Source organism: Morus notabilis, unplaced genomic scaffold (assembly GCF_000414095.1).
Source record: "Morus notabilis unplaced genomic scaffold, ASM41409v2 Scaffold226, whole genome shotgun sequence".
In the NCBI taxonomy this organism is placed as follows: Eukaryota; Viridiplantae; Streptophyta; class Magnoliopsida; order Rosales; family Moraceae; genus Morus; species Morus notabilis.
This window is the reverse complement of record NW_010358750.1, coordinates 329,552-393,302: the sequence shown is the minus strand read 5'-3', so window position 1 is coordinate 393,302 and position 63,751 is coordinate 329,552. Positions and strand designations below refer to the sequence as shown.

General features: G+C 33.8%; 7 protein-coding genes and 1 pseudogene across 8 annotated transcripts in view; 3 read left to right on the top strand and 5 right to left on the bottom strand.

Annotated features, from left to right (window-relative positions):
* The window catches only part of LOC21399040 (galactoside 2-alpha-L-fucosyltransferase), a 3,157-nt gene extending 2,275 nt beyond the window's left edge, over positions 1–882 (bottom strand). Inside the window, exon 1 of the mRNA XM_010093233.2 lies at positions 388–882. Coding sequence (XP_010091535.1) covers positions 388–640 — 253 coding nt within the window. The 5' untranslated portion in view covers positions 641–882. The remainder of the gene's footprint in view (positions 1–387) is intronic.
* A 2,900-nt stretch (positions 883–3,782) lies between these two features.
* Positions 3,783–7,138, bottom strand: LOC21399038 (annotated as a pseudogene).
* A 14,155-nt stretch (positions 7,139–21,293) lies between these two features.
* Positions 21,294–26,507, top strand: LOC21399034 (ribulose-phosphate 3-epimerase, chloroplastic). 2 transcript variants are annotated; one of them, XM_010093227.2, is made up of 10 exons: positions 21,294–21,710; positions 23,185–23,299; positions 23,457–23,597; positions 23,682–23,795; positions 24,450–24,528; positions 24,780–24,889; positions 24,993–25,049; positions 25,584–25,653; positions 25,758–25,862; positions 26,279–26,507. In XM_010093227.2, the coding sequence occupies exons 1-9, from the start codon at positions 21,595–21,597 to the stop codon at positions 25,805–25,807; spliced, it is 852 nt and encodes a 283-aa protein (XP_010091529.1). In that variant the 5' UTR covers positions 21,294–21,594; the 3' UTR covers positions 25,808–25,862; positions 26,279–26,507. The 2 variants fall into 2 exon arrangements, with proteins under 2 accessions (XP_010091529.1, XP_024018208.1); XM_024162440.1 differs by lacking the exon at positions 26,279–26,507 and adding an exon at positions 26,036–26,205.
* A 5,843-nt stretch (positions 26,508–32,350) lies between these two features.
* LOC21399032 (GDSL esterase/lipase At1g74460) lies at positions 32,351–35,293 on the bottom strand. Its single transcript, XM_010093225.2, has 5 exons — positions 35,056–35,293; positions 34,390–34,520; positions 33,918–34,157; positions 32,873–33,128; positions 32,351–32,714 (listed from the first exon to the last, which is right to left on the bottom strand). The coding sequence occupies exons 1-5, from the start codon at positions 35,291–35,293 to the stop codon at positions 32,470–32,472; spliced, it is 1,110 nt and encodes a 369-aa protein (XP_010091527.1). The 3' UTR covers positions 32,351–32,469.
* A 2,484-nt stretch (positions 35,294–37,777) lies between these two features.
* On the top strand, positions 37,778–40,361 carry LOC21399031 (geranylgeranyl diphosphate reductase, chloroplastic). The gene is made up of 2 exons (XM_010093224.2): positions 37,778–38,691; positions 39,526–40,361. Exons 1-2 carry the CDS (start codon positions 37,990–37,992, stop codon positions 40,225–40,227), a joined length of 1,404 nt encoding a protein of 467 aa, XP_010091526.1. The 5' UTR covers positions 37,778–37,989; the 3' UTR covers positions 40,228–40,361.
* Positions 40,362–42,431: 2,070 nt separating this feature from the next.
* LOC21399030 (malate dehydrogenase, chloroplastic) lies at positions 42,432–45,295 on the top strand. The gene is made up of 2 exons (XM_010093223.2): positions 42,432–42,633; positions 43,847–45,295. Exon 2 carries the CDS (start codon positions 43,855–43,857, stop codon positions 45,043–45,045), a length of 1,191 nt encoding a protein of 396 aa, XP_010091525.1. The 5' UTR covers positions 42,432–42,633; positions 43,847–43,854; the 3' UTR covers positions 45,046–45,295.
* Positions 45,296–45,851: 556 nt separating this feature from the next.
* On the bottom strand, positions 45,852–48,395 carry LOC21399029 (pentatricopeptide repeat-containing protein At3g47530). The gene has a single exon (XM_010093222.2). The coding sequence runs from the start codon at positions 48,340–48,342 to the stop codon at positions 46,420–46,422; it is 1,923 nt and encodes a 640-aa protein (XP_010091524.1). The 5' UTR covers positions 48,343–48,395; the 3' UTR covers positions 45,852–46,419.
* A 12,595-nt stretch (positions 48,396–60,990) lies between these two features.
* On the bottom strand, positions 60,991–62,745 carry LOC21399028 (protein RKD2). Its single transcript, XM_024162451.1, has 4 exons — positions 62,666–62,745; positions 62,310–62,479; positions 61,752–62,140; positions 60,991–61,374 (listed from the first exon to the last, which is right to left on the bottom strand). Exons 1-4 carry the CDS (start codon positions 62,743–62,745, stop codon positions 60,991–60,993), a joined length of 1,023 nt encoding a protein of 340 aa, XP_024018219.1.
* Between the last annotated feature and the right edge of the window lie 1,006 nt (positions 62,746–63,751).

Genomic DNA, 63,751 nt, shown 5'->3' with positions numbered 1-63,751 from the left:
AACTGGACAATTTAAATAAAAAAAAAGGGGGGTATCAAAAAAAAAAAAAAAAAAAAAAAAAAAAAAAAAAAAAAAAACTCAAGGTAAAAATGAAAAAATAACAATTTCTTTAAACCAGCTTCAGTGTCATAGGTCTGACCAAGCACAAGTTGAGCTTAATCTACAACTAAAGATACCAGATATAAATCTCAAACGCCCACAAAGCAATTATGAAATACCTTAAAGAATACCAAATGAGAAACATCTTTTCACCATTTTTCACCTTACATTACACTTCTTAGGAACAATCATTTTAAAAAACTCCCAACAATGAGAAGAAACCAAAGAGAAAAGGCCACAAAAAAGGAATTGAACTTGATCAAAGTTCATGCATTAAAAATCAAGTACCTTTGTTACGTTCAAGTTGAACAAATCTATCTCCTGAAGCATCCAAAACGGCATCTGAAGGTGGGTCCTTGAGAACGACAGAAACAGAAAACAGAACTGAAAACACCATCAAGCAAACGACGAAGATCCCCATTGTCCTCATCAATCTCAAACTTAGTTTCTTCTCCGAATCTCTCGGAACAGTTTGTTGGGCATCAAAACCGGAGAGCTTATTGTTAAAGAGATCTTCCGGATTCCTCTTGAACCTCTTCATAATGGCGAAGTCCTCATCTGGGTATTCCAAAGACCCGGTTCAGGTCAACTTTGGGCCAAATGGGTATTCGGATCTTGATCCGTTGTGTGGTTAGAGAGAAGTTCTAGAGAGAGAAAGAGAGACCAGTATTTGGTGTTGGACTATGGAGAAGGCTTCTCTCCCTCTCTGGTTTTGAGACGTTTTGGCGAAAATGGTGATTGTGAGAATATGGTGTGGTCAAGCTTGGAATAAGATTGTTGCAATCTGACCTACGGCTAATGAAAATAAGACAGGTCAGTTAACAGGAGTATTTTAACAAATGGCCCTGGAATTATACCTTAAATCCCAAGTTGGCCACCGACATTACTTTTACACTTTGCGCTACCCCATGCTTTGCAAAAATTTCAATGATGACCCCGTAAGAGAATAAGAGATGGAAACGCATCATCATGTGGACTCAAAAGTGCGTTTAGAATTAATTTTAAAATAATTTTATTTTTAATAAAAAGTAAAAATGAAATGTTTTGAGAATTATTTTGAGATTAATTATGAAATTGTGTTTGGTTAATTTTATAAAAAATTATTTTGAATAGAATAAAAAAATAAAATCGTGTTTGGTTATAATTATTAATTAATATATTATAATAATATTGATAAGTACTAGAAAATGAAAACAAAAAAGAGAATAATTTTCAACGGTTTTCTAATTCCTTCATAAAAATCATTCTCATTATTTTTATTTTCATTTTTGTTATCAAAACATTTACTAAACAAATGTCATTTCGTTTTTATTTTTTACTTTTCGAAATACGTGAAAACCGTTTTTAAAAATGGTTTCAAACACGCACAAAAGTTTTTAATTAAAACGACACGTATTAAATTCTTATTAGAATACATTTATAGACTCAAGAAGCTAAAAACAGCTACCAAAACAATAATATCAAGCTGAATCATACGGTACAAAAAGAAGACAACTATACGCGTATGCATGAATAAAATCTAAATTTTAATACGAATGGTGAATGAGGTAAAGGGTGACAATTCATTGAACATGTTCGTCTCAAATCTCACGTCGAGGCGTATGGACAGACTTCCGACACAAAAACGTTTTAAAGCTCAATCTCAACTCTAACCGGACTCGCTCCATGGGATGACTCGACTCAACTTTGAACTGCGTCATGAAATTAATCTAAAAATCTCTAATAGGTAATTAATTTACTCACAAATGACTAATTTTAGGTATCTTTTTTCACAAATATCATAAGAGAGTTTCTTTATTAGGTCCTAAAAAAATGAACTACAGAAAGGTGTACGTTTTCAACTATTACATCTAAATTAAAAATTATTAATTTTATATATTTTTTCAATTTAATATGAATTTAATTAGATTTAACGATCAGAAACTAACCATATCGGTAAGAAGACCGTACCAAAGAAACTCTCATCTTAGAAATTGAGGTTTTTTTTTTATTTTTTTTTTTCTAGTTTTAGGTAATCTTTTTTCCTTTGACCTTTAGAAATTAAAAAGTGTATGTATCTCAATTTCAGGGTGAACCAAATGATCCTAAATGGATCCATTTATACAACACATCCCTTCGGGTCAAACAAATTACACGCAATGTGACTCATTTTCTTTGAGTTGAGAATAGCGTCAAGACGAAATTGGTCCACCCCTCATTTTTCCCATCTATAAATTCGTATTGGGTTGTCATATCGTAACTGTTGTCAACCATACTCAACCTGATCTAATCTGTAAAAACAATTCAGGAGTGAATAACAACACAAATTTTTGATTAGTTCAAGGAACTTTAACAACTTTCTATCCTAGATCAGTTTTATCCAAATTTTAGATGGAGTGCTCATTGTAGTAAATTTTTAATAGATAGAGTTAAAATACCACATTTTTAAGTTCAATTGGTAAATTGAGAAAAAATGATCTAAAATTTAGGCCTTTTTTTTTTTTTTTTTTAAAGGATGCATTTACGGTGGAGAAGGTTCTTTTCCTCTACCAGTAAGAACTGTGTTTTAATTATTTGATTGGTTTTTAATAATTTGATTTATAGGAGTAATTTTTTTTACGTGTCAATTTAAATGCCAACATATACAAATCTAACCGCTAAAAAACTAATCTAATGGAATGGTCTTCTTCATCACAAAAATTCCAAAAAATTAATGGAATTATATATTTTTTGATGGAAGATTCATGGAATTAGATATTTTGTGCTCCCATAGTTCGAATTCTTTATAATTACAGAAAATAATATTCTTATTTTACTTTAATTTTGATTGTGCAGTGGCTCAATTTTTTTCTTCTTATATGTGTTTTTTTTTGTTTGTTTTTGTTTTGTCACTTCTGAGTTTTCTATAATGATTTTGATTAACTTTTTCATACTCTTTATGGGAAGACGGCTGTAATTCTTACTCCTTTTCTCGTTTTATCTTCTTTGATAATCAGATTTTACACATGACACGGACTAAAAATCTGATCCAATGGCAAGAAAATAATGAGCACGGTAACGTTTTTAAAATAATTTTATTTTTAATACAAAAATAAAAATGAGATTATTTTGAAAATTATTCTGTGATTAATTTTAAAATTGTATTTGGTTAGTTCTTTAAGAAATTGATTTGAGTATAATAAAAAAATAAAATCGTAATTGGTTATAATTATTAATTAATATATTATAACATTATTGACAAATACTAGGAAATAAAAACAGAAAAAGAAAAACAACTTTCAACCGTTTTCTAATTTTTTCATAGAAATCATTCTCACTATTTTTTATTTTCGTTTTTATTTTTAAAATATTTGCTAAATAAATACGGTTTAAAGACCGTTTTTATTTTCGTGTCTCAAAAGATGTGCAAAAAAATTTTAAAAAATAAGTAAAAGTCAATTCTAAATGCACCCAATGTTTTCTGGTCTTTCGGGAAAATTGTGGGAATAAAGTGAAGGAAAAATGATTTTAAAAAAAAATCATGCTCTGTCTTCACCAAAACAATACATGTTCAGTAGAAAAAAGGATATATTCTGACGACTCATTAACTCTATTGGCATACACCAAAAAAAAAAAAAAAAAAAAAAAAAAAAAAAAAAAAAAAAAAAAAAAAGCAACAAAAGTCATGCATAGCCACTCACAACAAGAAAATAACAAATGCTGAATTACATCTCATCATAATGGTCAACCAACTTCAGACCCCAGCTCATGTCCTCACAATGCCTCACATGAGGAACTAAATTTCCGCTTTCAGCTCCTTGTTTAGCCTTGGAGTCATAGAAGGTAGGCGCATGGAAGCAAGGCTCCATCGACACGGCGCGTCGGCAAGGGGGATCAAGTGCCGTCCTATTCTCTGGCTTGTAGAGTATCCACGGCCTCAACCCTCCAAGGCTCTGAGCCACATATCCGAACGTGGACCATGAACTTGTGACCAAAACATCAGTCAGGCCCAGCAAGCGCCTTCCGATCGTGCGTCTGCTTCTCGCTTTGCTGATGTTCCTCGTGACACGGCTGGAAGATTCTGGCCACGTCCCGCGTCACAGTCGGATGCTCCCAATACATGTCTCTAATCTTCTCAAAGAACGCCGAGGATAAGGATGTCATCAGTACAGCTTTAGACTTCGGAGTTTCAGAAATATTGCTGATGATGGATTCTTGCCAGTTGATTTCTGGCAGTAGATTCTCCTTGATGGTGCATTCTAAGATCTGATCCAATACGTGTTGGAATGGATTAGTTCTAACATCAAAGAGTAATCTGATCTGAATGCTTATTTTTTCATCTGCATTGGCTAAATAACCTCTATAATATCTAGTAATTAGTCCCCAGACCTTGTTTGTGGGATGAAAAAGATATCTACCCAAGAAGTGGAAAACTAGATCCCTATTCTGGAAGAGGTTATTCAGTTCTTGCTCAAAAGAAGGTATCGAGAAAAGAGCTGGGACGAAGTAGTTATTTGTTTTCATGATCAACCAGGGTATGTTTTGGAGTGGAGTTTGATCTTGGTCGCAGAAGAAAAGCTTATCATGGAAATCATAATCATGGACAAGATTCAGATACACATAATTAGATGGAAGCTCTGACTTGTCTAAGCATCTTCCCATAACGTTGAGGAGTTTCTTGGCCAAAGCTGGCAAACTGATTTTTAAGGGAGAAATCCGCGGGAAGGAACCACGAGGCATCAGGAAATGGCTCGCAGAAGAGATCAGTCATGTCAACTCCGCGGTCGACAAGCAGAACCCCAAGTAGCTTCACTGTTTTGTTGTAGGACTCGGTATAAGGTCCGCATCGTTCGTGAAGAGCCTCATAACTTCTTAACCTGGAAATAAGGTAAGAAAAAGGCATTTGTGGCGAATCTTTGCGATATGAAGCTGACTGGTACCTGCTGAGACAAGAGCCTTCGTCAAATCCAGGAACAAGAAGGCCATTAAGAAGTTTATCAACTGGAATGTCAGCAATCCCAGATGGATTATTCTCCGAACCTATAGCTGAAAACCAAAGATAGCTAATAAATACATGGAAACGATGTTATTAGTGTTGGATTGTGTATTTGTCCGATATCGCTAAGTTACTGGGCTACTGTGATGTTTATATGTGAATTGGGCACCATCTCCCTTTGAGTTAACTTTCGTTGATGAGTTCTATCTAAGGCTCATCTAACAATTTGGTTGACGAAAATAGTTTTAAACCATCACGGGTAACATTGGAATTTAGTTCACCCCCGATGGGTTGGATGGAGTGATTGTGGGCTCCTCAAACTTTCACTAAGGGAGAGATCCAAAGTTCAAATTATGGGTTCCTCCGATCTCACTAAGAGAGAGATCCAAAGTTAAAAAGGAAAATAGTAAAACATAGGTCAATATGAAAAGCTTAAGAAAGTATACAGGTCAATTTTTAGTTATATAAATTAATAGGCAGATAAGTTATGGTTCATAACCAGATAAGTTATGTACAAATTTGTCAAGTTATAGTTCATAGCCAGAAAAGTTATGGACAATTATGGACAATAACTTGTCAAGTTATGGTTCATAACCAGACAAGTTATGGTTCATAATCAGACAAGTTATGAACAAAAACAGTAATTTAACCTATTTATTAACTTATGTAAACTATTGGCCTATTAATTTTAATTCATCTCAAGTCTTGACCTATTTTCCTCTTTCTCCTAAGTTCAAATCATGGGCTCCTCCAATCTTAAAGAGTGCTTACCGATCAAATCATTTCCGATTGATGAAATGACAAATTTCTATTGCAATGCCAAAATTTGGAATTTGGTTAAGAAAATTATTATCCAATGTAATATTACACATTGTCATATGCCATACTTGTCAAATTTAGCACTAAATAACATATACCAAAGTTTAGACATTTGGTTGCTTCTTAGTTGATACAACGTTGTTACTTTTTAACTTTTTTTTTTAAATAAAGATGAAAAAAGAAAAAAAAAGGTTTAAGGCAAGGAGAAGAAAAAAAAAAGTAAAAAGACTAAATGAAAAAATAAATAAGTTTTCAGACGAAAGGGACTAAAACAAAAAAAAAAGTATCAGAGAAAAAAAAGAAGACTGTATAAATAAATAAGTGTTAGGACGTCAAAGACGAACCAAAATGAAAAAAAATAAAATTCCAAGACAAAAATAAAAAAAATGGTCAAAAAAGGACTAAAATAAAAAAATAAAAAAGTTAATCTCACAAATGGTCTCTGAGGTTTAGCTTCAATCCCACTTTAGTTCCTGACTTTTCAAATGTCACACAGATGATCGTTGAGGTTTTATTTTATTTCAGTTTCAGTCCTTCTGTATGTTCAGTGTTAATTATTTGACGAAATAAATTCCAAGACAAAAATAAAAAAAATGGTTAAAAAAGGACTAAAATAAAAAAATAAATAAGTTAATCTCACAAATGGTCTCTGAGGTTTAGCTTCAGTCCCACTTTAGTCCCTGACTTTTCAAATGTCGCACAGATGATCCTTGAGGTTTTATTTTATTTCAGTTTCAGTCCTTCTGTATGTTCAGTGTTAATTATTTGACGAAATATGTAAAAATTATGGATTAAAATTAGAAACATATAAAGTTTAGAGACGTGTCGAGAGTATCTGATAATCAATCCTTTAAAGTCCTTCAAAGCCTCCAAGTGTTGACAGCTTTGGAAACTTTTCCAAAACACTTTTCAATCTATTTCCACCACAATCTCAAAACTCTCTGAAGTTTTTTCATACATTTTCCAGCAATGTTCAAGTCTTCATTTTCGGGGTCACCTCTGCTCACTGTCGAAGCAAGTGCTCTAAGCCCCGTTCTCATTCCCAGAGCAACACGCGCTGATCTTGGAGTTCTTTTCACCAGAGCCTTATCCACCTCACCAACTCCACTCTCGCTCTCCTCCAAACCTTATCCACTACTTGAGTCACCACCTTTACTCCTGGAGCAGCCTACGCTTGTCTCCAGAGCACTGCTTTATCAAGACACCTTCGGCCTCCTTTTCTCTATCTCTATCAACTACTTGGTTGCACCTCCCACAATTCTTCATCTCTGGAGTTCTTTTATTTATTTTTTGCGGATTCTCTAACGTATTATGTAGGGCCTTTTCATCACTTTCGCAACAAAGAGAGGGGCCTAGGACATGCATCTTTGGACCTAATTTGGGCATAACCGAACCCACTTCTTCGTCGAAGATCCCACCATCCTAATCTGCATCAAAGCTTGGCCACGTCGGATCCACTTCTGACAAACCGTGTGCTTACGCATGTCAACCCATGACATCGACCTCCGAATCTACCAAACCCAAACAAAAGTCATGTGCAAATCACATTCCAAATTCCATTTAAAATTTAACAGACGTTACTAAAAGGACTTAATTGTATAAATTTTCAAATTAAAGGGAGGGATTGTCAAAAAAAAAAGAATTAAATTGTTAAATTTAAAAAGTTTAGGGACGTCTGTAAAACTTTTTCTAGGAGAAAAATGATATGCAGCTGCATGAGGAGCCAACTCCGCCTAGAGAGTGGGACCCATATCTACTCGCTATGCGGTGTCGCATCCACCTCCAACTTCCATGTAGATGCTCTGCATGGAGCCAAATAAATTGGTCCTTCTTGCAGGAGTTTACCTATTTGAAATAATAGGTTATTTGTCGTTCGTACCATCAAATAGTTATTATTAGTCTTGCATGGTGTGACGAAATCTGGACCGTTTTCAATCTCAAGAGAAACAAAATCAGTAAAAGTTATTTAAAACTATTTTCCCCTTTTCTCAAGTACTAGTTAGACTCCACGTAGAGAGTGATTCATGTGTTAAATTTTAATTATCATTTTAAATTTACATATTATATAATTTTATTTATTTTATCGATTTAATTTTAAAATTTAAGTTTTATTACAGTAAAAAATTTTCAGAAACAATCACATTTAATTTTTTTTATTACAGTAAAAATATATATATGAGTATAACATATTATTGATGAAACTATTTTGTTCAGGTGAATTAAATAGAAAATTACTCAAAGTGTACATATAAAAAAATAAAAAAAGGATGTATTTGAAATAATTATTTCAGTGAAGTAAAAAATATTTATTTTAGGGGCTACGTTTGTTAAATGTATATTTTACAGGATTGAAATGAAAGGTTGGGAAAGAAAGTATATAAAAAAATCAAATAAGGATGTATTTGAAATAATTATTTTAATGGGGTTAAAAGAAATATTTTAAGGGCTATATTTGTTAAATGTATATTTGAGAGAAATGAAAGGTTAGAAAAGAAACCTAAAAAAAAAAAAAAAAAAAAAGAAAGAGGAAAACAACAAAATAACTTCACCAAAATTTGAATAGTATCGTAAGTGGTCTACAGTAACATCAATCACATTTCTTATATAATTATAGTTTTAATATTCAGTTGATTTTGCTTGAGAAGTATTTGCAATTTGTTATTATGTTGAAAAAGTTCAAAAAGTTTTTGAGTGAAAATTTGGAATTTTGCAAATATATGTTTTCCTTAATTAAGTAAATGTAAGGCTCCGTTTATTTCGTCGATTTGAGTTTAAAATTTAAATTTTATTACAGTAAAAAGCTCTAAAAAACAGTCATATCTAACTTCATCTAACTTTTTTACTACAGTAAAAAGCTCTTACATAAAGTCACATCTCAACTCGAATTAAAAATTTGAATCAGTAAACTAAACGGATCCTAAATATGTATTGTTGACATAAAGGAATTTGGAAGACTTTTGGGGAAAATGCAAATTGAATGAAGAAGAAAAATTAACGAACAATCCAACGTGCATGTCTGATTTCGTCATTTATACATTACACTCTAAATTTTTATTTTTAATATTTAAGACCCTAAATTGTCAGTCATTAACAGTAATGTAGTCGTATAAATAACAGGCGTCAATTAATGGACATAAATTAGTTTTTAGGATAATTACAGGGAGACGCCTTTATTAATTAGAAACACATGACGGTGAATTACATGTTGACCATTAAATATTCTCTAAATTGAATGAGTAACCTTCTCTACATCAAAAGATGATAACTGCATCAGAAAATGTTTCTATCTTTATTTAGCCAACACAAATGGAGTTAAGCGAGTCTAAATGAGATGGCTTAGTGATAATGAACTATTGGAATAGGTTTGTAGTTGGTAGGTTAGTTACTCAAATTAGTTTTAAAAAAGTTATTATTTTGTGTTTTTGAGTAAGTTATTATTTTTAGTTTTTGGACAAGAGTTATTTTATGGCTTATTAGTAGTTTATAAATAAGTGCTTTGTGTAAGACTTTATGTGCTCAGAGAAAAATGCACTCATAAAATAGTGCAGAGAAAGAGTCTCTTTTTTTAGAGAAAGAAAGAAAAGTGAGGAGAGGGATAGACAATGGTGTAAGGGGTTTTGGGTATAGAGAGAATGTGAGAAAGTTGTATGAGTGTGCAATTTTAAAACTGTTATTGAATTTTTCTCTCTCTTCTTTGGACGTAGAAATTTTTTTCAAACCACTTAACTCTTTGTCTTCTCTATTTTTATGTTATTGTTGTTTCAGTTTATTTTTCTACTGCGTGGGTATAGGGGTGTGCTTTTCCTAACAACTGATATCAAAACTGTGGTGAAGATTAAAAGAAAAAAAAATGAAGATGATGTTCGGGATAAAATTTTAACAAATTGAGTGTTTTGACGGGAAGAGTAATTTCAGCATATGGCAAGAAATATGTTATAATTCAACAGAGATTATTGAAAGTGCTGCAAAGAAAAAAGCTAGAAAATATGAAAGATGAAGATGTGGAAGAATTGGAAGTAAAAACGGTAAGCACAGTTCGTTTAAGTTTGGCTCCTGAATTGAAATATAGTGCTATCAATGAAAAGTCTCCTTCTAAGTTATGAAAAAAATTAGAAAAAGTTTATATGTCAAAATCTCTAACAAATAGATTATATTTAAAGAAGCAGTTATATGAGTTGAAGATGGATGTGAAAACTGATGTTAGGGATCATTTAAATAAATTTAATAAGTGCATAACTCAATTGTTAAGTGTAGAGGTCAAAATTGATGAGGAAGATAAAGCGGTAATTTTATTGGCATCTCTACCTAAATCATATGAGACTTTAGTGATTACACTTTTAGTTGGAAAGACAACGTTGACTGTGGATGATGTGTTGACTACTTTGTTAGAGACTGTAAATATGAAGAAGCCAAGTAGTACGTCTCATACTGAATAAATTTTAGTGACACAATCAGATTCGAATAGGGGCATGAGCAAGTCACAAAGGAAATGTTATGATAAAAGAGATGATCGTTCCCAATCCTGATCAAGGAAGAATATTGAGTGCTACTACTGTCATAAAAAGGGCATATTAGGAGAAACTATAACGAATTGACAAAACACCTTGAAGAAAAGAGAAAACAAGAAACTCAAGGGATTTAAGATTCTGTAAATGTTATTGGTGAGAGGTATGACAATAAAGATGATGTGTATTCTGTTATTGCTGATGAAAATATTTCTAACTCTTGGATCTTTGATTCTGGATGCTTGTTTCATATGTGTCCATATAATGAGTGGTTTGATTCTTATAAGCCCTATGATGTCGGTACTTTGTTGATGGCCAATGATTTTAGTGCTAAAGTTGTTGGAATAGGTACTGTTAAGGTGAAGATGTTTGATGATGTTGTGAGGAAGTTGACAAATGTTAGACATGTTCCTCAACTAAGGAGAAGTTTTATTTCTTTAGGAGCTTTGGACACTTTGGGTTGTGAGTACTATGTGAAGGGTGGTTTTATGCAAGTTAAGAGAGGTGATTTAGTAGCCATAAAGGGTGAAAAAGTACAAAACTTGTATAAGCTGATTGTGACTACAATTGTAGGTGGAGCTATAAAGGTGGAGCCAAGCCATGAAGCATCTTATCTGTTGTTAAAGAAGCTGTAGGAGTAAAAGAGTGCAACAAGATGATGACAGTAGAAGATAATAAAGGCGAGATGGTGAAGACTTATGACAATCAAGATGCTTTGAAGAAAAAGAAGATAGTTCATCGTATCAAGTTTGATGAGAGTTTGAACTTGATGCATGTTTATTCTTGTTGAAGTTTGCATCGTCGTCACTCTATCCATGAGGGTGCGATGGTACTCAAATGTGTGAGTTGAGAGAATTTGAGTCAATGTGGAGATTGTTAGGTAAGTGACTCAAATTAATTTTGAGAAAATTACTATTTTGTGTTTTAGGTAAGTTATTGTTTTCAGTTTTTGGGTGATGGTTATTTTATGTCTTATTGGAGTCTATAAATAAGTGTTTTGTGTAAGACTTTATATGCTCATAGAATAGTGTAAAGAAAGAGTGTATCATTTTTGAGAGAAAGAGAGAAAAGTGAGGAGAGAGATAAGCAAGGGTGTAAGGGGTTTTGGGTAGAGAGAGAAGATGAGAAAGTTGTATTAGTGTGTAATTCTAAAACTGATAATGAATTTTTTTCCCTCTTCCGTGGACGTAAGAAATTTTTTCAAACCACTTAAATATTTGTATTTATTTTTCTGTTATTTTATTTCAATTTATTCTTCTACTACGTAGGTATAGGGGTGTGTTTTTCTCAACAGTAGTTAAAAGTTGAAGTGTTGGGTAATTCTTTTTTGAGAATTTTAAATTTAAAGGTTTGAGCATGCTAATCTAATAATCTATTTGAGTGCTAAGGACCAGACCCCATATATTTTTACCTGCAACTCATTTGATAGGATTGCGATGACCAACTCCTAATCTAGAATTAGCAATGCCTTGAGGCTTGAGGGGTATACTAACGCTGGTTGTCACCTTCGGGCAAAAAACAAAAAAGTTTTAAGTAACTAATGTTGAACAAAGTTTTCTAAAGTTTTGGATCTATGACTACGATAAAAACAGCACCGTGACTAATGTCTGAGATTTTTCGTGGTAATATACTCATTTTACATGCCAATAGCATAAAATAATACAATTAGAAGGGTATTAGGTTCAGTTAAGGAAGTGGCTCTATAATTTAGACAAAATACAAGTGGAGCTCCAAGAAATGGTAACTTTGACAAAGATAAATGCGCAACTCTAAGAATGACATTCTTATCCACAAGTATGGGTATTTGTGGGAACAAGCCCCTGATAAGCAGTAAAGAAGCTAGAAATTTTTATGAGAGGGGGATATACAGGAAGAATTTAAAGAGTATAAAATTATAGTTTTAATTTTTTAGAGGGCGCTTTGTTTATTTTTTAAAGACATTCTTATGTACATATAGAGAAAATAAGAAAAGAAAAAAAAAAGTTGAGGGGGGGCTCAAGTTCCCCCGGTGACAACTTGGCTGTGTCCCTGCTAATAAGATGAGTATGGAGATATTATATAATTATGATCAGAGTGGAGGCGGAAACAGATACGGTGGACAAAAAAGAGATATGATATGAGAAACTTACAACCCCATCCTACGCAACTCTCAGCTAGATTTGAATCTATCGATTTCGAACCTATTCTTCAAATAACACTAACGACTTGCAAATTATTCTTCATGATATTAGGGTAGTGATGCTTGGTGCTAAAAAGTGCCAAGTGAACAAATTCATACTCTTTTTACCTCATTGTCACACGGATCTCGCATACAATCATGTGAAAAATGTTTGATTCGACAATTACTCGTAATTTAAGAGTCAATATGGTACGCCAAATTAACAAAAAGAAGTTACAGAAATGAAAATGGCTCTGTAAACGAGCAAAACAGAAATGGTAAAGAACTGCCAACAATCCCGGGCCTCCCCTTCTGACTAGTGGTTCCCAAACGTCAATTGATCCTTCAAACGACATAGTCTTCTCTAACCATGCTGGAGCCCTCCTGTTTCGCTGTGGGCCTTTAGGGAGTTGGGCCTTGTCCTACTCTTGCTGGGTCGTCTCCTTTGTTGGTGAGCTGGGCCCTTCCACAGGTATTCCAATTTGGACAGGCACAGGCAGGGATGTATCACATTATCAAGTCCTATATTGATTTTGTTTTTTTTTTTAATCTGAGCACCCCAGAATGAGCAAAAAACCATTTCAATTTATTCTACTATTCGTAGAAAAGCTTTTCTTAAAACAAATGGGGGTTTGCAAGACATAATCTTAAATGTGTTATTAGCTGATTTTGTTACATTCAAAGAGTATAGGTGCCAAGCAAAAATTCCTTGTTTTCACCAACCCAGTAAGAGAAATAAAGTCTGAACACTTGTTGAGGAATTTTTTTTTTTTTTTTCCAAACTTGATCATTTCTTTTTGTTTCTCGTCTTCTCACGGGTTCTTAGATTTTGTAATAGATTTAGAATCTGTGAGAGGATGACAAACAAAAAGAAAAGATCAAGTTGGAAACAAAAAATTCCTAGAGCCCTTTAACACAGAGAATGAACCAATATATATATATATATATATATATATATATATATATATATCTTGCTAGAGTCTTACTTCTATGTTATTCCAAGATGGATTTGATGTAAAATCTCGTCTGTCATGGCATAAAAAGGTTTGCAATCAACCCGTTATAGGTCTATGAAAATCGGAAGGAGTGAAGGCAATTTTCTATCCTTGGCATGTCAATCAATGATCATATTTGAAACGACTTATCAAGTTAATGTCATTTGTCCATTTATTTCGCTCTTGTTCTAAAGTTTGATTACACTTGATTTAAAAAGAACAATAAATAAACAATGAGAAAAAATTCAACTTGAATTTGTGTCTACTGGTACCAACAATTTTATGTGTGGGTATTCTTTTCTGATTTGTTTTCTTTATTTGGCTTCTCAATCAATTAAGGGGTTTTTCACTTTATTTTTCCGTTAGTGTTTTTTTTTCTTTTTTTGGTAGAATATTTCCTTTCTTTTTTTTTTTTTTGAACTTGAGAATATTTCCTTTTCTATTTCACCAAATGAACATAAATTCCTCGTATCACGAACTTTACTTCGTTTTGCTTTACATATAACGTCTACACAGAATGGGCTCACATGTATATTTTTTCTGTCCTCTTCTTTGTCTCTTAATAACATCATATCATGTCAATGAAAATTTTTTTACGGTTTAATTTTGAATTGACACTAAAATGACCCGTGACTTATCTTTTCGACACTAACTAATAAAAAATTGTATCATGCCATCGTGTCATAAATCGTATTGCTAGTCATACCCTAAACTTAACAAATTATACTAAATAATTCGGAGTCTTTATACAGTCAGGACTATAATTTTTTGAATTGATTTTTATCATGAGAAAAAAGTTATTGTAGAAAATAACACACCAAGGGTCCGTGTAGTTCGTTGATTCGAGTTTTTAATTTGAGTTGAGATATGATTTTATGTGAGAGCTTTTTACTGTAGCAAAAAAGTTAGATGTGACTGTTTGTGAGAGTTTTTTACTGTAGCAAAACTCGAATCAACGAAATGAACGAGGCCCAAGTCACCAACATACTTGGAACATTAAAAATCCTCCAAACAGGTATTATGCTAAGTTATTGCCAACAACCGTTGGAGATCAACGATATCTTATTATTTATTTTATTTTATTATTATGGAGAAAATTAAAGAATTTTCCTTTAAAAGTGCTTGAGTTTAGATTTTTACCTTTTATTATTGCTTAATACCTTTTTGTTGATACAATTATTTGACTAAAAATGATATTAATTAAAATAAGACTCGTACACTTTTAAGGAATATTTTTCACCTTTCTCTTGAGAATAGCCCATCGTGATACTAAAAATAATGGCAACCTGTGGTAGCCTACCATGCTACCGCTTGTTTTCTAATCGGAATTCCAAAAACATTTACTCCTTATCCTCTGCACGGTGGCGGCCACCATATCGTAGCCATGATCTCACCCTGTATAGGGTAGATCGATGGGTTGCTGGAGGTCCTGACCCGACAAGATCTTTGTTATCAAATCTCCCCTACAAGTAGGAGATCTCCAACACAATGGTGTCTCTAAGTAGAGGTGTACATCGGTCGGTGACTGATGATTTTTGTCAATTCAGTCAACCGATGTCGTCAGTTTTCAAAAAATTAAGAACCAACGCCGAACTGAGAAAAATAGAAACTGACGGTTCGGTTGACGATGTTCGTTGGTTCGGTTTCAGTCGGCCACCGACAATGCTTACACGATAGATGGCAGAAGGAAAATGACGCATGTGGCAACGGCTCTAGGGCTCTAACAAAGAAGAAAAAGATAAAGGAGTCGTGGAGGAGAATGGAGTTGGCAGCTAGGTTTTTGAGGTCTGCAGATCTCTTTTCTTTTTCAAACTTTGACAAAACAAAAGAAAAGGAGAAAAAGGTGGCGCCAGCGGAGGAGGAGAATAGACAGAACTGGCAGCCAATCTCATTTGTCGAAGGAGAGAAAGAGGAAGAAGAGATTACCGGAAGGAGAGAAAAGAAAATAAAAAGTTAGAGAGGGCTGGTATAATCGATCAGAGACTTTGGGGAAGGTGGGTGACGGTTTCAGTCACCGACTGATAGGAAAAATGCATAACCGGGGGCCGAACTGAGATTGCATTATCTGTTCGGTTATCTGGCCGAAATTCGCCGGTGCTTACGTGGGGCCATATTTTTCAGTCAGTTTCGGTCGGTGCCGTCGGTCACCGACGATTCTCAGTGTTTTTGTACAGCCCTATCTCTAAGGCAAGGCATCAGGAATAAGTAGGGGAAGGGGCAGCGATACGGAATGAGAGAAGAGAAAGAAAAGAGAATAAAGAAGAAGAGGAATTCAATTTTCTTCAAAAAAAAACTTTTTTTTTTTCGTGGGCCCACTAATCCATTGCCATTTCAAGATAAAAATAGTAAGTAAACGTGACATTAATTCTCATTTTTCACTTTCATTCTCCAATCCAGCTAAGTGAACATACTAGAAGAGTAATAAATGCCAATTGATTTTTTTTTTTTTGGCTAAATTAAGAAAAAAAAAAGTAAAGAATCAATAATGTCCTCGGGGTAACAATTTACTGAGATAATAAGTAATTTCAGCCACGCTATGAATAATGAAAACCAATCTTTATGGTATTTTTAGGAAAAAAAAAAGTAACTTAGAAGGGAAAATTAATCCTTGCGTGTTAGGTGATCCTAATAGGTTCTCCTTCACCGCTTAACCAATTTAAAAATTGGCACGTCTATGGTAGGGTGAGTCAATTCACCCTACCAGTAGGGTCTTTTATTCTTAGCCATTACATCAAAATCTAAAGGCTACAAAACATAAAGGACTACTAAATTATAATAAGTCCTCCCACATCCGATTCATTTTCATTAAAAATAACCAATCTTTATCCAAAATAAATTTCAACCATTGATCTAATTAAACTTTTATTCTCAACTTTTCATTCCAAACCATGTCCAAACCCTAAATTTATCCACAATATCTGAGGTGCTTCCCCATAGCCGCCGGCCAATCCTCCAACGCTGCTCCACCCACTCCGGCAATGTTGGATTTCTCCCCAGCCTATGATGAACCTTGCCTCCCGACGACTAACTCGACCCCCGGATAATAAGGTTTCCCACGATCCCTTTATTCCCTATTCATCGTACCCAACAGGAACAGAGTTCCTTTCTCTCACTGCGACGACCCTCCTACATGGCTATCACTGTAACTTAAAATTTACGGAATATTTTTTTTTGTTTTAAAATATATTATAAGTAAACATATAATTTTGAACTTGGTTATAAAAAAAATATTAATAACTTAACATATTCATCTTTCAAAGCATATATATGTATATACTTGTTCTTTAAATCTTACTTACATATGCTTACCAGTCATAATTAACATAACTATTTAGCATATAGTTTCAGAGTCATAATTAGCAAAACGGTTTATCATATTATCAAAAAATAATTTGCAGATATAATTGTGAGCGGTATCCATTCCCCAATCTCCACACCATTTGTCCACCGCTTTGCCATCAGTCCATCAAGCATTAGGTGCAGCTTGCTTACCTACAGTATAAATATTCTAGAATGAGCTTTTACTCAGCAAGTAGGAATCATCTCTCGTAAAACAACTGGAAGTTTATATGAATAAATATGCATGGGCCAGCTATACTTAATTATGATCATGTCTTATTAAACTCTTATTAATTGATGTTATCTTACTAATTGATGGGCCCGAGTGCTCGTACTATTTGTGCGCAATTATCGGGAAGTTAGGGTTTGTAAGGTCCCCAATGACACTGTGATTTAACTTATTATATTTTTATCTCCCTCGTGGAGTCTTGATTACCTCCCTCACGAAGGCTGGTATGACACTCAACTGAGATTATTCTTATAAGTTTCACTAGACTTATTAGGGTGTATGAAGTATGACATGGCATCACATACTATAACATAAAGCATAAACATGTGTTTATGACATATGTAACTTCTTATTTAAAAACTATTCATACTGTAAGCGAGATTCCTAGTTACCTGTGTCTTATAAATGGGAATCCTCTACTCGCCTCGGCCTACTTTCCTCTACTGCTAAGTTCTGTAAAGAAACACTCATTTAGAGTGTGAGACCTACTTATTATATGCTCTTTTAAATTCAGCATATTCATAAAGGAATTAAATCCTCTCTTAAAATCTTTTCTCCCTTTTATTAGAGGACCGTGAAAATCATAATTCTTATTACAAGGATTAGCAAATTAAATCCTCATAAACTTGCTTTTCTTAATTGCCTTTACTTATATGTGCTAAGGTTAATAATTAATAATTTTAGTAATTAATTAACTATCATAACCATATACTAAGTCCATATAATTTAATTAATTAAATTAAGTAATTAATTAAATTTATTCATATGCTAATTTCACTTAGTGGGCTCATAATTGTATTAAGGCCCATCTGGTCAAAACGGGTTCTTAAACATTAGGCCGTCGTGACTTAGGCCCAAGAAGGCTCTCAAACTAGTATGGGTGTTGGGCTCATATCTAACGTTGATTTACTTAAGGGTCTAGCGTATCAAATTTTTTTTTCTTTTTTATAGATTCCTAAGTAAATTGCTTACTTGAAAAACTGTCAAAGTTTATCGAATATTCATATTCTTGTAACTGAAATTCTTGTATTAAAATAGCATCTGATTTCGTAAAACATTAAACTATGGCTTGTATATTCTTTACTTGTGTTAAAAAAATTACACTTCCGATCATAAACTAAAATTTAACCGCTAATTCGATATTTTATTGTGAAACTAGTTTTACAAGTCATTTTGCAGTTGGTTTTTAAATTACTGTAAAACTATAATTTATAGACAGTTTTCTTGAAAATTTTCTTCGTAACCACTCCTTGTTTAAATCGGATCTAATATTTGTATTCTATAAAATTTATGATTCGAATCTTTTGCAAGTTGGTTTTATTGTAAACAAAAACTGTTATTAATTTACTAGTTAAAACGCACAGTTTTCTAAATTAAATTTTAACTATATTTTAGAGGCAAATTTTCAAATTGTCATTCATGAAACTTCTTCATCTCGTCGAAAACTAAAAATCCCGTATTTCGTGAAAATCAAGATTCGGCTTCAAGACGGCCCGTTTTGTTAAAATAGTGGTTGCTCATCCTTGTTTAAAAAAAAGTTGTTTTGAGCAGTTTTTTAAAAATGGCTCGGAAACCCTATCTAGAGTCAAAACTACGTTTTTTCACGGTCACAAAGATTTGTTTGTAACATCGAGATCTTTGAGACTCATAATTCGAAAGTCCAAAATCAGACCCTAAATGGTCGGTCTGAGCACCAAGTAAACTTAAAGTTTGAAACCTAACATGCAACCTAGATTATTTTGCTCTACATACATCAAGCTTTCATACCATAACCATCACAACTTAAAAAGGACCATAATACACCACGTAGAATTATTACATGCCCAAATATCAAATCACCATAACTATAAACCAAGCATCATCATACTTAATCTTACTTAGGAAAATAAAAGAGAAGGTTTCATAGTTTATACCTTTGAAGACCACTCTTGTATTGACTCCTAGACAACTTGATCCTCCTCCTCCTTCTTGATCTTAAGCTAGTGTTTGTGTTTAAGGGGGTGGAAGAAAAATTTAAGAGAGAGATAGGGACTGTTTGGTTAAAGAGAAATACAGGAAATAGAGTAAAAAAAATGGGAGCTTATTTAAGGTGCTTCTATTTACGGGCACTTGGGTAATTTCATTTAGGTCCCGTTCTTTTCGCTGATTCGAGTTTAGAATTCGAGTTTTACTACAGTAAAAAGCTCTCAGAAACAGTCATATCTAACTTTTTTGCCACAGTAAAAAACTCTCACACAACATCACATCTCAACTCGAATTAGCGAACCAAACGGACCCTTAATCTCCTAACAAGTTAGCTTAATTAGCTAGAATATGGGTCAATAACCCTTAATAATAGGCGTGTAAGATTAGGGGGAGGGAAGAGAAAATTTCACACTTAATGCTCTCACCTATCACTATCAAATCACTTCCCATCAAATCAAATTTAGTCCCTTGATTTTATCTCTTTAAAATTCGCTTAAGCAGTCAAAATTTATAGTGATTATAGGGAATTAACTTAGCCGACAAAAATTTAATTTTTTGATGGGTCTTTTTCTATTGTTTACTTATAGTCCAACACTAATATTTGAATAATTTGATACCGAACTAAATTTTTAATCACGTAATATTTCAGATTGTTTCAAGTCTTAAAATTATTTCTATACTAAATAAATTCTAAACTTAACTTTTTCTACATTATATCTCAGGCATGACACTGATCGTGTCAACTCCCGAGCTCAGATAACATTTTTCTACTAAAAGGCTACTCGCGTAACTTTAATTTAACCATTCAGCAATTAAGGATTTTCTTAAGTGTTAGAGCGTTTCTCAGCATGCTACTAATATCGTACTATACTCAAAAATTCTTTCAATTAAAATTCTCAAGCTATTCATGGATTGAATTTCCTGCTGTCTTAAATCGCGATGAGAATTATTAACTGAATTTACTTGATCAGAAAACATGAACTTAACGTAAAATTTACTACATAATTTTAGAATACTGATATTAATTCCATAAATTCTTTAGTCACAAAATATAACATGACATTTTCTAAAAAAATCCTTGGCATGAATACGTAAATTATATTATTTAATTTTAAAATTCTCTCAGTCATTACACTCGCGGACGGAGTTCCAACGAAGGTGACAAAGACGAGGCATGAGTTTTGACGTGGAGAGGATGAGGAGTGGATCGGCACCAATATTAATGGCGGACATACGGCGGATTGGTGACGTGCAAGTGGTCAAAGTTCGTCGTGAGTCTCAATTTCGTTGGGGCGAATGATGGTGTTTTCGGCTGAGCTCTATTAAGATATTTGGGGTTTTGATTGTCGTCCTTTTCTAATTGTGGTGATTTAGGTGGCGTCGCCATCCGAGATTTTTTACGGCGGCATGTGAAACACCGGCAACGCCGGCAACCATTTGTGGAGAAGGTTGACATTCTCGAGATTGTTTTATTATAGGAAAAATTGTGAAATTTATTTTGATAATTAATTTGGTTACCATTATTTAGTGATTGTTTTATTTTAGGAAAAAAATGGTAAAGATTGTGTAATTAATTTGATTTTCAACTATTAAAAGAAGTTTGATTTTCAATTTGAGAAATTTATTTGGACAATTAATCTGATATTTATTGAAAATTAATATGATTTTAGTAGTGCGCAAATAGATTTAATTTTACTTATCAAAAGAATAGGTTTAATTTTATGATTATTTTCAATTTTTCAATTTTTAAATATAATAGGTTTTTTTTTTAAAAAAAAATGTATTTAAGCTGTAATTTGATGCGGGAGGGAGTATATAGACCCTCACTATGATCTAATATGGTCACCAGATTTCACCCTACCATAGATTTACCTTTAAAAATTTGAAAGAAAACACATTTTTTACCTTCGCCTTTAGAGAGAAAATTTTCACCGAACTTATAAGGATCCAAAGTTCCAAACTAAGATGAAATCCTTTTTGTATTTTTGCTTTGATAAAATCAAATTCTGTTAAGTCTGTTGGCATCAAAATTATCCCCATATAAGAAAAATTGCATTAATCCCTTGGCTGATGCCAATAAAAAAAAATAAAAAATAAAAAAAAAATAAAAACCCAACTCCCCAATTAATCTCTCTCTCTCTCCCCCTCTTTCTCTCTCTCCTCTCCCTCTCTCTCTCTCTCTTACGTCCAAGAAATCAATCAATTGTCAGCGACGTTGGAGAGACACAAACAATCATCCTTAACCTCTCCACACACTTTGCGAGTCAGCTGACATAAAAGAGCACCCGCCAAGCACCAACCATTTGAGATAAGAAAATCTCTACAACAAAACCAAGGCGCCACGTGTCGCCTCCTCAATTTTCCTCCTAAATTCTCCGAATTTCTTCTTCTGTTGAAAGCTTGGTTTGGTGGACAAGGCAAAGGAGAAGAAGCAAGGAGGAAGAAATAAAGCACCAAACTTTCACTGCCTAACCATTTATAAACCTCCAAGAGAGAGAGAGAGAGAGAGGGAGATTTGAAGGTAAAAAAAGATGTCAACAACTTCGTTGTGTTCGTCGACTCTTCAGTCCCAAATTAGTGGCCTTGGTGGGGGTCTTAAGCCTCAAAGACGAGCTCTTTCTCAACCCACTTCGTTTACCTTAACAAGGTATTGTTTTTATTCGTTTGTTGCACTTCTCTCCTTTGAATTTCATCTGGGTTTTCTTTATATTTTGATTTTGAGGTCTAGGAATGGGAATTTGGGTGTTACCTGGAAAACCCAGTTCAGAAATGTCATGACAGTTTAAGAAATTTTGGTTCATTTTGTGTATGAAGTTATTTATTAATTCCTTTGGTGATTTGTGTGGTCTAAGAAGGAAACGTGTACTGGGACTGCAACATTTTGTGGTTTTAGAGAACAAAGAATGAATTTGACAGACTTCCACAGATTGATTGATCTTTTGTTGCGAAACTATTCGGGTGAATGTTTTGGTGTATTCTTAGGCACTGGGAAAGTTAAAGTTTTTATCTGAGTAAGATAAGTGAATTGATGACTGAAAAGAAAGTGAACTGAGGTTTTCATTAGAGTTGAATGGGTATTGCATTGTTATGTATCTCATTCAAATCTTGGGCATAATCCTTTTAGAGGCAGACTAAATTTATAGCATTAAAGTCATCTCCAACAAATTCTTAAATTAATCATCGAACCTCTCTTTTGATCAATAAGTGGCCCACTAAACCACGTGACTTAGTACCACCAGGCATTCGGTGGGGTGGTAAGTCTGTTCGTTCTCCTTGACAAAGTCTTGGGGTTCGAGTTAGTCTCACTGTGGTGCGCTGTTATATGGACAATACACTTTGCAAGGGATCCATATGCCACGCGGTGATGCACCTTTTCCCCAAGATTATTTGGGTAAGCCACCTCTATCCCTATAACTCATTTTTCTTTAGAGGGGAAAAAAGCATGGGACTTAGTTGTCTCCAACCTCTTAATCCTCAACCTTGGTGAAGATAGGATTCAATTCCAGAACTTTGATATTCCAAGAGACTTTACTGGCAAGGCTAATTGCAACTTTCAATGGTCTCTGACTTTATGCTGTTCACTTAGTTTGGATAATTTTTCTCCCCATCTTCCATAATGTTTACCCTTCTTCCTCGTTCAGAAGATTTTAGATACTTAAGGATTGAATCATATGATTATGATAGGCCACCGGTGCATTTTACTTACATAAGGAGGAATAAAAGGCAGGGGCAGGATAGCAATTCTGTGACAGGGCTGCCTATTGTAGAATAAGTGGGGTGATTGATTGAATAACGGTTTTAGGCGGGAATTAGGGGGATAAATAGGAGTGGAAACAGAAGGGAGAGTTTAGAGAATTATATTGAGAAGAAATTGGAGAGTCGAGGTCTCTCGAAAACCTGTGTGTGTGTAGAGTGTTCAGAAAGATTCTCATTAAATCCTCCCGATAGTCTGTTCAATTCAATAATACTTGCGTAATTGAATCTTTACCTGTGATTTCGTATCAGATTACTCAATAGCTTTTGTGGTTGCCAGTAAGTAGCTCAATGAGAGTTTCCGAAGAATTATCCTCTCAAATTCAGTTCTAATATGTTTTTTCTCTCCTGCTATTGTGTGGTTTTAGGAGAACAATTAGGACTACAGTGAAGGCTACAGCTCGGGTTGATAAGTACTCAAAAAGCGATATCATTGTTTCTCCATCTATTCTCTCTGCTAACTTTTCAAAGTTGGGAGAGCAGGTACAACTTTTAGCTTCGTTCTTTGTTATATTTTATCCTAATCTATTAATTATGCCTATTAGCAATCATAGTTTGATACTATTAGCGGATTTGCTGATTTATTTGCATCTGATTGTTAAGTTTCATGGATATCACGCTTTGACTCCACTTTATTTAGGTAAAAGCAGTAGAGGTGGCTGGCTGTGATTGGATCCATGTCGACGTTATGGATGGTCGCTTTGTCCCAAACATTACCATTGGACCTCTTGTGGTTGATGCTTTGCGCCCTGTGACTGACCTTCCTTTGGATGTGCACTTGGTATCACTCAATCTTTATGTTTTTGGGGTGATTGTATAAATTAACAGACAAGCAAACCTTTTCTAATGTGATTTTGAGCTGCAGATGATTGTGGAACCGGAGCAGCGAGTGCCAGACTTCATCAAAGCTGGGGCTGACATAGTCAGTGTTCATTGCGAGCAATCTTCTACCATCCATTTGCACCGTACACTTAATCAAGTAAGATTTTGTCTTGCTCCTTGAGATCAAATATTGCGTTCGAACACTGGTGTACCTGATTTCTTGTAACTGAAGTTAGATTGCAATTTTGTCTATCTACTGAAGACGTCATAGGTATAAGATAGGGTACCTCTATATATATATAAGAAAAGATCTCACCCAAGCAATGTCTTATTTTCCACTGATGTGGATTTGAATCTTTGTAACTCACGTTGGTTTGAGGTAAGAGCACAATACTATGTAGAGAGATGGTCAAAACAAGCTAGGTTGCTCATCTGTGTGACTCTACATCTTTGCGCTGTTTGTTCTTAAGCATTATTCAGCACTATCGTGTTGACAGTGTGACTCACGAATAAAATTTAAATGATCTATATGTGTAAATATTGGCCTTTCTTAGCACCAAATACATTCCCGGAGTGTTTGTGAGCGAAAAGGTTGAAGGCTTGGTATTAAAGCATAACTTTATAACATTGGAAAAATGATATTGTGTTTGCTTGTACTTGTGGCTCAGGGAAATAGTTAATGGCTTGCTAATGCAAGGCAGAAATTCCAAATATTGTGTTTCATATGGCTATTTCTTTTTTGAAGATTCTTTCTTTGGCTGCTACTCTTTACTTACTCCTGACAAAAGTAGTTCTTTTTTCTATTTTTCAGATAAAAGGTCTGGGAGCTAAAGCTGGAGTGGTCCTGAACCCAGCCACACCTCTAAGTACAATAGAATACGTTCTTGATTGTAAGGCTATAATTATTTCTTATCTATGAGTTCTGAAGGCTTGAATTTGGTTGTTGATGATATTGAATAGCAATGAGTTGATGATCCATATAGTTTTCGCTGAAAAAAGGGATTAATTTACTAGAAAAATCATCCACAAAAGGAGAGCATCCACCGTAGTAATATGGTACATTACTCTTTTAGCATGGAGATGTGAGAAGGCAAATATAATCAGACAAAATGAAGTCGAACAATGTTTTTCTATTTTGCAGTTGTTGATTTGGTCTTGATTATGTCTGTAAACCCTGGCTTCGGTGGACAGAGTTTTATTGAGAGCCAAGTCAAGAAAATTTCTGACCTAAGAAGATTGTGCGCTGAGAAGGTATAATTTCCAGCCGATATGCAACTTTGCTTTTGTCAAATCGCAATTCGTAGGTCTCTTATTGACTCAGAGATGTTGGCGTTTTGTTATTGTGTAATTACAGGGAGTGAATCCATGGATTGAAGTGGATGGTGGAGTAGGTCCATCAAATGCGTATAAGGTCTGTGGGTTGCCGTTGTTTTATCTCTTGGGGGGAAATGAAGAAAACCAAATAAGGCTTAGTGTTTTATCTTCTATGTTTCTATTACGATTTAAGCACAGACGGAAAATTCTATTCCCCATCCTCCCCCCCTCCACCCCCAAGATGTCTGTAAACACACATAGAGGAGCATAGTAAAAAAAAAAAAAAATGTCGGTCCTTTAGCCTTAGAACAACTTTTAGAAGCCCTACTGTCTTTGATGGTTTCTTTGGTGTTCATGATATTCAAATTGAAGTGCAATGAGGGAAAGAAGGGTGAAATGCCATGTCATATGAGGATATTTTCTTACCGAACTGTAACAATTGCTAGAATTAGTCTAATAGGAGAACATCTTTAGGTTACTGTACCGATTGTTTCCCGGGTTTAAACCACAATTCAAACCTTTTTACTACCCGTATTTGCTCTCAGAAAAATTTGAATTTTTTGTTCAAACCTATGAACCAAACGGGCACTACATTTTAAATTCTAAATTTGTGTTTCTCATATGTCGGCAGGTGATTGAGGCTGGAGCGAATGCTATTGTTGCTGGTTCTGCTGTCTTTGGAGCTAAAGATTATGCCGAAGGTATGGTATGCAAAAAATATATCATCGCCCACAAAAAATAAAAAATAAAAAAATTATGTTTCTGCTATCTACATGAGTTAAATGCTCAATTTGTTTTCTTGCAGCCATAAGAGGAATCAAAACCGCCAAAAGGCCTGTAGCAGTTCCAGCTTGAACCAGTGATCCTATCTTTTCTTTAATTTTGTGATGCCATATTTCTGCAATGCCATGTATGTTTGCCTTCTCATTTCTTTGGAATATCTATCTTCATTACTCAAATGCACTTTTCTTATGGTGATTCAAGAAAATATTGATCATTGTTTGCAAAAAAAATAAAGATAGGTAGATTATGAGCCAGCCTTTGGTTTTCGTTTCACTGATGTGCTTGCTCTACTTATTTTAGGAAATTCATCCGACTGAACATGTTATTGCAAGCTAACAAACTATACTTATTGATTACAAAAATGGTATTCATCTCCATGGAGATAAGACCCTTTCACCAACAAAATGGTGGGTCCCACTTGGTTAGGTCCCACCTATCTACCTGGCGGGCCCCATCCCATGTGAGTATTGAGGTTTTAACTCGATGGGGATGAATAGGGCTGCTCTATTGATTAATATTGGCGTTTTATCTTCATTTTTGCAGGTAATATGCATGAGTTGAACAGCAAATTGATCATGCCATCTTGTTACAGAATAGTTGTCACTTCCTTTTATATTTGTTTTGTGAGGGGGAAATAAAAAAGCAATGGACTAAGTGGTAAGAGAGGTGTGTGAATGATTTGCATACCAATATCCTTTGTAGGGAATAAATTAGTAAAACTCCCCTTAGCTTTGACAAATCACTTCCATATAAATTAATATTTTTGGGTCCACCTTTTTGTCTACCTTGTCTTCTCCCGCCTGTTTGAGCTAATTAAGGACCTTCAGTTCCGTCTAAGTTTGAGTTTGATGTAAATGGCTAAGATTTCTTCAGTTTTGTATCATTATCAATCAAATAAAAGAAGGATTTATTCTCATAAAAAAATATGTCGAAATCTTTTACGAAAATAATGAAATCAAAAGTAAATGTGGGATAGTAAAGAAATGGGCATTTTAGAGGGCATTTGGTTAAAATGGAAATCATGGAATTACAGGGGAAGAAGCTTAATAAAGCGCTGCAATTCGTTTGGAGGCAACTTAACTAGGTTAAAAATGTGTCAAGAGTAAATCTTGATTAATGATCAGAATCACGCAACATAATAACTAATAAGTGGAGTAGACATTCTTTTCCCCCCTTCAAACAAGCGAATCTAAGAGGCGAGAATATAGAAGCATTACATATAGCACCTGGTCAACCACTTATTTTTGCGGGCACTAATGGTCTTTTAATTTTTTTAAGAGTGACAGCTTAGTCTATAATTTTTTAATTGACAAAATGATTACAGATGTCATTAAATTAGTGCAAATTAAGTCATTTTTGTCTAATTCCATTAAATTTTTAACGAAATCCTTCACGTGACGCTCATGTGCATCTCTTTTTTTTTTTAATGAAAATACAAAAATACCCTCATGTCACACAAGAACCAACTAAAACTTGTTTTTTTTTAAACAAAAATAAAAAACCAACTTCTTTCTTCTACAAAGTTCGATCTAACCCTTGACCCTAACAAGAGCTGTTGCCTCCAGATTACTACCACCCCTCTCTTTTGGAGTCTGATCGGAGATTCACCACGAATCGCTGCATTGAGACTTCAATTAGGATTTTTAATTCTTGGGTCTTCTTTGGGTTATTCCTTGTTTTCCTCTTCCCCACCCACTGTCTGATTCCCTAACCAAAAAAAAGCCATTTGCTAATTCTGGCGATCGGACATTCAACCATGACATGTAAGGCCAAGCCAAAGAAGCACACGGTGAAGAAGATCGCCGCCAAGATCGAAGCTGCCGCCACAAATCCCGAGGGCAGAAAAGCCGGCCTTGTGGGCCGCGGCGGCGTTGAGAAGGGCGGCCATGTGAAGTTCGAGCGCCCGCACTGCAAGACCAACGCACCTAATATCAAGTCGATGCAGATTCTTTTGCCCATAAATTGATCTGGTTTTATTCCGGTGAAATTTCATTTTTCCTGCTTCATTAGTTTGGCTTTTCTTGCGTATAAATTTATTTTCCTTTCTTTTTCTAAAATTGATTTGTTGTTCTTTTTTTTAACTGATCAGATTTTATTATATTGATTATATTGAAAAGGATTTTAATTTTACTTAAATACCCTTTTAAATTAGGTCACATAGGTCACATGCTATGCACATGATATATTCTATTAAGAATTTGACGAAAATGACTTAATTATACAAATTTAATGACGTTGGAAACTAGTTTACTAAAATTAAAAAAATATTGATCAAACTGTCACATACTAAAGAGATTAAAGAACATGCCAATTACCCATCTTTTGCAAATTCTCAACCTAGGGGTTGCAAGTACAGCAACCATTTATAACAAACAACACAATTCGAAAACCAAAATGTTAGAAGTCAGCACGCACTGGCCCATTCGGTTCGTTAATTCAAGTTTTTAATTCGAGTTGAGATGTGATGTTGTGTGAGAGCTTTTTACTGTAGTAAAAAAGTTAGATGTGACTATTTTTGAGAACTTTTTACTGTAGCAAAACTCGAATTCTAAACTCGAATCAATGAAATGAACGGATCTTAAGCACGGCACCAACTTGTTAATGTCTGTGACGAAAAGTCCCACATTGGCCAAGCATAAAGTTTCATCCACTCCAACCTACTACTATATACTTGTTTTATGCAATTATATTTTTTTGCACACAATATATGATAAAAGAACGGATAAAATTGTTGTAAGCTACTTACGTGATAAAGAACGATTGTAAAGAGTGAAAAAGCAAAACAAAACAAAAAAAGCAACGATGGTTGAAACAAAGACCATACCATGGTATGTGAAAGGTGAGAACAATTTGATTAGTTTGATCAGTAATGTTAGAAACCAGATCTACAAACCACAAATTTCAGAAAATGCAATGGAGTTTTCATCACAAAGTCCAGAAAACGCAATGGAGCTTGAAAACGACAAAACTAAAAAAACGACACGAGAAAATGCAAATGCAAAGAATGTGCTGGAAAAATTATAGGATATTTTCACTTTGTGCTAATATAATTAGTTTTAGTTTTATGAAAAATAAAATTTAGAAAGATATTGAAAAAAAAAAGGTTACAGTATATTTTCACTCGTTAATATTAATATTAATATTTATTTAAAAAAAAAACAAAATTTAAATTAAGTAAAAATAATAATCAATAAATATTTTTTTCTTTAGCAAAAATTATTTGTTTTAATCGAATAGTTATAGCTCGTTACCAGGGGAACCATTTGAGGCCCGGGGAAAATTTTATAAAACATTTTTAATCATCTATCAAATTTTTTTAAAGTACCCAAATTTTAATTTTATGTGTATTCTTATTTATAAAACTTTTTAAATATTTAGATTATACCATAAATTTAAACCCTTTAGTATACTAATGATTAAAACTTAAAAATCCCAATTGAAGCAAAGAATAACTATACTATTGTACAAATTGATAATTTTATAGACTTTAAACTTTAGAAAGTGAATTAACAAGATAAGTGCACAAAAAATGCACTTTAATCACGGCTAATTATCGAATGAAATACTAAAATTATTTAAGCTTTTATTAATTATTTTTAGGATTTTTATTCATAATATTTTTATGGACATGTTTGGTTTTAGCTTATTTAATTACAGATTTAAAAAGCAACGGAAGAAGTTATGAAAGCCATATTTTTTTATCTCCAAATCAGCTAAGTCAAGTTGAACCACATAAGCCAACCAGAGAGAGCTAGACGAGCCATCAGCCAAGCCGTGTCATCCAGAACAACCGCGGGCCCCAACTCTGATATGCGTCCCACCCACACTTGATCAGCAGGAGCTTTGTTTTAAGCCGGTGCCGGACTTCAACAAGAGCAATGGGCAATATATAATACAGTAATTAATAAAATTAGATTCTTATTTGTGCTGCATTATTACATTTTTAAATTTAATAGTGATGGTTTTTTTGAATGTGGTAGTATGTATGTGTGGATCGTATATAATTAAAATTTTTATAAAATTTTTAAATACTCTAAACTAAAGAATATATTAATTTATGCAATAATAAATTAATTATATTAATTTATAATGATAGATATCTAGCGAACGATTAGGCGGATAACTTGAGATCTTTGAGCACAAACAATCCAAGTTCCAAGCTTTCTCAAAAAATATGAATCTTTCTTATCTAATCCTTGAAATCGGTAAGACTTAAAGTGTGGACTCTAATATGGAACTATGTAATTACTATCAATCGCTAATTTGTATTCATCCACTATTAACGCATGTATGTGAAGGAATTGTGAATTGGAAGAACTTTTCTTCTCTTTTTCTCTCTTAGAAATTTCGGCCACCTACAGTAAAGGAGAGCAAAAAAGCGTGTTCTCCAATTTTATATTGTCCCATATTTATAAAACATTAGAAAGATCCCTTTGCTTTAACTTAAAGACAAAGCAATAGAAATTTGACTATTTTAAATCTCATTTAAAATGTAGTTTCCTATTTAATTTTGGAAACAAAATTCTCACTTCCCCTTTACTATATGGCTAGCCACACCACAGGGAGAACTCCCTGTGGTTAGCGCAAATAAAGGTAGGAGAGAGAAAAAATTCATCATTAATCTAATTTCCAATATTAGCTCAAATTCAAATCTAAAAAAGGTCAAACTTTACTTTTCTTTTTGAATGTGATTGTAAAACTTGTGAAACAAGTAAACTGAATACCTTGGAGAATAAGTAGGTGAATCCCACTTGCCACAAGCCCCATGCACCACCCTATGCCTGGGCGTCTGGCCTCCCGTGATCACATCACAGTGTGTTTTAAATTTAATTTAATTAAATAATCACATTATTTATTTCGAGTGATATTAATTCTCAATAATTCACCATGTCTTGTAAATATTACAAGGATGACGCGGAGACTCATGGATCTACAATTTCGAGTTTCAATAAAATTAATAATTAATTAAACTCTTTACTTATTCATAAAATACATTCATGAATACGAGCTCGTTACTTATTCAAGTACGTAATCAATCCTCAAAGAAGTTATTTATCTACTTTTTCAAAGAAGAATGAATGGATTCCATCTCGTATATTAGCATTCATGGCTATTCATATCATCGTGTTTCTAAGATATAAAGAGTAGGATTTAAGATCTTGAAATCCGTATCGAGTAAGTAAAAATATACGAATCTAAAAATAGGAGTCTATTAATAACTCAAATTAAGATCATTCTATATATGATCATCGGTAGACTCAAATTTGATTTTCTATACTTAACGAAAATTATCAGAAAATCAAATTTGAGTCTACCGATGGTCATATATAGAATGATCTTAATTTGAGTTATTAATAGACTCTTATTTTTGGATTCGTATATTTTTACTTGGTACGGATTTCAAGATCTTAAAATCAAATTATGTCAGTGTCCCGGTTCTACATAGTCTTATTATGCATAATACACTTATTCAATATCCATCTATATTAACAATGTGGATAACACCATTTCATTCTTAATGGGAATGACGTGTATTAGTAATGTTTTAATTAAAGATTCTGTAACTTTAATTAAATTCATTATGAACATTATTTCGATTATTATTATTATATATTACCCTCTCATATATAATACTCATATACAATATTTAAGGTCACATAAATAACTACATAATTTTCAATGTTATTCATAAAGTATTCAATAATACATGCACATAAATAATAAATAAATTATTTTATTAATTAAATAATAAATACTTTTATTATATCTCATGCTTTAAGGACATTATTTTTAACAAATAGATCATCACTGATGAAAATATAATTATTAAAAACTCATTCATATATGTGTATATATGTATAAATCTTGAGTCAGATGGGATTTTACTGTGAACAAATCTACAACCACTTGAAAATTGCAAATTTAAATGATCATTCTTTTTTTTGTTTTGTTTTGCAACAACCAAGAAATCAGTTTAAGGTAGTTAGGTTGCCTAAGCTTACTACATTAATATCTTCCTCAATTGTGTATATTATTTTGAATGATTGGCCTTACAACAAACATGCTAGGAATTAGCTAGCCCTTGCTTGTGATAAATATAGTTGCTATGTTTTAGGGCATCTGAATCTTTCACAATTGACAAATTACCCTTAAAACTTTTAATTTTAATAAATCACCTCTACAAGGTATTGTAAAATGCCCTCAAGTTAATGGCAACTTTTAAAATTAGGATTAAAAACGTCTTGGGTACACGCTATATGGGATCAGAACACATCATATCGCGTTCATGAGGATATTTCTTTTATAAATTTAATCATCAATCGTCATTTTTGGAGCACGCTTCAACATCTTAAGAAATTTATCGATAATTTATCACAATTAAAAGTTCAACTGGCAACTTCTTAAATTAGTTCAAATTCAAGTACAAAAGCACCAAAAACCCTTGGCTTTATATCTTCGTCAAGAAGATAAATTAAATAGATAAAACTAAAAGCTTCAAGCTAGGCATGGGATCGGTAGAGATTCTACATCAAGATAGGATTGAGGAACGAGATCACATCTTGGAACCCATAATTTGTATTGAAATTTGGAGGACAACTTTGTTCAATAATACGAGCTCAAGCTTTTAAAAACATGATGATAAAAGCTTGAAGAATACTATGAAGAAAGCTTTTATTCCCTTAGAAAAGCACCGACCAGTTAACATCCTATTAGCAGTATGCAAAACTATTTAATTATTCCTCTGAGGATGGGGCAATGGCAGGCGCTTCAGAAGGAGCACCCGGTTTGTCATCACGAAGAAATCCGAGTTTCTTAATGATCTCATTCGCAATGATCTCGTTAGCGGCATCCGATGGGTGGTACTCATCCCAAAACACATACTTGCTTCTGTCTTTGCACAATGTTGATGCAGGCACACAAGTTAGGGCAGGTCGGATTCTTCCGAATGAGCAGCATGGCTTGTCCGAGTTCTCGAATCCTACATAACAAACATTAAATTTACGAGTCACAAGTTAAAAATTACATCATCTTGTCATTTTTTTTCTTTTCTTTTGTGTCGAATCTTGAAGAATAATATGTTACGCCGATTTTATTTTGTTAGTATCCTTAAAATTAATTGAGAATGAATTTGCGAACCATATTTAGAAGGGTTCTCAATCACATCGTCTACGACATCATAAGCATCACCAAATTTATAGCTTGCATTAGGAAGTGTGCTTGACAAATCATCTAGTAATTTGCTTGATGCTTTGTTGAAGCTGAGAGCCAGTTTGTTTGTTCTGGCTTGGCAGCCGCCGCTTCCGGACGTAGTCAGCACCCTCTGGAGGGGAATGCAGCCCATTGGGCCTAGCCCAAACACCATCAGCTGCCTTGCCCCTTGCTTATGCAAAATCTGCACACAGAATCACAAACTATACAAGTCAGAAATCCTATATATATATATATATATATTCTACTAACCTACTGGTATAACCATATGACCATGTAATATGCAGAAGTAAAAAATATAATTTGAGGTTTATTCAATGTAAGATTAACCATAAAATGTTGTAACAAGGGTTTGGATAACTCAATTTCGTGGTGTTACACATGTCCAATGTAAATGTTATATGAAATAAATGTTTTGTTATACTTCTCATTTTTATTTAAATGTTATATGGCATTATGGTCTTACAGGCATGACAACTATAGTTATGAAGGAATTATAAAAAAAAAGGGTATGATTACTTATGAGCTTAAAAATATAAATTACAGTACTAATTAATATATATTTATGTAAGAAACATCCCTTATTAGAGGTGAAACTTGCTTGTTTTCTGTAATTTATGTTTTTATGTTTACAAGAACTAAAATTCAACTATTTTTTTTTTAGATTTTTTCGTACGTCTGGTCTACCGGAAGATCAGGTTTTTTTAACCGTTAGATCTGCATATTTTTTAACTTTTATGTAATTTTATACAAATTTAATAGACAAAAAACTTGAATTATACATGTTTGAGTAGTCCTATACATAGCCCGGGGGTGGACCACCTATGGGCCCCATATAGTTATTGTCCTGTTGGGATAAAAAAAAAGTGTTTTCCGACGAGTCTTGATTCGTTCACTATTATAAACATAATACGAAAAACAGAAGCATTTCCATATAAGTAATGCATGATGATGTTAAGTGTGGTTGATTAACCTTGAGTTGACCTCTCAATGTGTCCATTAAGTAGTCGAGGAAAGTGTTGTCATTATAAGTCCATGAATCAGCGTAAGCAGGCATTAAGTAGTTGTTAATGAAATCATTACTGCCTAATGCCACCACATAACGAGCGCCTTGGAAGAACTTCTCAGCTGCCTCTTTCCCTATTTTATTTCTTATCAGTACCCGTGTCCCTTGAAACAGCTCTATTTGCTTGTTCAATGAAAGCCTTTGAATCTACAACATGAGAAAATAATTCCAATCTTAAATTTATATTAAGCCATAAAATAGTGTGTATATATATATATATTATATGACCTGTGCTATATAGCTCCGCAGAACTGCAGTTCCATGTGGCCCCACATGAACATGGGGACCACTTCTTGTGAGTGCGGAGCCGTTTAGTTTTTTGTTTTTTTCATATTATATAAATGGTTGTTTGAAAGGCTTTAAGGTTTTTGAGACTTACAAAGTAGCCACCAGTTTCATTCAAGATCCCACCACCTCCGGAGGCATAATTTACTCCATTTTCCAATATTATGTCTTCAGTTATAGATGGATTTAGAAAGGCTGGTGGTCTTGGAAGGCCCATTTTGTCACCTAAACAAAAGGTTCAAACGCCAATACTTAGCCAAGAAAAAAAAATCTAATCTAATCTAAGTATTTATTGAAAATTAGACCTTATGCAACGAGTTGAAATCTGTTGTCTGAAAATATCTCTTTTTTTTTTTTTTTGCTCTTTGTCCCACTTATAAAGATTCAACACATGTAAACCAAAAATTAAAGCCTTCATTTTTTTATTAAAATCTTAAAATCTTAAAATCTTGAAATTAAGTAATAAAATGGCTTTCTTAAAAATTAATGATGTGGCAAATCTACTTAATGAGACAACAAAGGAGATAAGCGTTTGTAAAGAACATATTTTAACTCACAATTTGCATCCCGCCAAAAAAAAAAAGGCTATAAAAATTGATAGTTTTTAGCATCACATTTCACAAATTACATGATTGTGCTCGGTGAAACCATACAATAGAGGACATATATTGGAGAATTATTCGAAATATTGTGATGAGTGATTACGATCAATAAATCTATCATATCAAAATATACACCATTTAAGTATAGAAGCTTATACCTATTATATCAGCAACAGTACGGCCATTAGTGAACCTCCCATTAGGCAGTCCATTCCCAAAATCAATACCATAATAAGGCAAGTTCGCCTGAGCAAGGCTCCTACTCAAATACCGGTTGTTCCCGACGTCGGAGAGCGAATCGCCGAAGATGAACTGCACAACCTTGCAATGGCAACCATCAATGGCAATACCAAAGACACTCACGACGGTTACTGCTAGCGCCAATAAACTCTTCATGTTTGGTAACAAACTTAGCAGAAATTATGGGGTTTTGTACTTTCGAAGTTTAACTTGGCCGGTTTTAATACTTATGGAAAGTTAGAGTTAGTTTGTTGTTTAGAGAAGAGAGGGTAGATTGTTTGATAAACCAACTGGCTTGTGATAAATTCTAACCTACTTTAGCTACCATGGTTTTGTTACAACGGTACTAGTCCAAAACGACAGGTATTGTGTCCAATTGTTATTTGGTATTTTTTTTTTTTTTAACATGGTGGTACATATGATTTGAGAATAGATTTTTTACATGAATTTTACCAAAGGGTACCCTAAAATATTATATTATATATATATATATATATAAGGAATTTTCCCAAAGGGTCTTGTCTTTAAGGGTTGACAAATGTTCTATGGATTCTGTGGATTGTAATTAGTGGTGAGGTGACCTACTCATCGGTTACTTGAATTACATGCATGCAATGGGATTGGGCAACATTTTGAGCCATGGTATATTAATCAGGCTTTGGAACGAAATTCTATTTCTTACAGGAATAAAAATACTCATTGACACGATAAAAGAAAAGGAAAAAAAAATGTCCTCCTGTTTTTCTTTTTGTACCCTTTACCTACTATTTTGAACTTTTTGTTCTTTGAAAATTTTGTCAAGACCAAAAGGACTCCTACAATTTTATATAGGGTGTTAATTTCCAAAATCTCCCCCACTTAGTGTTTGGTTGGTATGTGAGTTTTGTTACCGGGTAAATTCATAATTTTGATTCTACTACAGTATTTTTTTCTTATAAAAAATTTAAATTTTAAAAGTTATAATCAAGAACTCTGATTTGAATCTTGGTTTGAACACATATACTAAACAGACCCTTATTGCTCTTATAACAAGGTGTTTGTGTCTCAAAATTTTTAGAAAGTAAAATACGTTCTAAAAAATACTAAACATTATCAAAAAGCTCCTTCAGTTGGAGTTATTAACGAAAATTACACATGTCTTGTAGACAGAAGAGTTGTTTGAACATTTTGGTGTACAATTAATTTGGTGTAAAATCCTATTCATATTTAGTATGATAAAAAAATCCTTAAATCTCTGGTGTTCGACTTAAGAGAGAAGCGTTTTGCTAAAAATTATGACTTTGTTTTTGGGTATGTCATACCCACGACCACGACAATTATTATTATTATTATTATTGTTGCTGCTACTATTATTAGTGTTATTATTACTATTATTATTATTAGTACTGCTATTATTACTGTTATTATTATTACTATTATTATTATTACTGTTATTATTATTACTGCTATTATTATTATTATTATTATTATTATTATTATTATTGTTTTTGGGCGTCTTTTATCACTTTTTCAGCATTATTGTTCTCTTGATTAGGTCTCGTCACTTGTGGTGTAACCCATATGATGTTGTCAGAAATTCGGGCAACTACTTTGGACTATTTGGTACCCGATATTTTCCTATTGTTGAAGGCATTAGTGGTCGTAAATGTTGTCATTCTTCTTTGCTGTTGCTTTTTTTTTTTCTCTTTAGTTTGGTTTGAGTCCATTATTCCGAATTGTTTGTGGATTTATTTTGTTTCGTAATTGGTGTTTCATTGTGTTTTCCGCCCTTAACTTGGAATTGTTTTCCTTCAATTTTTTGTGTGGTCTCGATACATAGGATTCTCAACATTAGTTGATTCGACATTGTCATGGACGATTGACAATCAATTAAAAAGTTATGTATGCGTTTGATATATGTATCTTTAGGTGTCTTCTTGTAGAGCTCGGTTCACAGTCTTCTCTTAGACGTTTCATTTAGGTTTACAGGTACAACTGACGGATTGTCGATGTCATACTTTTAGTAATAGGATTATATGTATGTGTGAAATGGTCTATTTATCTCCTTTCTATTTTCAAATATAATCAAATCGTTATTATCTTCAATTTAAATTCTAAAGAATAATGCTATAAACATTAATGGTGTTAAACATCATTCATTAATAAAAAAATAAATCCCACAACAAAAAATTTACATGAAGATACCATCTTGACAATGGTGTGTATTTTTCTTTTTAAGTCCAAATGTAGTCGGATATTAATTTAGGTCTCGTTCATTTCGCCGATTCGAGTTTAGATTCGAGTTTTACTACAGTAAAAAGCTCTCAGAAACAATCACATCTAACTTTTTTGCTACAGTAAAAAACTCTAACATAAAATCACATCTCAACTCGAATTACAAACTCGAATCAGCGAACTGAAGAGGTCTCTTGTTAATGTTCTCTCGTATATTATTTATTTTTTTATCTTTCTTTTGCCAACAAGCGACGTGGCAGAACATCATTGGCTGCATGTAAGAAATCCCACTTCTTCACCATCACCTGACAAACTCAACGAAAAGGAACTCAACGTGGCAGATCCTCAGCCACTTTTAACGTCCGTTAGTATCACAGCCATCAACACAAATCACACCACACTCTTTCTTACACACAAAAAAAAAAAAAAAAAAAAATGTCCCATCAAATGACCATCTTAAAAATCTATCCCATCTATCCACATCAAATCTGACCCGTCTAAAATATAATCGAACGGTGCCAATTCCATCATAACCCAAACGATATCCACCAAAAACATAATAAAAAATCTCTCTCTCGAGCTCCAAACTCCATCGCTGCTTCTTTTTCTTCTTCAAACCTTCTCAAAACAAGGCCAAAATGACCTCCATGGCCCTAAAATCCTTCGTCGGACTCCGGCAATCCTCGCAGGAAAAGAATCCCCACTTCACCATCCAAGCGAAGCCCCTGACGGTCACCGTTCAAAACCCTAGGCGATTCCGCGTTGTCGCAGGGAAATTCAGCCCCAAAGTTGCCGGTCGGAACCTCCGCGTCGCCATCATTGGTGGAGGCCCGGCCGGCGGCTCCGCCGCTGAAACCCTAGTGAAGGGAGGGGTCGAGACGTACCTGATCGAGCGGAAGCTCGACAACTGCAAGCCCTGCGGCGGCGCGATCCCGCTCTGCATGGTCGGAGAATTCGATCTGCCGCTGGATATCATCGACCGGAGAGTGACGAAGATGAAGATGATCTCACCGTCGAACGTGGCGGTGGACATCGGGCAGACTCTGAAGCCGCACGAGTACATCGGGATGGTGAGGAGAGAGGTTCTGGACTCGTACCTGAGAGATCGGGCGAAGGAGAACGGCGCGACGGTGATAAACGGGCTGTTCTTGAAGATGGACATACCGAAGGAGGAGAACGCGCCGTACGTTCTGCATTTCACGGAGTACGACGGGAAGGTTGGCGGCGTCGGCCAGAAGAAGACGTTGGAGGTCGACGCCGTCATCGGCGCCGACGGAGCCAATTCCAGAGTCGCCAAGTCCATCAATGCCGGCGATTACGAGTACGCCATTGCTTTCCAGGTATTCTACGCTTTAAGCATTTCCTTAATTTTTATTTATTTATTTTTGTGAAGAATAAGAATTTTATTTTATGTATATGAAATTACGATTTGCCCTTAGATTGAGGATTTCTTTGATACCCAAAAAAAAAAAAAAAAAAAAAAAAAAAACGTGTGTGCATGGATTTTCATCGGGAAGTTAAATTAGGCTCGTTCATTTCGATGATAAATTTGAGTTTTTTTACAATAAAAACTCTCAAAAACAGTAATATTTAATTTTTTTTATTACAGTAAAAAATTCTCATACAATATTAAATTTAAACTCGAATTAAAAACTCAAAAACAGTAATATTTAATTTTTTTTATTACAGTAAAAAATTCTCATACAACATTAAATTTAAACTCGAATTAGACTAGTTTGAGATTTTTTTCCCCTTTTTTGTGCTAGAACTACTTTGGGATTAAACTATATAAAAGACAGTCTTTTTATTAGGTCTTCCATTTATCTAAAAAAAACAAAACAAAAAACAAAAAAAAAAAGAAAATGAATGTTGCTTGATAATTAATTTGGATTCTGAAGTTATTTTTTTGGTAGTAATGGTAATGGTTATAGTTCTCTATTCGTCAATATTGCATAGATAAAAGAGAGAGTTATGCTTTGTTGACATTGACATAATGTAATTACTGCAAATTTAAACCTCCAATGACGTTTTCTCTTCAAGTTTTTATATGCATTGCTTTGATGATCACATAAAGTAAAAAAGAACCCGACTCTGTGTTAAAGGAAATGCATCTTCTGCAACACATTCAATTATGAGTCATTCTAAATTCTTGATTTTTCACCGTCTCTTTCCAGGAAAGAGTTAAAATCCCCGACGACAAAATGGTGTACTACGAGAACCTCGCCGAGATGTACGTCGGTGACGACGTCTCGCCGGACTTTTACGGCTGGGTCTTCCCCAAATGCGACCACGTAGCAGTAGGCACGGGCACGGTGACACACAAAGGAGACATCAAGAAATTCCAACTAGCAACAAGAAACCGCGCCAAGGACAAGATTTTGGGAGGCAAAATCATTCGGGTCGAAGCACATCCAATCCCCGAGCACCCACGTCCCCGCCGGTTATCTGGCAGAGTAGCCCTGGTCGGCGACGCAGCTGGGTACGTGACAAAATGCTCGGGCGAGGGCATCTATTTCGCTGCAAAGAGCGGGAGGATGTGCGCGGAGGCAATCGTGGAGGGGTCGGAGAACGGGAAGAGGATGGTGGATGAAGGGGACTTGAGGAAGTATTTGGAGAAGTGGGACAAGACTTACTGGCCAACTTACAAGGTGTTGGATGTATTGCAGAAGGTGTTCTACAGGTCCAACCCTGCGAGAGAAGCCTTTGTGGAGATGTGTGCAAATGAGTATGTGCAGAAGATGACCTTTGATAGCTATTTGTATAAGAGGGTTGTGCCTGGTAACCCATTGGATGACTTGAAGTTGGCTGTGAATACCATTGGGAGCTTAATCAGGGCTAATGCCCTTAGGAGGGAGATGGACAAACTTAGTGTATAAAACTAGAAGCTTTGTGAGTATAATATTGTTTGGTTTTGTTAACATTCTATGTATGACTCGATTTTATTTGGAACCAAGAGATTGAGTTTCAATTCATATTCGATCAACTATAAGAGTTGCCACTAGTTTATGATACTATGTGAATTCACCTTTGAAGGGAAACTGGGGTTTTTTTTTTTATTATTTTTTTTATTTTCAATTGGGTAAATATGAATTGTAACTAAATGTTATCATGTTAGCTTTTCAGCCTGAACTTTGTCAAACCTTGTCTTGTTTTCAGTAGTCTCTTTAAGCGTTAAACTAAGGTGTCTTCTTTCTTTTTTTTTTTTTTTTTTTTTAATGTTTAAAAAAGTTTTTTTTTTTTTTTTTTTTTTTTTTTTTTTTTTTTTTTGGAATCATAAAATGAGGTGTCTTTAAATTGTCTTGTTTCTGAGATTGTAACAACAAGAGGGAAGAGGAAAGCCATGGTAGGTAGCCACCAAGTCCAGATGCACGTGTCATTCAATTGAAATGTTTTAGGCCTCATTATTTCTTTAGTTCAAATCATAACTCAATCTTTTATTATAATATTTTTTCTCATAAAATTTAAATTTAATATTTTTTTATTAAAAAAAAATTTAATATTTTTTTTGTTTTAACGTTTTTTCAATATAAATTCAATTTTTCACTTAAATTCTCAACTCAAACAAAAAGAATGACATCTTCTTATGAAAAGTATTATGTACATAGAATATTACATACAAATCTTTCCAGGGCTCTTGAACTCTTGATATTTTATGACATCTTATGAAAAGTATTATGTACATAAAATATAACATACAAATCTTTCTATGGATCTTTTAACTCTTGATATTTTATTTAATCAGATTCAGTGATAACTATCGGAAAAAAAAAAAAAAAAAAAAAAAAAAAAAAAAAAAAAAAACTTCACGCAAGCTCAAAGAGTCGAGCCATTGCAATAAGTAAAACGTGATTTTATTTTCCCCGAGAAAGCTCAGTCTTCCGTATTCTGAGTAATGTTCGCATTTATTAATTTTTCATTTAATAAAATTATATATAAATTAATAATAATATATAGAAATGCATTAGTAACTAAAATTTTAACTTTTAGGTCCGTAAATAATTGTTATGTTTTTAATAGAAGCAGTACCTTGACTTAAAGTAAAAGCAGAAACAGAATTTAAGAGTATGTTTAGTTTATTAATTTAAATTTTTAATTTGAGTTGAGATGTGATTTTATGTAAGAGTATTTTATTGTAGCAAAAAAGTTAGATGTGACTATTTTTAAGAGCTTTTTACTGTAGCAAAACTCGAATTCTAAACTCCAATCGGTAAAATGAACTAGACTTAAAATTACATATTCTAACTTCTCAAAATAATTTAAAAAGTACATTGATTTATGTACAAAGTGCTTTTATACACTTTTATCAAACACTATAGTTGCATTGTTTATTGTACAAATTGCTTTTAAAAGTTTCAAAGGCAATCTCAAATACACTCTAAAGCCCCATTCACTTCGCGGATTTGAGTTTTTAATTTGAGCTGAGATGTGACATTTTCTGAGAGTTTTTCACTATAACAGAAAAAGTTAGATGTGACATTTTCTGATAGCATTTTACTATCAAAACCTAAAATTGAAAACTCGAATCGATAAAATAAACGAGACAATATATTCTTACCAATTCTACTCAAAGAATCTATTCTTATAAGTCAGTAGTTCTAAATAATAATCAATTCTTCTTATTCATATATATTAAACAGAACTCCCCCACCCCTTCAAAAAAAAAAAAAAAGCAAAGACATTCATAATAAGGTATGAAAAAAAAATACCCTACTAAAAAGTTAATTTTACAGTGATCCGCGGTTCGGAATTATGTTTTATTAGTAATCAAAGAAAAAAATCAAAGAAAAAAAATCAAAGAAAAAAATCAAAAAGTATAAACAAAAATATAAAAGAATAATTATATAAAAAAAGAAAAAAAAAAAAAAAGAAGAGAAGAAGAAGAAGAAGAAGAAGAAGAAGGGTGTAGAAGGTAAATCGGAGCCGTTAAAAGAGAAGAGAGGACAAACGGCCAAGATTCACTGGAATATAGAAAAAGCAACAACAAGATTCGGGTAGATTCCCACGTTGCGTTGCGTTGCGGCGGTGCCTACAAAAACATTTATTTTTATTTTCTTTTATATATATATATATATATACACACAATACAATAGAGAGAGAGAGTGGCTGCGAAACCAAAACGCAGCTTACGAACCTGCGTGGACTCGTCCTAATAAACCCCCTTTAGCGGAGTTTACCACACCTACTCTCTCTCTCTCTCTCTCTCTCTCCTCTTTTTTATTAAAGTTTCCACCTCCAGATTTTCTCTACTACCTCTGCTTTCTAATCTTCGTTAGATCTCCACGGTTCGTTTTTCTCTCTTTGCTTTTTTCATTTTTTTTTCTTTGTCTATTTTTCTTTTTGGATCTCTGTAAACGTTGGGATTGCGAGGATTTTCCAATCCGGAAAATCGACATTAATTTTTTTTTTTTTTATTTCATTTCGTTTTCGTTGTTTATGGTAAAAGAAGGAACTGTGAAATTGTGAAAATTTTATTGGTTTTGGTAACGGATCTGTTTCTTTTGTTTAAGACTGTCGTCTGGTTGATGTTTAGATGTACACACACGCACATAATATATGTGTGTGTGTGTGTGTGTGTGTGTGTGTATATATATATTGCTTTTTAATTTCTTCGGAAGTAATTTTGATGATGATTTGGCATCAAACTACACTGGGTAGATTTAAAGATGGAAACTTTTTATGGTTTTCGTTTGGGTTAAAATTTCTATCTCCATCTGTTTTGCGCCAAAATGAACTTTTTTGGCGGAAATGGGACGAAAATTGCTTTCCCATTCATATTTCTCGACGGAATTCAGTATTGGGCTTTTCTTTTTTCTTTTTTTTTTTAATTTTCAGTAAATAAATGAAACGTGAAACAAAAATAAAGCAGGAAGAATAAAAGTAAGTTTGTACATAGGATGGTTCAAATGAATGTGAAACTGATATGTTCAGCGATTTTTATCCAAAATTTAATATTGGGATTTGAGAATAGCTCATGTATTTTGTCTATAAATTAGTGAAGAAACTAAAACAATATATGGATACTTAACTTTTTAGATTATTACCACCGAACCGATGTCCCTGAACTTTGAGGTCATTGCCAGTTTGCCTCTCGAGTTTTAACTCTCTCACTCTGCCCTTTGAATTTTGAATTGATCCCACTTAACCTTTTTGTTGGAATTTTAGTTTAAAACAGATGGAAAAAAATGAGAGCAATGCAGTTACATGCTCTTTCTGTTTGAATATCTATTAAAAGTAAACGTTAACTCCTTTTTTATCCAATTTAATTTTAACAGAAATTCTTACAAAAGGGCTTAAATGGGACTAATCTAAAATTTGAGTTTTCAAAGTTTAGAGACAAACTGAGAATGATTTCAAAGTTCAGGGGCACCAGTGATAATAATCTTAACTTTTTGTATTGTTTCAATTATAGCAATTTTCTAGGAATTACACTCAACTAAATGTCGTTTATTGTTCTGTCATTAACAACAAAGGCTTGATTTTCTCCTTGTATAACAGAGTGTAAGATGGCAGCAACATCAGCAGCTACCTTTTCGATTGGTACAACTGCCTCTCATGGCCCCAAAATGAGCTCGCTTTCGCAGTTGAAGCCTTGTGCTTTGAGGCTCAACGTGCAAAATTCATTTGAGTCATCCTTCCTAGGCAAGGAAAGCCCTGCGGCTCTACGAGCATCTTTCCCGCTAAAGGCTCAAAAGGCAGACCAGAGGTCCCACTACCACTTGCAGCCTCAAGCATCATACAAAGTAGCTGTTCTTGGAGCTGCCGGAGGGATCGGTCAGCCCTTGTCGCTTCTTATCAAAATGTCTCCGTTGGTTTCTGCCCTGCACCTTTACGATGTTGCAAATGTCAAAGGGGTTGCTGCAGATCTTAGCCACTGCAACACTCCCTCGCAAGTTCTGGACTTCACGGGAAATTCTGAGCTGGCCAATAGTTTGAAAGGTGTAAATGTGGTTGTCATACCTGCTGGTGTTCCCAGAAAGCCCGGTATGACTCGTGATGACCTCTTTAACATCAATGCCGGTATAGTAAAGAACCTGGTTGAGGCTGTTGCTGACAACTGCCCCGATGCCTTTATCCACATTATCAGTAACCCCGTCAACTCCACAGTGCCGATTGCGGCGGAAGTCCTGAAACAGAAAGGTGTGTATGATCCAAAGAAGCTTTTTGGTGTCACCACACTGGATGTCGTGAGAGCGAATACATTTGTTGCTCAGAAGAAGAATCTGAAATTGATTGATGTCGATGTCCCGGTTGTGGGGGGACATGCTGGTATAACAATTCTGCCCCTCCTATCGAAAACAAAACCATCAGTGAGCTTCACTGACGAAGAAATTCAAGAGCTGACCGTCAGGATTCAAAACGCTGGAACTGAGGTTGTGGAGGCTAAGGCAGGCGCAGGTTCTGCTACATTGTCGATGGCGTATGCTGCAGCTAGATTTGTTGAGTCATCCCTCCGTGCGCTGGATGGAGATGCTGACGTTTACGAATGTTCTTACGTGCAGTCGGATCTGACTGAGCTCCCATTCTTTGCGTCGAGGGTCAAGCTTGGAAGGAAAGGTGTTGAAGCTTTAATATCTTCCCACCTCCAGGGGCTGACCGAGTATGAGCAAAAGGCTTTGGAAGCCCTTAAGCCAGAGCTTAAGGCCAGCATTGAGAAGGGCATTGCATTTGCTCAGAAGCAAACTGTGGCTGTGTAGATTCCAAGTATCAAAAACTCTTACCTTGTTGTGACACATCCTTTGGAGAGAATGGTTGAACATTGATGATTTTTGTGCGGATTTTATCATTTCATCAGTACTTTCAGTTTTGTAGAATTTAAAGTTTTCTTGTTTCTTTTTTTGATTTCAAAGAACTTTGGTATGGAAAAGTAAAGGTGCCTGATGTCAGGTTTTGGAATAACATTGCTGGTGCGTAGTTACTTTTGAGGAGTATTTATTGGAATAAAAATTGATGGTGCACAATCACTTTTGGGGTTCAATAGATCTTAAAATTATGGTATTTTCATGTGAAATTTCACTTGCCAAAACCATTGAAATTTTATACATGCAAGTCCCTATCTGCGCAGGACCCACTGATTTTTTGGTCGAATTTGTTTTGATGCCTTGGATAGCAACAAGAAACGTCCATTATTAATCTTTTAAGATCTCACATCTTAGCTTTCAACTGTTACATTTTGGCATTTATAGGAGTGATGTAACACAAGACCCTTTTTATAATTCCAATCCACACTCAGAAAAACATTTTTATTTTATTTTATTTTTTATTATTTTTTTTTATTATTTTTTTTTTGTTTGAATCTGGAGTGGGAAAATTTGAACTTTACACTTGAAGACAGTGACTCAGGTTCTGCTGCTAGGTTACTCATATTTCAGGTTCTACTAATAGGTTATGCCCCTAACCGCCATAACTCATTTTATCGAGCTAATAAATAGGTTCTACTGCTAAGTTATGCCCATAACGGTTGTGCTCATTTTTAGACCTTCTATCATAAGGTTATGCCCATAACCGTTGTGCTCATTTTATTGACCTTCTATCATAAGGTGTACAAGCAACAAAAACAAATTCATTACAAATCCTCGTAATTTTTGCCGTCAATCTAGCAAGCTGCGGTCAAGCTTCATTTTACTAGTAGCTTCATGGTATTTAACTATGGCAGGCAAGGCAGTTAGTGGGGCTGCACATGTACTTTCTGTATACAATTTCTGCATTTTCGTTGTATTTGTATAGGAGCTGCTGTCATCAAAGACTAGGGAATAACCAAATAATTCGTCCATATTGCAAAACTCAGGAACAAAACAATGAATGTCCCTTTTGATAAGTACAAGAAACTCTGATGGCACTAGACGCACCAATTTGAGGCAAAATCTGAATTATACGTTCCTGAGTTTTAGCCTTGAGTTTTAGCCTTTTAGGTTAAAATTCAATTCTTATCTCTGCCATGATCTGCGTCCCAGTGTTGGTCTTGCGCATGATCTATTCGCCACCACACTGATGAATTCGACTAATGATCCAATTTTTGCAGCAAAACTTCGATTTGACCAATGTGTTTTCTTTTCCAACTCAAAGCTTTCCTACCAATAGTCATTGCAAGAGCAGCGTCCCTCCAGGAAATGATGAAAGCGGGTGCGATCTCGAATGACCACCTGTCTGTTATAAACCCCTGAGAGAACCTTGGCAAAATTGTGGCAATCGACACAAGTACGAATATTTTTGGCCACCCTGATTGTCGTGCCGGGAGGAGTCGAGAGAACCCCAAAAGCAATCGCTAATTTCTCACTGTGATAAGACAGTACAAACTCTCTCTCTTGTGCCCCCAAGTTGTGCAATTCAGACGATATCTCAACTACATAGCCAGCAATCTTCAGCTGACTGTTGATCTCAGCTAGCATCTCATATATTTCATCCTTTCGCAGGTGTGAAACATCATCTGCAACGAATTCATGTACTACTCCTTTCAGTTCAATTGTGCTACAGCCAGGTGTAGTTTGAAGTGCTTCATCCTTCAGAAACTTCCTCAATTCTGTTACCTTGTCCCAGTTGCCGGCTGAAGAATAGATATTCAACAACAGAACATAATCTCCAGCTTCTTGAGCCTTGAGTTCAATCAGATGTCCAATGACACGTTCACCGAGATTAACATGGCCATGAATTCGGCAAGCCCCAAGTAAGGTCCTCCATATTTCCGGATCCGGCTTGACATCCATTGACATTATAAGCCGATAGGCCCTATCAAGCAGACCGGCACGCCCCAATAAATCAACCATACAACCGTAGTGATGAATGTTAGGCGATATTCCAAACCCTTTGCTCATTCGGCCAAAAAACATCATTCCTTCATCAACCAACCCACAGTGGCTGCAGGCAGAAAGAATTCCTGTAAAAGTCTGAGCATCAGGTTTAACACCCGTCTTCTGCATTTCTTCAAACGCATTGATGGCTTCCCTTCCATATCCATTTATTGCCAGACCAGAAATCATCGCACTCCACGAAACCACATTCTTATCCTGCAATCCCCTAAACACCTCATATGCCTTATCCAACGATCCACACCGTGAATACATCGACACAAGAGAATTCCTTAGATTGGTATGACCGCCATAACCGTGCTCATCAATGTAACGACGAATTCGTTCCCCGAATTCCAACGCATTCAAGTTAGCACATGCTTGGAGCACAAGTAAACACGAAACCTCATCCGGCTCACACCCGTATTCCTCACTCTGCATAGCATCAAACAAACTCAAAGCATCCCGGGTCCGTTTATTTCTTAGACAGCACGATATCAACACATTCCAAGCAACAGTATCTCTCTTCGGCATTTCGTCGAACACCTTCAGCGCATCGCCAAATCTCTCGCAACCTGAATACAACTCCATCAAAGTAGTCAGCAAACGACAATCTGATAAATTACCATCTCTCAAAATCCTCCCATGAACCTGAACTCCACCCACAAACGATGAAATTCTAACGCAACACTTGACGGCGAACGACGACGAAAACGAATTCGCCCAAACGCCTCGCCGTATCATATCCTGGTACATACGAAGCCCCTCGTCCGGCTTGTCCGTCACAGAGTAAGCTCTGATCATGGCGTTGTGGTGAAGAAAAGATGGTCTCTTTATCTGAGCAAAGAACTTTCTAGAATACCCGATATCTCGCAACGAAGAAAGCGCAATGCAGGACAAGAACTTGAGGGAAATGGTGGGGTCTTGAGCGAGAGAAGTGCGGAGGAGGTGGGCATGAATTTGGCGCAAATGGGTGTTGTGGGAACACGATTTGATGATGGAAATCAGAGGGTGTTCTTGAATCTGTTTGGTGGGTGGAACCGGATTTCGTTGATGGGTTTTTGAGGGTGGTTTTGTTGGGTTTAGAAGTGGTTGGTGTTGGGTTTTAAGGGGAGGGAGTTGGGCGAGAGTGGCGGCGGAACGGCGGCGAGAAGTGGAGGGGAAATGGGGATGAAGAGTGGTGAGAGAGAAAGGTTTGTTCTTTCTCATTCTTATTATTTAGGCCTAGTTTATATCAGTTTACTGTAAACTACAGTTTGCTGTTTGTGGTTTTAAGATATCTTCAAATGGTTTGAATCCCATCAGACATTCATTTTAAGCAACTCAACATAAGACAAAAGTTTTTCTTTTTGTGTTTTGAACCTATGATTGCAAATTTAAAGTTACAGCGTAAAACACACTCTCAATTAAATACTATTTATTGTGTCAAATTTCTTATATATTATACTTTATAATAAATTTATTAAGTATAATATATAAAAAATTTGACATTTAATTATTATTAGTTGAAAACTTAAAATATATGCTTTTTTATATAATAATTACAACTTTTATATTTTTTTAATTATCTTAATCTTTTTAAGTTTTTTTTTTGTTATGGTTTCCCATAATCATAATCATTATGATATGGTTTTACAACTTAATGTTAAATATAATTTCACAACTTTTACATAATTCTATTTACAACTTATTATGTAAAAGTAGATTTACATTTTTTTTTTTGGTGTTGGCATTTGATTTTTACAACTTTCACAACATAATGATTATGAGAAAAAATAAATTTAGCATTTTAAATAGCATTATGTATTAAAATAAAAATGAAAATAACATGATGTATCATACTTTTTCATGTTAAATACACAATTGATAATAATATTTACATTGAAGATGGTCTAACAATTTATTTATGCATTGCTTCCAGTTTTTGGCTTCCTTATTAGTCAGTTGGCGCTAAACTTCTGCCAGAGATTAGATGATTTTTCTGGAGAGCCAAAGCTCTTTAGAAGAAGTAATGATTGATTGCAAAGTCATGAAATGTGGAATGTGGTTTTTTAAAGTTGTTTCTTAAAAATAAATAAATAAATAAAACTTGCACCAAAGATTTACTAAGATTTAATAAATTTCTTTCTAATATTTTTATTGCTTATTAGAATATTAAAATATCAACTTTGTCATAGCAAGCACTTGAAAATATATTTTTAGACACCAAAAAAATGCATTTTGAAATATAGGATTCTAAACATTACTTGAAAAGTCATAATTTTTGCTTGCCTTCTTTTGGTACCTAAAAGCATAAGCAAAAACAATACAAAAAGTTCCCTTAAAAAAATACAAATAGTCCAATATCAAAATCATTTAAAAAGTGTTGGTTTTTCTTTCAACTTTTCTGGACCTTTAACACAGATACATTTTTGAAAGGAACTCAAGAAACATGCAGAAATGTGGCAAACGACACGTCTGATTAGAGGAAGGAAAAAAAAGAAAAAAAAAACAGAAAAACAGAAAAAGAAAAAAACCAACATTTAGCACAAGTGATATGTCGTTATTGTCGTGAACGACAAAATAAGCTATGATCCCGTTCGTTTTACAATTTGAACCGCAACTTAAAATTTTTTACTATAATGTTTTTTTTATAAAAATTAAATTCAATCTTTTGCGTTATAATCTTCTCTTACATAATTTCACTTTTCAACTTAAGTTCTCAACTTTTACTAAAAACAATTGACATTTAACGTCTTTAATTAGACGAAGGTTTTACAAGAAACTGTCTTCTAATGTGCTAGCCCAAAACGCGGGTTAGCTGGCAAAATATTAGACGCCGGTTTCTTGTAAAACCGTCGTCTAATGTGAGCGCAGAAATTCAAAAATAAAATTTAACCTCAAATCTATTTTCATTTCGATATCTCTCTCTCTCTCCTCTTGTGAACCATATAGCCGCCACCTACCACCTAAAAATCTTTCTATGTCTCTTTCGACGCCACCACCGCCATTCTCTCTCTATATCTTTCTTCATCTCTCGCTTCGTCTCTCTCTCTTCGTCTCTCTTGACGCCGCCACCGCCATTCTCTCTCTTCGTCTGTTCTCCGACTCTCACTCTGTCTCTCGTCATCATACTCTCCAAGCCGTCCCGATGTTCGCCAAACTGCCAAGTGTCAACCTCCAAGGTGCCTGCAACCACCCCCCCCCGTGGTCGCTGACCCGCCAGCAGCTACCTCTGTCTTCATTTTGGTCAGTCTAAGTTATAATACTTTTTGGATTTGAAATTTATAACTATAGATTAGACGACGGTTATTTTCAATTAGGTTAGACTATTAGACAACGTTTTTTTTTAAATATTATATGATTGTTAGGATTAGAACTAATTAATTGTGTTTCTAGTATTATTTGAATATTTAAATTGCATATGATTTAAGAAGTTTTAAGTTAGTTAGGTTAAGATTAAGAATGAAACTAAATCTAAATTTAAGTTATTTAGTACATTTTTTGTATATATTGATTAGATTAGGTTAAATTTAATGTTGATTAGGTTAGTTTTAAGTTAATTAGTATAGGATTAAGAATGAAGCTAAATCTATATATGTTGATTACATGTTGATTCCTGAAAACATGGCGGGCTGTGATTGATTGAGGAAGAACTTAATACCGCACGAGAGTTATTTAGGGAGGAAGGCACTTCCGATGGGACAAATCAATATAAACTTAGGAAAAGAACAAAATTTGATTCAGATGATGATGGAAAACCATAATGCGTATAGTTGTCAAAATGAGGGATAAAGGAGAAAGAATAAAAGTACAATTTGATGAAAAAAATAACCCCAATGGAAAAGCGGGGAATGAGCTACAAAGTTATGTCGGTATTTTGGCACATGAACGCATGTCAATAACAATAGAAGATTAGAGACATAAAGAAAATTAGAATGATTTGGTTCATTGTTTCACGATTCCAGAGACTGTAAAAAATACGAGCTTATTTGTATGGCGAAGATGGCTCGGGACTTTAGGTTGAACATATTCATGACCTTTGTAATGCCGTTAAAGGATAGTCCCCAAGTCTTTGAACTCCCAAAGAAAGTGGCTAGAAACTACCATTCAATTATCCTGGAAGAATGTAGGAAGTTTGTGGAGTATAGACTTAGTGACGATCGACAGGCCGTTTCTGAATAAGCATCTAAGAGAAGGGGATCATATAAGTACCCATATGGAAATGCTCGTGGGGGATATAGGAAAGCAGAGGAAGATTATGTAAGTCTTCAATTACTTTTTTTCAATGATTTTAATTACTTTTTGTTTGTATTACAATCTTTAATATACTTTTTAATTGAATGCCGATGCGAATGCATAACAAAACGGCGAAGCCGGATCAAGCCACTTTAAGGCAATTCATACGCAAAAACCCGGACGAAACTTACAAAATTCCGGAATGCGAAGAGATCAGAAAATTAATTGTGAGTTATTACTTTTCTTTTTAATATTCGTTTGATCAATGGGAAATATGCCAAAAAATTTATAATATTTTTGTTCTAAATTTTGTAGGACCAATACGCCGAAGAAGAGTCCCATAAAAAGTTTCAATCTTAGGGGACTAATGACGTGCTTACTAGATCATTGGGAAATCTAGAACACTCAGGCCGTGTTCGTGGGAAATCCCAATTTGTCAAAAAGTTTACTTATTTTCATTCCACTGGCAGATCAAGAAGGGATGAGGAGTTGGCAATGTTACGTAAGAGGGTGGAAATAATGGAAGCCAGATGGGAAGCAATGCAATCATCTCAAGGCCATACCTCAGCACTTGTAGGAGAGGGAATGGGAACTCCTACGGTGGATCAACGGTGTAGTATTAAGGAGAGTTGTATTGTCCATAATACTACGCCACCGGCAGAGCCCCCCTCATCAAGCCTTGGTGATGGTAGTAAGTGCATTCTTCTGGCTCCAACAAAGGGGAAGAACAATTTTATCGTTGTTGTGACGGGGATGGCATGGTTGGATAGTCACCCCACCAATGTTGTCCAAGGTATCACATTTGAGGAGGGAAATAAACGCGTCTATATTCAATTAACTTATGTGACAGATGCACCTCTGCCTATCCCTATATTTGATAGCACAATTATGGCTGACGCTCTTGGAGGATTTGTTATATGGCCCTGGAATTTGGTTGAACCAGGGTCCTTGAGTAAAGTTAGCAAAGCTATGACCGGAAAAGAACCCGTGGAGAATCTCCCGGAGCCGACAAAGAAAAAAACTGGAAAACAAAAAAATAAGTTGAAAAATACACAAGGACCCGCCAGGGACGGGGAAGTAACACAACCGCTGCCAGAGCAGTTGCAAGGGTTGCCCACAGAAATGTAAGACTTAATGATTCATGTGTGACAATTGATGGGCATCAATGGAACAATTCAGATTCCCCTTTCATTCAATATGACTCAGGTACATAATATGAAGATCTTCATTACAGCCGATGATATCAAATGGATGGCTACCTATCAAGAACATAGTCTTGTGTGTATCATGGCTTACATGTGGTAATATAACTATCCTTATTACTTTTTCACACTAAATTATTATTTATTATTAAATGTATAACTAACTGTTGGTAAGAACACATTTTCCAACACTAACTTTTTCATTTTGTTGGGAATAGTGTCCTAGAAGCATAAGATGTAATAGGATATTTATTATTTAACTAATAAAAGAGTTTATTCATCATTTTATGTGCATATATTTATGAATATTTTATGAATATAAAATGAAAATTCCGTGATTATTTATGTAACCTTAAACATTATATATAAGTGTTATATACGAGAGGATAATGTTTAAGGATAATAATCAATAACATTGTTCATAATCAATTTAATTAAAGTTCAGAATCTTTAATTAAAACATTATTAATACATGTCATTCCCATTTAGAATGAAATGGTGCTATCCGCACTGTTAATATGGTGAGATATTGAATGAGTGTATTTCGCATAATGAGATTATGTGGAACAGGGACACAGACACAATATGAATTTCTAATAATTTCCGTTAAGCATAAAAATTATAATTGAGTCTACCGATGGTCATATATAGAATGATCTTAATCCTGAGTTCTTAACAAACTCCTATTTATGGATTTGTGTCTTTTGATTTACTCGGTACGGATTCTGAGACCCTGAATCCTATTCCTTGTATTTTGGAGACATGATAAAGTAGGTAGCCGGGAATGTTATTATACGAGATGGAATCCATTCCTTCTTGAGAAAGAAGTAGATAAATAATTCTCTTGAGTGTTGATTCGGTACTTGGATTAGTTAGAGCACTCTGGTTCATGAATGTGTTTTATGAATCACTATACATTAGAGAATCAATGGTACTCAAGGATAAATATGTAATTAGAGAGGTTAACGGATTCTTTAAAGTGTTTAATTAATTATTAATTTTATTGGAGCTCGGGATTATAGGTCCATAAGTCCCCGCGTCGTCCTTGTAATTCTACCAGGCACAAAGGACAAAATGGAAATTTTAGAATTATGGAATTCTAAAATTAAATACTCGAAAAATAATTATTGAGAATTAATTATTATTTAAATAATGTGATTATTTAAATTTAAATTTGAATCATGAACATAATTTAAATTTATCATTTGAAACTTATTTGATAAGTTGTTCAATTTAGAATTCAAATTAATTTAAGTTTGACTTAAATTCGAATTTGAATTTGAAATAAAATTGGACTACAGGATAAAGGATGATTTTCTCTTCCTTCCCTATCTGCAATTTGGCGCCACACACAGGGATAGGAATCCCTAATATGGCCAGCCACAATAGATAAGGTAGTCTCACGTGTGCCCACACACACGTCTACGTGGAATCAAGGAATTGATGTGGAAGACTTTGGTTTTCTAAACACAAAGATTGGAGCAAGGATTGTTCGTGGTCAAAGAACTCAAGTTATCATCCGAGTCGGCCTCCAGGTATTTTTCCTAATTGAGTTCTTGATATATAAATTAATGTGATTAATTTATTCGTGCATAAATTAATATAATCTATAGAGTATCTCAAAAGTTTTATGAAAATTTTTGTTATACTTGATCCGCCTCCCCGCCACGCTTCCGCATCCGAATTCGATTCGGCTACCAACACATTTTTCATGTAGTCACTTGTGGCATGTCTGCAATTAAGAGAATGTCCTAGGACATTGGCGTTTCATGTCCCCGATGCTCACGTCCTGCGTTCCAGGCTAACCGGAGTTGGATATAGAGCGACGAGCAAATGTCATTTGTACATTTTTATTACAATCAGATGCTCGATATACTTTCTTCGTGCCATACAATGGAGGAGGACGTTGGATGTTGATTGTGATATCTCCCACACAAGATAAGGTCATGTAGTTAGATCCCTTCACAGTGAAAGTACGCGTAGACTTCAGAAGAATGATTGCCCTATAAGTTTAGCATTCTTTATAACTTTTGAACTACTAATTTATATTATTTCCTTCACTAATTAATTAATTTTTTCATCATTTATTAGTGTGTTACGTGGTTAGAAGGCACAAACAAGGTTCGAGTTTAAACGCCATGCGGATGGGTTCACAAAATTTCTCATCCCAAAGGTAAGTGTTCATAATTTTGTTCATTGAATTACTCTAACTTAAGAAATATACCATTTTTCATGTACTAAAATTTGTTATTAATTATCAGAAAATTTCGACACAAGAGGGGAACAAAGAATACGGGTTCTTCGTCTTACAGTACATGTGCGATATAATGAGAGTCAATGTTAATGATTTAAAAAAATAGAGGCATATACTAATGAGCATTTGGTAGAAGTGATAAATGAATGGGCACATTTTGTAAATGGACATATATTGTAAAGGTACATATAACATATTGTAAAGGGACATATAATTTAATTTATGTATACATTTTGATTTGAATATATGTAATATTAATTTATTTATGTTCTATGACTTGTGACTCGTGTTAATTGTGTGACTAAAATGTTGATAAATTACGGGATTAATAGGCCAACCTGTGGAAAAAACAATGAAATAGCACCAATTTTTTTGGTGTATAAGGTAGATATAGCGACGGTTTTTAACTAAAACCGTCGTTATATAAATTATTTTTAATGACGGTTTCTAAAGAAACTGTCGCTAAATGTGAAACTAATCGCCAAAATTATTATTTTAGGAAGATCTTAGACAATTATTTTGTATATAAACCATCATCTAATGTTCTATTTAACGACAGATAAAAATCGTCGTCAAATTGTACATCAATTTAACGACTCAATTAGATGACAGTTCACCTAACTGTCGTCTAATCTTTTAATGACGGTTATTAACGGGCGTTAAATCTCAGAGTTCTATTGGTGTTTTTATTTATTGATGTATTATAATGGTCATAACACCATCATCTTCATTTTCTTGTTCCAACTTTCAGGTATCGGAGAAGTGAAAAGACAAAAAATCACGGTGTACCTCCGAGAGAAGCTGTTTAAATATTTAGTTGACTATTGTAATTAATTAGTGAGTGATAATATTCTTTTCCCATTTCCAATGTGAACAAAACTCTTGTATAATTATAGGAGAGTGATAACCAAATTGTAGGAAGATAATTGTAGAAAGTCGATTTATAGACAATTTATATTGTTAAATCACGTTAAATCTTTATGATCCTTGGGAAAAGTGATTTGGTAAGAATATATTGTTAAATCACGTTAAATCTTTATATTCTTCCTACCTTTGTTTATTTCTAAATTTCAAGTGAAACATTGATATTAATTTGAGACTTGTACAAAAGAAGATTTCAATGTTGAGCTGCTTCTAAATGTGTAGCCACAAATGCTCTCAAAAAGCAACCTGTAGAAAAAAATGCAAGTTCTAATTTGAAATTCAACTTTAAATTATTTGAACATCAATACTCTTCAAATTCTGAAGTTTTATTTTAGATGCTGATAACTAAAAATCCTCCTTTTCTACAAAACTTGGGGAGGATGACTCTTTTTAAAGCTTATTTAAGTAAATATTTGTAAATTGATCTTAGAGTGCGTATTGACACTCCTTCTTTTACACATTACACACCCCTTTTAATGTGGCTAAAATATTCATTAATATAATTACTTTTAAGGACAATAATATTTAAAAAAAAAATACTCATTACATACCTTATCATTAAAAGTTTCCCCACAAAAAGGTACGTGGTTAAATTTTTTCTTACAAATTCTTATTTTTTTCAATTCAATTTTTGATGGTTATACATTAGTTCTAACATAATCATGATTCGTAAAAAAATTTTTGAAGAAAAATATTCGTGAAAGAGCCGCCGGCATGTGAACTTCACTATGATTGAATGTGGAAATTGGAAATTTTTTCTTTTTTTTGGTTGCATACGTCTACTGCTCTACTCAGCATATTAAGTAGTATTTTTTTTTTTTTTTTTTTGGTTGCATACGTCTTCTACTATACTCTAGTCGTCGGGGATTGTAATTATTTTGTCGTTGGGGAAAGTCCAGAAGACTCGATGATCATGGTTTTTATAGGTTACAAGTAATTTATGCTTCAATGATGAAAGTTGGGCTTTCAATATCATCTTCAATAACGAAAGCGTGCATTACAATAATAATAATAATAATAATAAATTAAAAAAAAAACTTCTTATTCTGTAGCATAATGTTCTTATAAATCATATTTTCTTCCAAAAAAAAAAAAAAACAAACAAACACTCCAATTTCATATATATGAAAATAAATAATAAGATAAAGAAAAGGATAAGTTTGATTGGCGGGAGCAAAAAAAAAAAAAAAAACAGAGAATGGTTTAAGAGGGGTGTAACAAGTAGAATGTAGATGGTTTAAGAATGTGTGTATAAAAAATAAAATTAGGGTGATTTAATTGTGAGGGTTTTTTAAAAAATTTTAAGAGTGGTGTAACAAGTAAAATGAGGGGTAGTTTAAGAACGTGTGTGTAAAAAGTAGAATAGAGAATGTCAATAGATGCACCCTTGATCCTATTACAAATTATTTTTGACAGATAATAGATTAATTAATCATTGATTTATATTTTTAAATTTTTAATTACGTATGGTTCTAGTTTTTTTTTCCCTAGAAAGTAAACATTTTTCAAGTTTAGCAAAATTAATCACATTTTAGGCTTAGAAGGGTCTCTCTCTGTTGCGATTTCTACTTTGGATCCCAGAAAATAAAACGAACAATTGATTTTCTTATAGTGATGGTTGTTTTATTATATACTAGTTTTATAGTGTGCTCTGCACGTATTGTCATGTTGTAAACACTTGAAGAATTTATTGTTTATCGAATAATGAAAAATTCATTTATAGTACAACTATATATTTTAAGATTTTTGAATTTGTTTTAAAAAGAAATAGGTGTAAAGATGACAATTCACCCAAAAAAAAAAGTAGGGACACATTTGAAAAAAATTATTTTAACCAATCAAAAATAAAATAGGAACACATGCGAAAAAATTACATTCATATGAGTAAATTAGGAACAATATATTTTCATAAAACACACAAAAAATTAAAATGTAAAACACAATTCACAAAAAATAAAGATAAAAAAAAAAAAGAAATAAAAAAAAGGGTAAGTGAAGGGGCTGCCACGTAACAGCTTCATAGAAAAAAAAAACTTTGACTCTTTTATGTATTGTACGTTAGATGCATATTATAAAGATTTTGATCATGAAAGAAAATTATTTAAGGATACTAGCTGATCTTATTATGTTTTCCTATTGTTTACTTATAGCTCAAATGTTAGAGCCTGTTAATACATCTAGAATCAAGAATTCATCAAATATAGAAGGGAAATACAGACAAAATGTCCCATTCATTTCATCGATTTGAGTTTAGAATTCAAATTTTGCTACAGTAAAAAGCTCTCAGAAACAGTCATATCTAACTTTTTTGTTATAGTAAAATGCTCTCATATAAAGTCACATTTTAACTCGAACCAGCGAACTAAACGGACCCTAAATACCCCCTTAGACTGTAGGACTCTTGATTTTTACATTTTATTTTTTATTAATACCCTTTTTTAATCAAATACTATATTAGTTAAAATTGTATTAATCAAGTATAAAAGTTAAAAATTTAAACTCATGCACTTTTAAAAATAAGTTCAGCATTTGCTCAATATTTAACATTCCCAATCGTAAACATTTTGAATAAGCAAGCACATATGCAAATGATGTGTTAAGGAGACCGATTCTAACTCTAACTTTATATTAATTTATGAGTTGTTATTCTTTTATTGTTAGGTACAATTTCATTTTTTGTCAATTTTTTAAATACCTATTAATAAAATATTGGCAACTCATGAATTAGTATACAAGTTAGGCTTATAGTTAGTGTCCCTTAGTATCTATATCATTATTGCACTATACTATGACAAAGAGCCAAAACTTTGTATAATAAGTTATATTATTCGTTCGCCATATGAGATTTAAAGATTGTTAAGATTTATATATGATTCTAATTGGTATTTCAAAGGAAGAAACTTTTTTTAGTTTTACAATGGTTTAGCATTTGGAACAACATAACAGAATCATTGACTACGAGACAATAATTGATGTTAAGATATTTGATGTCATCTGAGTAATAGACATAGCTTGGACTCAAGGACTGCGAAGCATATAGTTGGAATGCATGACTCAGTGGAAGACATTTGTTTGGCCAACAATCGGTTGATAAATTAAAAAATTATGCAATACGTGCTTTTCGTATTTGGAGTTAGAATGATACTTCAGATAAGAAATCCTTGTTTCTCAACTAATTGGTCAATTTGCCACAAAATCCGAAGCAATTTAAATATAAAAGAAATAGTTTAATCTAAGTTAGAAGCCAACACTTAGAATGCTATTAATTAGCACGATTTCACACAACGACTCTACACTTTTTGAATAGGCTTCAGATCATCTTCCTTTTTGCTTTCAAATCTATGTGGGACTACGATGTGTTTTTATTTTTGCCAAAAGTTTAATTACTAATTCTAATTCTGGCTTATGCAGAGACGAAGGCAGTTTACGCCCAGGGGGCTTCTTTTTTCTTTTATTTGTAATATATATATATATAACAAATTGGATATAGCCTCCTAGAAAATTGAAAATCCAATCTTAAAACCTCCAAAAACTTAAAAAGTACTACTTTTTGGAGCAATACCTTTAAGATTACTACTTTCTAAAAAATACTACAAATTTTAACTTCCAAAGTCTTTTGTAACTAACTAAGAATGAATAATACTTGTCTATTAATTTATCTACTTCTAACATTAACATTAACTCTACTTGTTGTTATTAATATTGTAGAAAGGGTATCTTATGTTATCAATACTTCGAAGAATTGACTAAGCAATTGAATTGGAGATCAATTAATTAATATTTACTTATGTACATCAAGAAAATTATCTTTAATAACATTGAAAATATTATTATTATGTAATATTTTTGGATAAACTTTGATGTAGTTAAAATTAGCCCTCGACTTCATCATTGGGCATACATGTAGTCATATAACTGTTAACATAAACGATTTATAAACAATGCTAAGGACACCAACTCCGATTCTAATTTTTATGTACTAATTAATGTGGCATTTAAATTGTCAAGAAACGCGTAGTAATATCCTGTTACCATAAGACGGTGTTTTTAAAAAGTTTTACCGACATTTTTAAACCATCGTTAATTGTATTGTACATATAAGGATTATCAAACAGACGACGCTTTACAAAACTGTCATCTATTCTTTTAATAATGGATTTAAACCGTTATTAAATTTGTACGTGCTAGTGGATAGACTTATGAAGCGAGTGAGACTGTTTCCTTAGACATAAAATGCATAAAAACAAACAACTTGAAAAATGAAAAACATTCAAAAAAAAAATGAAATGTAAAAGTAAAACGCAATAAACATCATTTTCAGACAATCATTGAAGGGACAATGAATAGTGAAACAACATCAAGTATAGCATCGCCTCTCAAATGACCAAAAAGGTATTAGTTTTCAAATTTCTACTCACCTCAAAATCTGCATTCTCTCTGTTGGTATTCATTTAGAAGTTCACTATACGTCCAAGAATGGTTGAGGCATTTTATGCACAAAGAATTAGTTAAATAGTAAGAAAGTTATTTAGATTTTATTGACATTTAATATTTGAATACAACGAAAACGTTGCGCAATTTTTTTTATTTAATTGATACGATAATTTAGACTTTTTGTAGGTCTTTAAGGATAAGCAGTTCTAAACTGACTCAAACCTAAGCCCCACGGTTTCAAACCGCACCAAAACCATTGGATTTAATGGAATTAGATTTGGATTGAAAAAATACGTCAAACCAGACCGCTTTCACCCTTGTACTTTTCTTCTTCATGCATGCACCACATATAATGCATATATATATACATATATATATACATATATATATATACATATATATATATACATACACACACACACACACACCTAGATCTACTATAAATTAAAAGAAGTTATACATACGACTTGAACTAGAAAATTAAACGCGTACGGTTCCCAAAAAGAAGTTCTTACAATATATTTTCCTTAAACCCCTTCCCTAATTATATATTTAAAAAAAAAGTGTAATCTTTCAATATATTGCTTCTAGAAGAAGCCCCTATAAGCAAAGAAAGGCTCTTCAGAACCCTCTCAAGTCTCAACCCTGGCACCTGCACATTTCACAATCTGTGTCCTAAAACTAATATACCAAGCTGATATATATCTTACTTCTAAAACAAAACAAAACAAAACAAAAAAAGAAAAAGAAACACACACACAAAAGAAAAAAAGATAATATGATCTATACAAATAAGTAGAGATCATTCAACACAGTTTTGGCCTTCTAAAACATTAAGAGATTGCCTGATGAAAACGAGTCCTCCGACAAAAGTGACTTGATCACTTCTTGATCATCTTCTTCTTCCTGATCAACGGTGATGATCTGATAGGCGCTGCTGCTGCTGCTGCTACAAAACATGGTTTCATGATGATGATGGTACTGGTGTGGTGATGATTTTCCTTTATTGAAATCAGATTCATGAGATTCCATGATCCTCAGCTTTCTCTTCTTGTAGTTGGCCTTGAAACAAGCTTGTCTAAGCCTCTTTGTTGTGTCCTCTAGTTGAATATCAGGAACTTCCTCCACTAGTTTCTTTTCCCTTTCCAACAACTCTATTGCATTTTTCAGCTTTGATTCGTTTTCTACTCCTTCTTGCTTTACCAACTCCTGTCGCACGATACCATAATCTCACGAAAATAGTCATATATTGATGATCTAAAATATTACGAAAATAGTCAATAAATACATGTGATAAAAAAAATCTTATGATATTGTAAACTGTGCACTAAAATTTCAGGATCTAAAATATTTAGAGACGTCCACTTTAAAGAACACAAGAATTGGGATTTTAATTTTTCAGTTTGAGATAAGGGTTCATTTTTCCAAATTAAAAGGGAAGAAAAAGAAAAAGAAGAAACGTTGTATGTTTGGTTAAAATCTATAATTAATTATGAGAAACGTTGGCCATAATAAGTCATGTAAATGGGCTGCATATATATCTATATATGTATACATATATATGTATATGTATATGTATATGGGACCTGAACATTGTTGATTAGGGTTTGGAGGCTGATGAGCTTTCTGTGGGGCCAACGGCTGATGCCCAATTCCCTACATCTTTTCTTCAAAAGAGTCAAGCCCACATTGAGTTCCTTTGCGGCCTGAGTTATTGGCATATAATAGTATTTAGAAAGAAGTTCTCGTGAAAGCATTTTAGAAGTACTATTGCTGTTCTTCTCTTCTGATGATGATCTACATCTCTTAACACCCTTCCTCTCTTCTTTGGTCATCAAATATTTTCCTGTTTCTCCATTATGATTGATTGGCTTCTGCTGAACATGAATCTCAGGCCCAAACCCAACACGCCCATCTTGGTCCCAAACTCCAAGTGCCGGACCATTTCCATTGCCATAGAAAAATTCATGGTCTGCTATACATATAACACATAATATTGATCATTGGCCAAGCAAAAAAACATACGCACACACAAAGAATATATATACATATATACACGTTTATGTATGTATGTGTGTATATGTATGTACGAATACCCATTACAGAAAAATTGCATTTCTTTTCAAAGTTCCAAAATTTGTCACCTTGAATTACAGTTGAGATGGGTTCCATTGTGCCATAAAAGGAGTGATCAGTACTAGAATGGTACTCCATTAGAGGAACAGCGTCAAGAAGAAAGCTCTCCTGTATTGGCAATTCATTTTGCCAATTATATTCCAAGTTAATATTATTATAGTAACCTGCATATTCTCCGCTACAAACACATTAAGAAAGGAAAAACAAAAAACAAAAAAACGTCAGCCAAATATTCGAGTGAGTACGTACGTTCAACATGTAAAAAACCAGACCTTGTTGAAGCATATATATTGTAAGAATTTTATATATCATGATGAAACAAAGTATATATACAGTACTTAATGATAAAATGACATATGTTTACCTGAAATCAAATGGAGGTAACTGAGAGATCGGAAACATAAATGGATTTTCATCTATGGCCAGGATTTCATAATTTGACATCGTCCAACAAGTTTCCATAGATTATATATTGATATAGAGAGAAAAACTACAAAATATTGCAGAAAAATATAAAAAGTTTTGGTATCGACTGAAAGTCTGAAAGTGGGCAATTTGGTAAATGGGATCGAAGCAAATGATTTGGAGAAGCGAATGGCTTCTTTATGGGAAGAGAAAGAGTCTCTTATTGATGTGTGTATATATAGATATATATATATATATATATATATATAATGGATATGGAAGAAGTATATATATCATGAATGGAGAAATGGTGAACCGCAAAAAGTATGTTTTGGAGAACGTGCGCCGCCACAAATCCCATGCATGAATGAGTGTGATTTATTGCTTCACCGTGTACTTCTGAGAGTTACAAGATTCATTAATTGATTATTCCGAATGTATAGAGAGAGAATATCAGAGAGAGAGAGAGAGAGAGAATGTGGGAGTTTAATGGGCAGTAAATAGGAAATAATCTCTCTTTAAGAGGGAAATAAAAAACACTAAAAACACTAGGAAGAAAGTGGAGAGACTCGTGCTTAACTCAGTCAGATCAATCTTCCATTTGGATATCATCCAATCTAGTATTTTGGGAGTTTAAAAGAAGGAAAAAAAAAAAGCCCTTTTAGATTGTTAATCAGAATATAACAATATTGATGAAAAAGCTATAATTCAGTTCGTTCACGCTAAGCAAATCCATATTTTTATCTATAAATATACTGTATCAGCCTGCATGGTTGCCACGTGGATTTTTCTTGGGAATTTATTTGCTTATTCCCTTTGAAACTCATAGGATAGGACTAATAAATAGCATATATATAAAATCCAATGTTATAATGAGAGCCCCATGTATAGGCGCACTAAAAACTTAGCCTGGCTGAAACAATGATTATATTTTAGCCAACCTTTTTATCACTCTTCCTGTGATTATTACACTAGGATAGTTGATACGGCCAAGGACAAAAGATACTCCTACTTTGTCTATGTAGGTGTATGTAGGATATATATA

Excerpts from the sequence above, each read along its gene's own strand:
- LOC21399034 (XM_010093227.2), top strand. The coding sequence starts at position 21,595 with ATGTCAACAACTTCGTTGTGTTCGTCGACTCTTCAGTCCCAAATTAGT. Across the intron at positions 21,711-23,184 it reads ACTTCGTTTACCTTAACAAG|GAGAACAATTAGGACTACAG; the intron begins GTATTGTTTTTA and ends GTGTGGTTTTAG. Across the intron at positions 23,300-23,456 it reads TTTCAAAGTTGGGAGAGCAG|GTAAAAGCAGTAGAGGTGGC; the intron begins GTACAACTTTTA and ends CACTTTATTTAG.
- LOC21399032 (XM_010093225.2), bottom strand. The coding sequence starts at position 35,293 with ATGAAGAGTTTATTGGCGCTAGCAGTAACCGTCGTGAGTGTCTTTGGT. Across the intron at positions 34,158-34,389 it reads ATGAAACTGGTGGCTACTTT|ATTCAAAGGCTTTCATTGAA; the intron begins GTAAGTCTCAAA and ends CTCATGTTGTAG. Across the intron at positions 33,129-33,917 it reads CATTGAGAGGTCAACTCAAG|ATTTTGCATAAGCAAGGGGC; the intron begins GTTAATCAACCA and ends TTCTGTGTGCAG.
- LOC21399031 (XM_010093224.2), top strand. The coding sequence starts at position 37,990 with ATGACCTCCATGGCCCTAAAATCCTTCGTCGGACTCCGGCAATCCTCG. Across the intron at positions 38,692-39,525 it reads AGTACGCCATTGCTTTCCAG|GAAAGAGTTAAAATCCCCGA; the intron begins GTATTCTACGCT and ends GTCTCTTTCCAG.
- LOC21399030 (XM_010093223.2), top strand. The coding sequence starts at position 43,855 with ATGGCAGCAACATCAGCAGCTACCTTTTCGATTGGTACAACTGCCTCT.
- LOC21399029 (XM_010093222.2), bottom strand. The coding sequence starts at position 48,342 with ATGAGAAAGAACAAACCTTTCTCTCTCACCACTCTTCATCCCCATTTC.
- LOC21399028 (XM_024162451.1), bottom strand. The coding sequence starts at position 62,745 with ATGTCAAATTATGAAATCCTGGCCATAGATGAAAATCCATTTATGTTT. Across the intron at positions 62,141-62,309 it reads CATCTCAACTGTAATTCAAG|CAGACCATGAATTTTTCTAT; the intron begins GTGACAAATTTT and ends TTATATGTATAG. Across the intron at positions 61,375-61,751 it reads CCCTAATCAACAATGTTCAG|GAGTTGGTAAAGCAAGAAGG; the intron begins GTCCCATATACA and ends ATCGTGCGACAG.